The sequence below is a fragment of the Pisolithus orientalis genome, assembly GCF_024613125.1.
Source record: "Pisolithus orientalis strain OTSU chromosome Unknown F5J12scaffold_9, whole genome shotgun sequence".
Classification (NCBI taxonomy): Eukaryota; Fungi; Basidiomycota; class Agaricomycetes; order Boletales; family Pisolithaceae; genus Pisolithus; species Pisolithus orientalis.
Window position 1 is genome coordinate 1 of NW_026260790.1, and position 67,154 is coordinate 67,154.

The 67,154-nt window shown below is 48.4% G+C and overlaps 14 protein-coding genes and 1 non-coding gene across 15 annotated transcripts; 6 read left to right on the forward strand and 9 right to left on the reverse strand.

The window, feature by feature from the left end:
* The first annotated feature begins 270 nt into the window (after positions 1-270).
* On the forward strand, positions 271-2,964 carry F5J12DRAFT_820897 (glycyl-tRNA synthetase). The gene is made up of 10 exons (XM_051745284.1): positions 271-470; positions 522-910; positions 979-1,124; positions 1,178-1,909; positions 1,976-2,061; positions 2,092-2,222; positions 2,271-2,364; positions 2,416-2,538; positions 2,592-2,619; positions 2,697-2,964. The coding sequence occupies exons 1-10, from the start codon at positions 296-298 to the stop codon at positions 2,836-2,838; spliced, it is 2,046 nt and encodes a 681-aa protein (XP_051601251.1). The 5' UTR covers positions 271-295; the 3' UTR covers positions 2,839-2,964.
* Positions 2,965-3,714: 750 nt separating this feature from the next.
* F5J12DRAFT_561651 (thaumatin) lies at positions 3,715-5,214 on the reverse strand. Its single transcript, XM_051740059.1, has 10 exons — positions 5,017-5,214; positions 4,959-4,965; positions 4,868-4,908; positions 4,777-4,813; positions 4,691-4,723; positions 4,540-4,638; positions 4,254-4,479; positions 4,106-4,195; positions 3,959-4,042; positions 3,715-3,905 (listed from the first exon to the last, which is right to left on the reverse strand). Exons 1-10 carry the CDS (start codon positions 5,109-5,111, stop codon positions 3,799-3,801), a joined length of 819 nt encoding a protein of 272 aa, XP_051601252.1. The 5' UTR covers positions 5,112-5,214; the 3' UTR covers positions 3,715-3,798.
* A 1,725-nt stretch (positions 5,215-6,939) lies between these two features.
* F5J12DRAFT_561637 (protein-tyrosine phosphatase-like protein) lies at positions 6,940-7,777 on the reverse strand. Its single transcript, XM_051740058.1, has 2 exons — positions 7,118-7,777; positions 6,940-7,031 (listed from the first exon to the last, which is right to left on the reverse strand). The coding sequence occupies exon 1, from the start codon at positions 7,695-7,697 to the stop codon at positions 7,248-7,250; it is 450 nt and encodes a 149-aa protein (XP_051601253.1). The 5' UTR covers positions 7,698-7,777; the 3' UTR covers positions 6,940-7,031; positions 7,118-7,247.
* F5J12DRAFT_820928 (uncharacterized protein) lies at positions 7,490-9,826 on the reverse strand. The gene is made up of 5 exons (XM_051745285.1): positions 9,114-9,826; positions 8,905-9,051; positions 8,793-8,850; positions 8,123-8,742; positions 7,490-8,060 (listed from the first exon to the last, which is right to left on the reverse strand). Exons 1-5 carry the CDS (start codon positions 9,773-9,775, stop codon positions 7,859-7,861), a joined length of 1,689 nt encoding a protein of 562 aa, XP_051601254.1. The 5' UTR covers positions 9,776-9,826; the 3' UTR covers positions 7,490-7,858.
* A 71-nt stretch (positions 9,827-9,897) lies between these two features.
* On the reverse strand, positions 9,898-11,050 carry F5J12DRAFT_820938 (P-loop containing nucleoside triphosphate hydrolase protein). The gene is made up of 7 exons (XM_051745286.1): positions 10,984-11,050; positions 10,886-10,937; positions 10,747-10,831; positions 10,523-10,687; positions 10,232-10,466; positions 10,113-10,169; positions 9,898-10,046 (listed from the first exon to the last, which is right to left on the reverse strand). The coding sequence occupies exons 1-7, from the start codon at positions 11,022-11,024 to the stop codon at positions 10,010-10,012; spliced, it is 672 nt and encodes a 223-aa protein (XP_051601255.1). The 5' UTR covers positions 11,025-11,050; the 3' UTR covers positions 9,898-10,009.
* Positions 11,051-11,337: 287 nt separating this feature from the next.
* F5J12DRAFT_891130 (ribosomal protein L10e/L16) lies at positions 11,338-12,097 on the forward strand (the record flags this gene model as incomplete). The annotated part of the gene is made up of 2 exons (XM_051747456.1): positions 11,338-11,969; positions 12,022-12,097. 2 exons carry the CDS (start codon positions 11,338-11,340, stop codon positions 12,095-12,097), a joined length of 708 nt encoding a protein of 235 aa, XP_051601256.1.
* Positions 12,098-12,247: 150 nt separating this feature from the next.
* F5J12DRAFT_561789 (uncharacterized protein) lies at positions 12,248-13,852 on the forward strand. Its single transcript, XM_051740060.1, has 7 exons — positions 12,248-12,401; positions 12,450-12,513; positions 12,569-12,685; positions 12,742-12,845; positions 12,898-13,056; positions 13,123-13,343; positions 13,410-13,852. Exons 1-7 carry the CDS (start codon positions 12,398-12,400, stop codon positions 13,764-13,766), a joined length of 1,026 nt encoding a protein of 341 aa, XP_051601257.1. The 5' UTR covers positions 12,248-12,397; the 3' UTR covers positions 13,767-13,852.
* A 1,482-nt stretch (positions 13,853-15,334) lies between these two features.
* On the forward strand, positions 15,335-16,245 carry F5J12DRAFT_781679 (uncharacterized protein; the record flags this gene model as incomplete). The annotated part of the gene is made up of 5 exons (XM_051742588.1): positions 15,335-15,477; positions 15,521-15,547; positions 15,590-15,753; positions 15,803-15,948; positions 16,060-16,245. 5 exons carry the CDS (start codon positions 15,335-15,337, stop codon positions 16,243-16,245), a joined length of 666 nt encoding a protein of 221 aa, XP_051601258.1.
* A 4,832-nt stretch (positions 16,246-21,077) lies between these two features.
* Positions 21,078-21,698, reverse strand: F5J12DRAFT_781680 (uncharacterized protein; the record flags this gene model as incomplete). The annotated part of the gene is made up of 3 exons (XM_051742589.1): positions 21,078-21,125; positions 21,289-21,492; positions 21,534-21,698. 3 exons carry the CDS (start codon positions 21,696-21,698, stop codon positions 21,078-21,080), a joined length of 417 nt encoding a protein of 138 aa, XP_051601259.1.
* Positions 21,699-22,417: 719 nt separating this feature from the next.
* Positions 22,418-23,201, forward strand: F5J12DRAFT_681948 (uncharacterized protein; the record flags this gene model as incomplete). The annotated part of the gene is made up of 2 exons (XM_051740260.1): positions 22,418-22,696; positions 22,749-23,201. Coding segments are annotated over 2 exons (732 nt in total), but the record flags the coding sequence as incomplete, so codon positions are not given.
* A 467-nt stretch (positions 23,202-23,668) lies between these two features.
* F5J12DRAFT_891133 (uncharacterized protein) lies at positions 23,669-23,916 on the forward strand (the record flags this gene model as incomplete). The annotated part of the gene is made up of 2 exons (XM_051747457.1): positions 23,669-23,802; positions 23,850-23,916. The coding sequence occupies 2 exons, from the start codon at positions 23,669-23,671 to the stop codon at positions 23,914-23,916; spliced, it is 201 nt and encodes a 66-aa protein (XP_051601261.1).
* Positions 23,917-25,398: 1,482 nt separating this feature from the next.
* F5J12DRAFT_891134 (uncharacterized protein) lies at positions 25,399-27,171 on the reverse strand (the record flags this gene model as incomplete). The annotated part of the gene is made up of 5 exons (XM_051747458.1): positions 25,399-25,420; positions 25,477-26,563; positions 26,612-26,706; positions 26,772-26,903; positions 26,957-27,171. 5 exons carry the CDS (start codon positions 27,169-27,171, stop codon positions 25,399-25,401), a joined length of 1,551 nt encoding a protein of 516 aa, XP_051601262.1.
* A 6,443-nt stretch (positions 27,172-33,614) lies between these two features.
* On the reverse strand, positions 33,615-34,253 carry F5J12DRAFT_781683 (uncharacterized protein; the record flags this gene model as incomplete). Its single annotated transcript, XM_051742590.1, has 4 exons — positions 33,615-33,685; positions 33,742-33,868; positions 33,892-34,042; positions 34,192-34,253. 4 exons carry the CDS (start codon positions 34,251-34,253, stop codon positions 33,615-33,617), a joined length of 411 nt encoding a protein of 136 aa, XP_051601263.1.
* Positions 34,254-35,640: 1,387 nt separating this feature from the next.
* On the reverse strand, positions 35,641-37,688 carry F5J12DRAFT_781684 (uncharacterized protein; the record flags this gene model as incomplete). The annotated part of the gene is made up of 8 exons (XM_051742591.1): positions 35,641-35,825; positions 35,905-36,039; positions 36,488-36,585; positions 36,626-36,696; positions 36,744-36,925; positions 37,019-37,107; positions 37,156-37,441; positions 37,586-37,688. The coding sequence occupies 8 exons, from the start codon at positions 37,686-37,688 to the stop codon at positions 35,641-35,643; spliced, it is 1,149 nt and encodes a 382-aa protein (XP_051601264.1).
* Positions 37,689-50,506: 12,818 nt separating this feature from the next.
* Positions 50,507-50,579, reverse strand: F5J12DRAFT_t95. Its single transcript has one exon. It is a non-coding gene; the product is annotated as a tRNA-Phe (tRNA).
* Between the last annotated feature and the right edge of the window lie 16,575 nt (positions 50,580-67,154).

The window sequence follows — 67,154 nt, forward strand, 5'->3', positions numbered from 1 at the left end:
TAGCAGAAGAGAGGTCAATGAGCGACGGGCACGGGAGGTTCTTCGACAGATGGAAGAGGAGCGGGAGCGGTTATTGAAGGAGAAAACCAAGGCGGAAGAGGAAGCCACGCAGAGGGTGACACAGAAGAGGAATACAGAGGACGATGTCCAGGATGCGAGGTCGCGGTACCTGGAGAGGAAACGGCGAAGATTGGAGGAGGAGCAGGTCGCGCAGGGTCATACCTAGTAATGTTAGTGTGTGGTGTATTACGTCAGTAATACTATTCCTTTTCGTCCAAGATTGACTCGGTGGTGGATGTGGCGAGTCAGACTTGCCATATCACTTGCCCATCTCAACATCGGTGCACGCCTCGCCCATACTGCGGCCATGGCCAGCGTAAACAGGACTGCCCATCCATTTGACAAGAGCCGCTTAGAAGCTCTCCTCAATCGCCGATTTTTCTACGCCCCTGCATTCGAAATCTACGGAGGTGTGTTCCCATCTCCCTTTCCTTTGCCCAACTAACCAACAACAATTCCAGGCGTAGCTGGGTTATATGATTACGGTCCCCCTGGGTCCTCCCTTCAAGCCAACATCATCGCTGAATGGCGTCGACATTTCATCGTAGAAGATCACATGCTTGAGCTCGACACGACGATTATGACGCCCGCGCCGGTTTTCGAGACTTCCGGTCACGTTGCGCGCTTTGCTGATTGGATGGTGAAGGACGAAAAAACTGGAGATGTCCTTCGCGCCGATCATCTCGTAAAAAACGTTCTCCAAGCGAGACTCGCAGGAGACCTGGAGGCGAGGGGCTTTGCAGCAGATAAGGTCATGGAAGACGAGAAGAAAAAGAAGAAGAAGATCAAGACAACTGCCGTGCAGTTGCCTGATGAAGTCGTGAAGGAGTACAAGAGCATCCTCGCTCAGGTGCGTTCTCGTCATCACTGTGATGACTTGTCATGTTTGACGCGTTCACTATGTCGTGGGGTATTTAGTTAGACAACTATTCTGGACCGGAGCTAGGTCAGTTGTGCAGGAGTCACGATATCCGCAATCCGGACACCGGAAACCAGGTCGGAGAACCCCAACAGTTTAATCTTATGTTCGCGAGTAGCATCGGTCCCACCGGTCAACACCCTGGGTAAGGTCTTGCGACTTCCTCCTTTCACTTCGTCGTTAACGGCTCTGCCTCAGCTTCCTCCGCCCGGAAACTGCACAGGGCCACTTCCTCAACTTTTCGCGCTTGCTTGAGTTCAACAATGGCCGGATTCCTTTTGCATCCGCCCAGATTGGGAAATCATTCAGGAATGAAATCTCTCCGCGTGCCGGTCTCCTTCGCGTGCGCGAATTCACTATGGGCGAGATCGAGCATTACGTCGATCCTGAAAACAAAAGCCATGCTCGATTCGCTGAAGTCCGCCACATCGTACTCCCTCTTCTCAACCGCTTCGTACAAGAGTCCGGGTCCACGCAAGTAACCAAAATGTCCATCGGTGCAGCAGTCGACAGGGGCATCGTGGCTAACGAAACTCTAGGCTACTTCCTTGCCCGTATCCACCTCTTCCTGCTCAAGATTGGAGTAGATCCACGGAGACTGAGATTCAGGCAACACATGGCGAACGAAATGGCGCACTATGCAACGGATTGCTGGGATGCCGAAATCCAGAATTCATCCGGCTGGACGGAGTGTGTCGGCTGTGCCGACCGTGCTGCTTACGATCTTTCAGTCCACTCGGCACGCACTGGGCATCCACTAGTCGTCCGCCAGGCCCTCAAAGAGCCAATAGTCACTGAACGAGAGGTACCCGAGTTCAACAAAAAGGTTCTTGGAAAGACGCTGGGTCGGGATGCTGGCCTGGTGCAGCGTGTTGTTGGGGAGATGAGTCAAGAAGAACTCGTCAGGTTAAAAGGAGAGTTATCCCAAGGGTAAGTACCACCGGTGAACCGCATTTCTCGTAATTTGATATGCCATTCTTTTTCGTCCGTGGACAGGTCCGCGACAATATCTGCAGACGAGAAACAAATCGCTCTCACGCCTGAGCTACTTACCATAGAACGAAAGACATTCAAGCAATCTAGTGAGTTTTATCTCGTCTTTCTCCCGACAGATCTCAACGAACTGTTCAAGTCCGTGAATTCGTTTCCAAATGTGATCGAACCCTCGTTCGGTTTTGGGCGGATTTTATATTCGCTGCTGGAACATTCTTTTTGGTGCAGGGAGCAGGATGTCGAGCGTGGTGTGAGTGCTCACACTTTGTTCTCTCCGCGATGTACAACGTATATGCAGGTCCTCTCGCTGCCCCCGCTCGTTGCGCCAACAAAAGTCCTCATAGTACCTCTGAGTGCAAAAGAAGAATTTGACCCGCTTATCGAGGAAGTCTGTGCGTACTTTTTTAACTTCGATTTCGAACTTGCGTTCACAATGTAATTAGCTATGAAACTCCGCAGATGTGGTATATTCTCCCGCGTCGACGATTCGAATACGTCGATCGGCAAACGGTATGCTCGTAATGATGAGCTTGGCACGCCGTATGGTGTCACGCTCGATTTTGCTTGTGCGTGGCCTTCACTGAATGAACGCACACCTATCTAATAGTAATACATTTAGCGCTTCAAAATCGGACGATGACACTCCGGTAAGTCATACATGGATTTTCTCCGTTACAAAGAACGGGACGCACAGTGCTAACACTCTACTCCTGTACGATGGCAGTGAACGCGACACTACCGACCAACTCATAGGTTCTATCGATGATGTCATTTCCGTAATAATGGGATTGGTCCATGGAGCGCTCACTTGGGAAGATGCATGCACGCGCCTTAAGGCATACGGCGGTGTGCAAGCTATCGAGTAGACTCATGTATATGGTCTCCGGTCTGAGGTGCATCTATTTCAGTCTGTAACGTAGGTCATTGTCTACTGAGTACAGGTAAAGCTCGGAACATCGTAGACTCGTAGATACCAGAAACGTAAGAGTTGGACAGCATTGCAAGTGAAGTGTGCATCTGGAAAAGTCGATAGTTTCTGTGACTTCAGCCGTGATTAAGCCACTTTGCGCTGGATCACCTAGGTTTTTGGACGGGCACAAACAAACCTGCGAAGAGGGGCTGCAACCCGCTTTAAACGGATTAAACGTCATGGAGGCACTAGAGGTAACCAAGAAGCAGACAGACTGTGGAGCTGAGGGAGTGAATGAACGATCTCTAGGTTCATTAACGCACTGGGTCGTTAACCTTACTCACAAAGGACCAAGATTAACCTGGACAAAACGATACCTTGTTTTGTGGCGGCTTTGTGTTGTATGATGTAATGCCATATGACGAAAGAATCTCCGTCCGAGTTCATCGATCATCGATCATCTCCAGTTAGGACTAATAGTTCAAAGTCACTCGAAAGAATCAACCTGCGGAAGAAATCATCGTGCTCCTGTTTTCATCTTGGCAGTGCTTCTTCGGGTAGGTGACAGCTGGCATGAATATAATTGGACACTGTTGCGCTGACAGAATGCACTACACACTCCAAAGTCTGGAGTGTGTAATGCTTTATATACAACGGGGAAGGATTCTATGGTGATCTGGTTTCCCCCTTGTCTATTCATGCACAATTTCGACTGTATTTCGCCACGGCAGTCCAGTGAAAGTTGGTAGTGGTGGTACTCATAGTAGTCCGGCGGAACAGTTCTCCGGATGAAGCAAGACACATCTCAGTATTTCAAAGACTCGTGAAAGTACGGACGATTTCCATCTTTATTACAAACAATCCATCGGAGACATACATTTACAAACCACCATTGCGGTGATCTACTCCGAAGTATTCAAGGGCAAAAAGTGACCGTATACACTGCATTCTTGCTTGCAGGGCATGTAAACAAAGCAGTGCTATCATCAAAGGCATAACAATATGCATTTGGACAATTCGACTCTACATAGAAGTCAGTTCACCACCAGAGAATGTAAAAACAACTAATCACTTACTGAAATAACTGTAATAGGCCACACCAGAAGAGGGACAGGTTTGTGGGGTGTCGTACTCCCCCGTACAACAGTTGGGCGAGTTGGCTGCATCATGGAGTTGATTGGCTCAGGTGGAACGGTAAACGGAAGCGCTCTAGCATTACTTACACGGGTTTCCATCAAGGTTTGCCTTGCAAGCGCTTTTACAGCCAACAGGGAAACCTGTCGAATCGAACGGGCCTTTGAGAGGTGCAGGGCCTACAGTAAATTATTTTTAGCCCTCCATTTACAAAAAAGCATTAACGCGTTTACGAACAGTTCGGTCCGAGATCAACCGGGCAGTTTGCGACTGGACAACCAACATTGTTGGTAATGCTCATTGGCAGATTATAGCCATCCACAAGGGACACTGAAACAAGGAATGGAAATGATGGTTGTTCACTGGATCGTGTGCATGAGACGAGGAAATACAGACCGTCATAGTAGTCTAAGCCGCCACTCTGGTTAAGGCTAAATTCCGCGAGAGTAGCAGGTGGTACGCCCTAACGAGGTGATATAAGGAAGGGTCATCATGGAAGGGATATGCAGTGATGGCTCCTCACGGTACCGGTATTTGGGTCACATTCCAAGCCGCCGTTGCACCCACCGTCGAGGCACGAGCTAGGGCCCGGGCTAGTGCTAAAGTTGCAGTCACGACGCCCCTGGAGGTAGATCAGGCTGCAGTCTCTAATGGGTGCGATATTGTGTACGAACCCAAATCCTGCCCGCTTGCCAGTTGTCAGGGACCTGCAAAAGGTGGGTCAAGAAATGAAGGAAAGCGGCGATAAACCTGCATTCACAGAAAAGGTCACAGATGTATAAGGGGGAGCTTCCCATCTAGCAAAACATGGATCAGACATCGGTAGAAATCGGCAAAAGAGTATTACGGACCCTGTCGAATAGGATGGACGTGTTCCAGTCCCTGTGAACATCTATCTCGATTAATCAGTAGGGACAAGCACATGGTATAATGCCAAGGTACCGCAGGCCTGTGTACGAGTTGTCAACAGTGGCCGTGAAGGGTCAGAGGAGTAACTCACCACATAGTGAAGGGGCAGTGATTGTACACTGTCATAGTACGCGCAAGTGCGCCAGGTACGAGAGTGAGTAAGGCTGCCAAAATCAAGGTTGACATATTTGAATGTATGAGAAGCGAGGGGTCGAATTGATATTGAATCCTGGAAGGCGCCCCTACACTATTCTTCTTATACACGGTCCGGGGGAATCGTGGTGCGCCATTTCCGACAAAGTATACTTCTGATGAGGAGCTAGTACTCCGTGTCCTCGCGATGCTTGTCACCCGGGCGATGGAGCGTGTAATAATAGCAACGGATTGCACACGTCAAGGGGGGGCTTCATAGGGCAATGTAATTCCAGTGTTCAGTCAGCAATACAGATACTTAGAAATGTTGACAGACGTACCGCGTGGTTTCTGCAGGTAGGGGACAAGACAACCTACCGATGGGAACGCCGCGGACCGCCCCCCCCCCCACAACGGCATGGAGAAGAAAAAGGAAGAGTCCTGGTAGGATATCCCTGCAATAGCCATTAAATGCCTGTGTACGGGTAGCTCCTGGTAGCCCCGTAACGAGATACGTTCCAAAACTCGGGATTCCGTCGACTTGGGCATCGCCGGAGTTAGAATGCTGAAGATGGCTTCAGTCTACTTCAGTGCACCAGGAACTATGAATGCATATAAAGTAAATACAATACCTGGAAGACGGAAAAATAATTACTATCGAGAACTTTAAGGTTGGTGGGAGATGCGGAGTCATTGCCGTGTCGTTGGTGGCACGTTTGGTGTCAATGAACATAGTGGGTGATGAATCAGTGACGGTGAGAGTAAAGCGCTTAGCAGTACCCCTCGAATAACAGAACCCACTCTGGTTTCGTGATTTAGGGGGTACTGTAGGCGCGAGAGTGCTTAGTAGTGATTGGTATCATGGAGTGAGGGTGCACCGACGTGGTGGTTGTGCTTAGATGAGTTTCACTCATATATCTCGTGGCCAGAGCAGCTAGCGTCTTAATTCCTTCAGGTTTGGCCTCTACGGATTCGACTGCAGGACACCATTCACCGCTCCGTCCTCATGCTCAAAAATTACACCCTCCCGGATCGTGTGATCGCGTTCGCTCGCGAAAGAACACCTTTCTCAAGCTGAAGTTCAAACCGGTAGGGACGTTATTTGGTGCCAGAGGGCAGAGAAGTGTTACCGCAATAATAACTGGTATTCTTCACTATGCTCATATTTGCACGTCTTGACACAGGCCGGTCACTTCCCAAGTGACAACAACTTCCCTGCGCGCTGTATCAACTGCCTTGTGGTGCGGACGCACAGGTTTTGCTTGGATATGCGCCATGGATACCTCAGTGGTGACGGTGGCGGCAGCCCAACGATGACATAGCCAGCCACAATGACAGACGATTATGGCGCCAGCGGTACGATGACAATGCTGTTTCTGCTACAGTGGCTACTAATGAAGACGGCTACCTGTGCGGATGGACACGCGATGACAACTACCCTACTGTTGCAGTGACTGATGGTGACAATGTAGGCGGCCAGTTCTGCTGCAGTGACCGATGGCGGGCTGCAATGAATGCCACGACAACCACTTGATAGATGACCAGGTGATGTGGGCAACCAAGTGCAACCACAATCACGAACAGAGAAAACGACCACCTGGTCCAAACCTGGATGGCCAATATTGCCTAACAGCAACCGCATCTTTCTAACTGTCATCATTTAATGTGAACGACTTCATAGTTCATTTTGTGATTGGATTCATGGCCGAGTTTATGTTGGTGAATAGCCGTGTATCCGGCAACAACAAATCTTCATAATCTGATCATCTGGCATAGTTAGTGTCAACAGAGACAGGGGCGCCAGAGTCAGTTAGAAAAACCAACTCATTGAGAGAGTAATTTATGATGGTGAATAGTACGTCCCAACAACAGGCAAGGTTGATATCCGGCTGGAACCATCACATCGTTGGCTGGCGTTCCACAGCATGGCCACCGAGGCCATCGTTATCGTTGCACCACTGTCGCCATAATCGCCTGTCGTAGTGGCAATCTTAGTAAATGTTATCGTCGCACGGCTACCACAGACATCACTGCGGTGTCTGGCAGATATGAGTGCTTACCCGCATCTCATCGTTGTCCCAGTCCACGCCATGTTGTAATCGTCGCTGTGAGTTGACCGGTCTTCCTTTCGCTTGGGCAGTTCGTCAACCGCTAAGGACACACTTCCATACAGCTCCATCTCCATGTCTTTCAATTGTCTCGTAAAGATGGGCTCGGCGGGATTTTTGGCCGGACATGAATGATGTGTCCGAGTGCATCTTTCAACGTTATCCCCTTCCGCTTCTTCAAGTATATTACGACGACCGTAGGCGATCTCGATATGCTTGCGACGCAGTGCACTAGGATCCTTCTGTTGTCCCTATTCGGCGCTACGGTTCCATCGATAACATTGCAAGCCGTGCCCGCGATGTTGCAAAGGGAGGACGAGCCGTTGTCATTGATAGGGAGACTCCGGTAAGCTACACCGTCCACCTGCGTGAAAAGACGAGCGCCAACGCTTAAAACGTGAGTGATGGCGTTCTTTGTGAGAAATGACTCTGATGACGCTGCAAAGCATGGCCCTAGGAACAAAAATGGGGGTAGTACGAGACAGGCTGAGCGCTGTGAGACCTGAGACGAGACTTGATGCTTCCCGTGCATTCAAATGACAGTGAGTTTTCCAAGCAAAAGCGAGGGGTCTCAGACTGTTTTTAAGGGGCTTACGACTCACTTGACTCAAGTACGTAGACATGAACAAAATGTACGCCACCAAACCTACGGATATATGACAGGAGAACCAAGTTGCCACTGAGGTATTGTGCTTACAGCTTTCGCCGCTTCCCGACACTGCTGTCCCGTGCAAGATTGGTTTTCCTTTTGACACGTTCTGCTAGGTTGTGGAGGCTCCGTCCATCGTTCGTGTCAAGGTTCTTGGCCGATACATCGCCTTTCTCGAGGTAATCATCCCTGCGGCGTTTCGAGCGTTCTTCTAGAAGAGCTAACATACCCTTAGTCTTTTTAAATCTGAATTGAAAACATACTGTTAGTAACGCCCTCCAAGATATGCAAGGATGGAAATTGCTTACTGTGGATTACTAGGATCAATTGCGAATTGATGATCTTCGTGCAGCGCCTTGAACCGGTCGTCTTTCACATCGATTAAGAAGTCCGCTTCGGCTTCCGAGCCATCATCATGTATATTGTCGTCATTACGCTTCTTTTTCTTCGTCCTCGGTTTCACAACCTCGGTGTGAGGATCGACTTTGGCTGTATCTTCAGAGGCAGCCGCCTTGCGCACTTCCTTCCTCCGCCGGCGTTTCTCTCGCACCTTCTGTTCGTACCTTTCCAGCGTAGTTTGGTCTTTACAATCCTTCGCCGTGCTTAATCCAGGTGTAAACGTGATTTCCATGTCTACGTCACTCCCTGCTTCCCCAACTTTCTCTGCTTCCTGGGCGTCCTCCCAACCCTCCGGTACGCCGTCATGGCTTCCCCCAAGTAGCAGTGCACGTAATCGCTCCCTTTCGCCCTTCCTTGGTATCTTGCTATTACTATCCTCACAATTATCCTCTGACTCCGAGGATGATGCAATGTAAGCTTTGAAATCTGCGGCATCAATGTCCTTCCTGGTCAAAGCGCACCGAGTTAGACGAGACCGTTCAGGATCTTCCTCGTCCCACGTAAGTTTGACCTTAGAGTGACGGAGTGCCTAGGAAAGTCAGTCATACGATAGATAATAAGCCGAAAGAGGAAATGTACATCGGTTGCAAACTCGATGGCGCGATATGGTACATTGGGAAGCTCGGTGGCCTCATCCCTATGGATGTCCGTGATGACTATGGCTACGCAGCAGCATGAAGAGAGGATGTACCTAGGGTCCTCTTCGAAGGTCATGTCATCGGGTACCAAACTGAGATCGAAAACATTCGCGGAACGCTCAAGTTCGGTGCCGTCCAGTTCATTAAATATATGGGTAGCAGTTTCCGCGGAATCGCATTCAACTATGGCATAATAATAACTGGCTTGCAGCCGTTTGAGACCACGTAGTCACCAGCAGCTCAAATAAACAAGGTGACATACCGCAGTCGTTCCAGCTGATACACACGCAATGCGTCCTCGTCATAATCCTCCCCGGACCCTGGCTCGTAGACCGTTCTCTCGCTAACTTCGTCTTCGTCTTCGTGTAGCTTTTTAAATACTTCTTTGGGAGGCCCTTCTTGCTCTTCTTTTTCTATGCGTTTCTTGCCGAATTCGCTGGGATATACACGCACACTGAGAATACTTCCGCGAGCAATGTTCACCGTCGATGACTGAGACGAGGGTGGGGCAGTGGAAGAGACCAGCGACGAAAAAATCTTGAAGAGGTGTACTGCACGGATGTGATCCCAGTCCATGTTAACAACAGCTAGCCTGCGCGTCTTCTGGACTTCTTCCTGAGCTTCTCCTCTGTCTGTTTCTGAATGAAATGGTTCGACCTCTTCCTCGTTGACCTCGCTTTCATGAACATCGACAGACACATGGTCGCGCTCTTCTCCCTCCTCGTCGGATGATTCCATAAGTATGATTCCGCGAGCATAGTCAGCTATCGACACGGTCGGCCCTTCTGTGGCCTTTGCTTCCTCCTCATGCGTTCGGGAATTGACTTGGAAACGTTTGTCTTGCACAATCTGAGATTTACGTTTCTTCGGTCGGCGGAAACGTGGATCGTGTCTCAGATGCAAAAAACGAGGATCAGAAGACATGACTGATGGATGAAGTGGACTAAGTTTTTTGGAAGAGTCAGTCTAAGAATTGGAAGTGGCTGTGCAGCTTCACTGCTACTAAAGCACTGACGGAGGTCGCACATTAAGAGCTACCTAAACCTCACGATAATCATGCAGTGATTCTGTTGCCAGTGCCTACGATGTACATACAGTTGGTCGGTTAGAAACAACACCTTCAAGCGATACCAAAACGTTCGCAGATGCTCATGTAATTCACCAGCCACCTTTCGAAGATTTGTCATCAACGTTTCTGTCATAGATAATGAGCTGGTGAACACCGGCTGCAGTGACAGACCACAAAGTACTGGACTCTTACCTTCTACTGTTCTGGACTCGCAAAAACAACCAGTCCACGGCTTCACGTATGCCTTGTCTGCATGGCTCGAAATTAAGACCCTGGGTAGAAGGTACATGACGGAGCACATCCCAACTCACCCATCGAGTGCCGATATACCCATGACGTCTAAGCTAGCGATACGTTGACGCCTCCGTTCCAGCTCTGCTTCTTCGTCCTCCCCAAATCGCCTCCTTGCGTATTCTCGTCTGTGTCGATCCCAAGTTTCGTAGTCGTGTCTGATCTCTGTGGCCGATAAACTGTGGGGTGAATCTTGCTTGTTTGCAAGTAGGAGAAGCGGGACATTGAGGATTTGAGGAGCAGATAGAACTGAATCTAGTTCGGAAATGTATACCATCGTGAACGCACTGAAAATATAGAAATAAGCTGACCGAAGACTTCCCACCCCTCGCCCAGTCGCTCACGGTCCTGAGCATCGATCACGAAGACGACAGCATGGCAATCATCGTAATAACGATGCCATATCGAACGCATGCTGCGTTGACCACCGAGGTCGAAGAAGTTGAGGATTGTAGATGGCAGAGAAACCTTTCCAACTGATAGACGGTGGGACATGGATATCATTTGCCAGCTCCACTGAAAGGTTGCAACACACTATTTTGCCCGACGGTAGGTCCAATCTGAGAGGGTTCAAGTCCTGGAGTGTCATTGTACAGAGTCTTGATTTTTTCCAAAAATGTCTGCGAAGCATGAAATTCAGTCCTACCAAACACTTGAGAGGTTGTGGTACATGCCGTCTTCCCAGCACCATCAAGGCCAATGATAATTATTGAAAATTCCTCCTTTCTGTGTAACTCAGCAGCCTGTGAAACTGAACACCCGGCGTCTTTACCTTGTAAGATATTCGTGTAAGCCCTTGAGGAGATGGTACATGTCGGTGCAGTGAGATCACGTGCCCTCTGTCGCGACCCGCCACCACGTGGCCGCAGGTCGCCCTTGGCTGACTGAGCAACTGCTGTACAGTTTTGCGGCATTTGCCAGCAGAACGCTGTGGTGTGAGTGATTACACGACTTCCGAAACTTCGTACGCTTCACTCATCTCTGTCAAAATGGGTCGTCGTCCCGCTCGCTGCTACCGCTATTGCAAGAACAAGCCATATCCCAAATCCCGCTACAACCGCGGTGTCCCAGACTCGAAGGCAGGTCTTTTTTTTGTTCACAATTAGCTGAGACATCCCTGACTGCCATGTCTTTTCCCCTTTCCCTGTATCCGTCCATCCGGCAGATTCGTATTTTCGATCTCGGCCGGAAGCGTGCCTCCGTAGACGAGTTTCCTTTCTGCTGCCACCTAGTCTCGGATGAGTACGAGCAGCTTTCATCCGAAGCTCTGGAGGCTGCCCGGATCTGCGCCAACAAGTATGTCACAAAGACCTCTGGCAAGGACTCGTTCCACCTCCGTGTCCGTGTGCACCCCTTCCATGTCCTCCGTATCAACAAGATGTTGTCATGTGCTGGAGCCGATAGGTTCGTCACTTCACTTGATTTGCCTCGCATTCTCCCATCTATGGGTGGGCGCCCATATGTTGGATTGGTAATCGAACCATACGTGATTGGTAATGACCTTCATTCCAGGTTGCAAACTGGCATGCGTGGTGCTTGGGGAAAGCCTTACGGCACTGTCGCACGTGTGAATATCGGACAGATCATCCTGTCTATCCGGTGCAAAGATTCCAATGCACACGTCATCCAAGAAGCTCTCCGTCGTGCACGTTACAAGTTCCCTGGTCGTCAGAAGATCATTGTCTCGAAGAAGTGGGGATTTACAAATGTGGCTCGTGAGGAGTATATGAGACTCAAGGAAGAGAAGAGGGTGTTGCAGTAAGTATCCTTTTTCACTACTTATACCTCGGACGCTGATGTACGACCGAAGGGATGGTGCTTATGTACAATTCATCCGCCCGAGGGGACCTTTGGAAGCGAACCTCCGAGCACAACTCAAGGCGTGAGATACTGATACATTTATTGGGTTTATCAGATGTATCTGCTTCGATGTATTATGCCATTGCCCAATAATGCCTATCATAAAAGTCACCGTGTACGGCTTGAAGTCCACATTCAGACAGGCTGATGCTTCTTGCGAAGGTATGTATTTAATTTAAAAAAGTTCAGTCGCAGTTTTGCCGCTGTTTCAGGCCGCGTCCAATCACTGCGCGCGCGTGGGGCGTGCACGTGATCCCGCTCCCCTATTCCGATCTCCTACATAGTCTCCTCGGCAAGGCTCCGTCTCTCTCCACTGTACGATAAACATGCGTCAGTAGTCTCGGAAGCTTCCTCCATTCACGCTCACTCTAACAACAGGTCTCATTATTCGCGACGACCCTGCGGCGGTTGGCGACTACATCGCCAACTACATCGCCAAGCGGTTTGTAGCAACCCCTCTTATCGGGGCTGGCGCTCATCGTTGAACCTTTTTTCAGAATAAACGACTTTGCTCCGACAGCAGAGAAACCGTTCGTACTTGGCCTCCCAACAGGCTCATCTCCCATACCCACTTACCAGAGGCTTATCAAGCTATACAAAGAGGGCAAGGTGTCGTGCGTAGCTATTCACTTCTCACACTCGTTCCAGTGGATTTACGTGTACATCACAGCTTTAAGCATGTTGTTACATTCAACATGGATGAATATGTTGGTTTGCCTAGCGAACATCCTGAATCCTATCACACCTTTATGTTCAGAGAATTTTTCTCCCATAGTACGTCTGGGACCTGCTCTATCAATGCCAGACCTTGACTCTCGTCGAATAGTCGACATTCCTCCATCACAGGTTAACATCCTCGACGGCAACGCACCTGACCTGATCGGAGAGTGCAATGCGTACGAGTCGCGCATAAAACAATATGGGGGTATCGAACTTTTCCTGGCAGGTATTGGGGAAGATGGGCACATCGCCTTCAATGAACCAGGTACTTCTCATTCTGTCTTGACCTCTTTGTTTTATTGATTTTTTACATGTCTGGGATTCATCGTAGGCTCCTCTCTCGCCTCTCGTACGCGTATCAAGACCCTCGCCTATGATACTATCCTCGCAAATGCTCGCTTTTTCAATGGTGACGTCTCCGCCGTGCCTCGTATGGCTCTCACTGTCGGTGTCGCCACCGTTCTTGAGGCTCGCGAGGTCGTAGTTGTTGTCACTGGCCTCCGCAAGTCACTAGCGCTCAGTCAAGCTATTGAAGGCGGAGTGAACCATTTGGTGAGTGGAATATTCTGGAAAAATTGAGGATACACTTGTGCATTTGTTGATGACTTGCTACACTAGTGGACACTTTCTGCGCTCCAACTACACCCCTGGGCACTGATCGTCGTTGATGAAGATGCCACTGCAGGTATGCTACCCCTTTTCTTTCCCCTTACGCCCACTGGACAGGTTGCCTACCTGCTCCCGTCACCGTTTGACCAATTTCTTGGCGTGCTGACATCGGCAAAATGTACAGAGCTCCATGTCAAAACTGTGAAATACTTCAAATCAATTGAGCGTGTACAGGAAGAAGTCGAACGAACTCAGCGCGCACTGGCTGAGCATGCTGCTAGTGGTGAGCTTCGCATTGGTGAAGCTGTTGCTGTTGGACTTGGTGGAGAGGCAGCAGCAGCAGGTTTGGCAGGTGGTATGGAGTGATGACCCATCTATTGATCACTTAGAGGCTCTTAAGGTAGTCATGGTGTGAAACATTGTAGTTGGTGATAACAGAAGATGAGTATGTGTCATATATGTACCACATGCCACCTTGGTGCTCCTGGTCCTTGTCAAGACTTGTTCTCCTTGGTCTTACTCAGGGGTCAAAGGGTTGTAAGGGGGGACAACTGATGTATAGTGAAGGCTGTGAGAGTTGGCTGGCATATAGGAGTCACTACTGAAGGGTGGCTGATGCAGGCTGATGAGATAGGGGCTGCACCAAGGTTGTCTGATGCAGGCCAATGGTTTAGGGGCTTGGCTGACTCCCAGAAGGCAGAGCCAACTAGGGAGGCACTGCTGAAGGCCAACAAAGGGGGACCTACAGTAGATGTTCTCATAATGCATAATGTGGGGACAGGTCATGCCTGGATGCATCATTAGAAATATGCAGGCATGGATATGTGTGACATGGTGTGACATCAAGTAACTATGTGACAGTGACTAGTCATATTCCACTACACTACTGCTAAACCATCTCCCCAATGTTGGCTGAGCAAGATGGCAGCTGAAAATCCTGAGAGTGAATACATTGAGTCCACTGGGGGAAACTTCTAAGAAGCAGCAGCATCTTCTGATTTTTTTTTCACTTGCATTGCTTAGGTAACCAGTGAACATGTCCCCCAAGTGTCAATCTAATAATGCATCATTGGGGGCATATCTTGATGCATTATGCAAAATGTGAACCCCCAGGCTGCCCAACTTAGGACCTGGCCAAATCTGATGCAACATTAGAAATATGCATGGTGAGATCATGCATTATGAGAACAGCTACTGTACTTGGGAGTTGATCTGCTGTCTTGCTGAATCAGCAAAACCCTTCTTTTTGGACAGTCCCACAGTAACTACAGCAACATGAAGGCATATGACTGTTATGCTGTGCTCACATTTGTTCCCTTTTATAGGCTTTGCTTTGTATGCTATACTGTTGCTGTCCTTGATGCTTGACATGTTGTCCCCACCTGTACTCCTGTTGTGATTCAACTCATGCTCTGTATGTTTCCCATCTGGCTTTCTTTACTCACATGCTGTACTATAGCTGGACTTAATGCCCAGATGCCTTTCTTCCCATGATTGCTGGTGGACCTTGATCTGTGCTGCCACATGACCTTTCTGGATTACCAGAAAGTCTATTTCACATACTCACACATGTTCATGTTCCCCTGTCCATCCCTCCTTTGGGTTTATACCTGCAGTGAGGGTTTTTACCTGACTGCTTAGGTTTAGATTGTAGAAGGTTTATGACCAGTCCATGGAGAGTGAAGAGGATGAGCAAGTGGTGGCAGTTGTTATGCATAGTGAAGACCCTGCTGACTTCAGAGAAGTTTACCATGCAAGCAATGTCAACCACCAACCCTCAGGTATTGTATTTAATGGCACTACTTTTATTTACATAGCACTTATACTCCAAACAGACAACAGTGATGATGAACATAGTGACAGTGATTGGTCCACTACTGTGAGGTACAACCTTAAATGTCAGCAGACAGCAAGAGAAATTTGAGCTGGGAATTATGACCTCAACACTCATCCATCCACCCCTCCTCTTGACTTTCCTTCTTCTGAAGATACTGCAGACACTGAAGGTACTGCAGACACTGAAGATACTGGTGAACTTAGAAAGTGCAAAGGGAAATCTACTTGTATTCTGCCCAAGGTTGGTAGATGCTCTGAATCTGACAAGGATGGGCTTGCTGCAGAGAATGGGCCCCTGACTTTAAGGCATGGTAGGCTCCCCATCAATGCCTTACAGAAGCATGGGCACTCAGTGTGTGCACCACTCAAGAGGCCCAAGCCATTGCTGATGAATATGGAAAAACACTTGTGTTGATTGTGGCCACCACTGGGCTCACTACTAAGGCTACCTGGGCTGAATCAGTTTGGAACATACATTGGGCTTGGTATGCAAGTACCAACCCTAAATTGTCCAACAGTGAGTACCTTTGTGTTTGTTTCCCTCCTCAATCCTGACTTGGTTGTAGAATCCATGAATGATTACTGCAGCCACCAGATGAAACATTATGAGAGTCATAAAGATGAGGGAGAACATCCTGAGCTGTGGGTGAAAATTCAGAAGTTCTGGAATGAGAGTATCAACAGTACCAAGGACATGAGTTTGAAGGTGATGGTCAGCTGGGTAATGATGTGCAGGGATTCCTTCACACAATCAGTTTGTGATGTTCCCCTTCCCTCCCCCTTTTTTTTTTCTGATTCATGACATAATTATATCTTTGTGCAGGCACAAACATGGAGTAATGTGGAGGGCATCCATGTTTTCAGATGTGTCATTTATAGCGGAAATGACAAAGCTGCACACCAAGCTCAAGGTGTCTTTGCTGGCTCTTTGCTCTGCATGCAACTTGCAAGCAAGAGGCAGACAGATGTTGCAAAATTATTGGATTTTCTCTCTATGATTATCAAGTGAGTACAATCATTGTGGGTCGTGTTTACACTGACAATTTACTCTAGATATAAAATCCTTGACTCTGCTGCTTCCATCCCACTACCCAACTTTGTCCTGTTATTGCAAAAGTCATATGACCACACTCTTGCATTACAATCCCAGCAAGTCATATGTAATCAGAATTGGCATATCTTACCTCTGATGATCTTGCAGAAGTTACATAAGTCACTACAACTACCTCTATCTGATCTACTAGCTGAAGCCCCACAGATGAAGCCAAGATCAAGTGTGGGCAGAAGAATGTTACCAGCCGCAGGCAAGGTGTTTTTGCATTGCCCATTGTGGCTCAATTTAATTCTTTTTAGTGTATGCCCTAGAGTAGTATGATACAGTATACTTATCCATGATGTATCGTACAGACTCTCCATTCAAAATCTACTTTGCAACCTCCCTTGTCTTTTCAGTTGTACCTCAAAGGACTTCCCTGTATGACTTGGGTGGCCAAGACTAAGCATCCCATCACTAGTGAAGTTAAATTATGCACCCCTTGTCACACAGCCATGTGCTTGATTCATGCCATGTTACAAGTTGTTGGCATAACAGAAGATTTTGAATCACCTGGACACATCAAAGTCCAGACTCCTTATTACAGTTAACTGCACTCTAGAAACCTTGACAGGCAAAATAGCCTTCCAAATGAGCACCTCCTGTCACTACATCAGGAAATACCAGTGATAACCATTAGTGAGCTAGCCCCTAACTCAACACACTAACTCTCCCTCTGTCAGCATGTCTTCATGCCAAGGAGAAGAGAGTTGGAGGCCTCCATCAGCAGCCTCCTTGTTCAAACCACCTGTACCATTGAGAAAAGGAAAGGAGGTTCTACAAGCGAGACCCCTTATCCAAAACCCAGCTGTTGATACCTGTCATGACTGTGCCTCAACCCTGACTGGACTTGGCCTTGCACTCATCCAGTCCAGCCTCAGCCTCACCAATCCCTTAACCACAGTAGGTCTAGCATGGTAGGCATTGCTTTGCAGTGCATGTCATTTTGGTTGAGCCTTGCCTGGTCTTGTCCCCAGCCTGCCCTGTCCTAGTCTCCATCACCTTAGTCATACATTACTAATACCATTCTTACCAATCACCTTAGCAATCCTTGTGAGACTGGTATTACCAGTCTCTGTACTATAGTTCTGTCTCTGGTATATAAACCCATAGTTACTCAACCTGTAGTCTCCAGTTGGAAATCAAATAAGTCTCATCTGATATCCCCACCTTGGCCTTGGACTCAGACTGCAACCCATGCAAGGGAACAGTGCTGTTGGAGATATATTCTCCCCTGTGTTCTGCTCACTTTGGTGCGATGTTTGGGTGCTTACATAATCACCTTAGAGCGCACATTTTACAATAGTTTATTCACTGTTCCCTCAGTAGCTTGTTGCACTACTGAGGGTAAGCTCACTTTCACTACCAGTATTATACTTACTGATGTCCTGTAGATACCTACAGGTTGGTCTAATACATCAGTAGCTTGTTGCACTGCTGAGGATACCTACAGCATCCTTCAAAAAGTGCTGCATCTCCAGTTGCTAAGTCCAACCAGTCCACCTCTGTACCTCTACTAGGTGCTCTCCCAACCCTGTTAGTCCTTTCAGGGGCTTTTCAGCCTGAACTTCCAATACTCCCACCAAACATCACCCTGCTGCCCCCATCCCTGATGATGATCCCAGAGATGAAGGGCTGGACAACAATGATAACAACAACCATGATGATGATGACCCTGGAAATGGCCCCAGTGATGATGGGCCTGGTGATGACAATCTGGATGAGAAATGATCTGGAGGACAAACTGGACTTCCCAGATCTGGATGTTGAGCCCATGATTATGGTCCTTGACAACCTTGCAGAAGCCATTAAGTTGTTGGCCTGCAACACCCACACCAGTCCTGAGTCCTCAAGCAGGACTAAGCAGTGCAAGCCAGAGACCTTCAATGGTACTGACCCCAAGAAGCTTCATGCATTCCTAATTCAGTATGAGCTTAACTTCCAAGACCAGCCTCAGGCCTTCAGGACTGACCATGCTAAAGTCATCTTCATGCAGTCTTACCTCAAGGGCATGGCTCTTGGATGGTTTGAGCCAGACTTACTTGGGGTAGAGGACCCTGATGACTGGCCTCTCTGGATGGACTCCTGGAGGGAGTTCATCCTAGAATTACAAACCACCTTTGGCCCTCATGATCCAGTTGCTGATGCTGAAAGTCAGCTCAACCATCTGCACATGAAAGACAACCAGTGCATTAACAGATATGTTGATGACTTCAACTGACTTGCTTTGCAAGTCCAGGGATATGGTGATGGTGTGCTGTGCCACCACTTCTATGCCAGACTCCCAGACTGAATTAAGGACAAGGTCTGCTGGGTTGGAAAACCCTGGACTCTCCATGAACTCTGACACTTAGTGCAGGAGATAGATGTGTGGTATTGGGAGTGCAAGGAAGAGATCCAGCAAGCCAGCAAGCACCAGGGCTCATCCTTGCCCAACAACAAGTCTGGCTCCAGTAATAACAGCAGTCAGCCCAAGCCCACTCAAGACATCTACCCAGCCCAAGCTGGGCAACAATAACAGTAACTTGTCCAAGCCTGAGCCTAGCAAGCTCAGCAAGGATGGGAAGCTCACCCTGGAAGAACACAAGCATCACATAGATGGAAACCTCTGCATGTTCTGTGGAGGGTCTGGTCATTTTGCTGACAAATTCCCCAAGAACGCTGGTAAGGCCAAGGCTTGCACTGTGGCTGCCACTGAGGCCACACCAGCCTTGGGCTCAGGTTCTACCCCCAAGACAAAAAAATAGGTAGCAGCCCCCAGGACTCCACACAATCTGGGAGCTGTGTTGACTCTGGTTGTGCAAACTTGGAGGCTCAACTCAATGCATCTGCTCTTTCCAGCCTGAATTCATTAACTCCATACATCACTATAGGAAGTCATGATTGGCTTCATACTCTAGTGGACTCTAGTTCCACTCATTGTTTCATAGATAATCACTTTGCTAATCAACATTCATTTACCCCTTACTTGGTCTCACCAATCTGACTCTGGCTCTTCAATGGAATGTCTGCATTCACCATTACCCAAGCAATAGATGTCTCAATCTGCTTCACATCTGGAGATGTCACACTGGTAACCCTGTTTTTAGCCCCATTGGATTCTGAGTGTAAGATAGTCCTCAGACATGACTGGCTCACCCACTACAATCCATTGATTGATTGGGTACTGAGCAGTCTAATATTCTGGACTCCTGCACAAGGAATGCCAACCCCATCAACACCCCCTGTAAGCCCAGTTTCCACCAGTCTTCCTGACCCCAGTCCTAGCAACCAACCCATCCTTGCACCATCTGTGCCAGTCTCCAACTCCCCAGATCACACTCCCTGGAGGCCCCTCATGTTTCCCTAATCAATGCAGCCACATTCATGCATGCCTGCAAACTTGAAGGGTCTGTCCAATTCCAACTTCAGCTCTGCCCCTCAGACTCAGCCCAAGCCCAATCAGCCTTGGCCTCACCTCCCCCAGCCTTACCCAATGTCCCAGGGGAGTATCATGATTTTGCTGATGTCTTCAGCAAAGCCAAGGCCTCAGCACTCCCACCTCACTGGGAGTATGACCTGAAAATAGAGCTTGAAGAAGGAACAACCCTGCCATTAGGCACCATCTATTTGCTGTCCCTGGTCAAGCTGCAAGCTCTCCAGACTTTCATTGATGAGAATCTCACCACTGGTTTCATTTGCCCAACCTCTTCCCCCTATGCTGCACTGGTCCTCTTCATCAAGAAGAAGGACAGCTCCCTCCAGCTTTGTGTTGACTTCTGGGGCTTGAACAAAATAACTAAGAAGGACCACTACCCACTACTGCTCATCTCTGGCCTCTTGGACTCACCAAGCCAAGCCAAGGTCTATACAAAGATTGATCTCCAGCATGCCTACCATCTCATCCAGATTGCCCTGGGCCATGAATGGAAGACCACATTTCAGACTTGGTATGGGTCTTATGAGTGGTTAGTAATGTCTTTCAGCCTCACCAATGCCCTGGCCACCTTCCAATGCTTTGTCAACATGATCTTTGCTGATATGTTGGATGTATGCATGGTCATCTACCTAGATGACATCCTAATCTACTCCAGAGATAAGGAGTCCCACAAGCAGCATGTCTGAGAAGTGCTCCACTGGCTTCAGCTTCATGGCATTTATGCAAAGCCAGAGAAATGTGAGTTCCACTTGGACTCAGTTGAATATCTTGGCTTCCATCTTTCCCCTGCTGGCCCCAGGATGTTGAAGGAAAAGGTCCAGACCATCTGTGGTTGGCCCAAGCCTTGCAAGGTCAAGGACATACAATCTTTCCTTGGCTTTGCTAATTTTTACTGCCAGTTCATCTTTAACTACTCAGACATTGTCATACCATTAACCTGGCTTACATCAGCAAAACACAAAAATGTGTTAGTAACTCATAGCTGCCCATAGTATTTGCACAATTCCATATTAGTCCAAAGCAATGTCAAGCATCCTAGCAACTCATAGTGCCAGAGTAGACTACACCAGACTTGCCCAAAGTAGTGGCCAGCATCCAAGCAACTCATAGCACCTGAGTAAGCCACACCAGTGATACCAGCAATCCAAAGACCAATAGCTACCTAGCATACAAGGGAACAGACACACCTAGCTAATACAGCAACCTAGATTCCCACTGTAGTAGAGAACTTGGTAGATTTAACTTTGTTCCTATGCATGAAGGCAACAACACACAGAGATAACATACAGCATTTTTTGATAAGAACAGGAAAGTAATGGATAGTACTAGTCTAGACAAATGGCAAGTATTCAACTACCAGCATGCTCAATAACTGTGCCTATCAAGATCTGGCATAAGTAAAATAGTGGCCCAAAAGAAAAGAGTGAGCATAGCATACCATTGGACTTGAGAGATGGCTGCAGCTCACTGGCCAGAACACTAATGTCAAAAATAGGCTCCCCCAGTCTGCATTTTTTCATTGCTACATGTAATGAGCTGACCTCCATATCTTTTTTGTGGACTCTCGCCTCACCACTGCCTGCCTTGTACTTGTACAACTTGGCCATCAATTTGTATTTGTGGGCAATGCATGTGGCCAGAGCTTGTTCTGCACAAAAGACTTTGCATTGTGTGCATGCTACATTGAGAAGGAGAAGTGCCTCATGATTCAGCTGACTCTTTGATTCATGCTGCAGATTGAAAACCTATCAATGAGCAGTTATTAGGAAGGAAGAAAAGAACTTACTGTGTGAGTGGACAACTCCAATATTCCATACATCTCAGCTAAGACACCAGTTGTCTCTGCTTTGACCTTGGCACTGCTAGAGGGACTGTTGCAGGAAGAGAACCTGCCATCACAAGGCTTATGGGGCAGTCCTTTGCCACCTGGGCAATGCTCGACCATGGGCATGGTTGATCCAGCATGAAGGTGTGTGTGATTGAGGTTATAAACAGACATGAGTGACTATGATTGCAAATGGGATGTGATTGGGTAGTATATGAGAAATACACTCTGTAGTGATCTGAACAACATCCTGATTCACACTGAAGTGATAATCACATAACATGGAATCAGCCTGCCTGACCATCTAGAGTATGCCCTGCTGTCCAAGTTGTGGTAAAGGTGGCTTCCAGAGTCACAGTGCTGTTGCAATGCACATGAGCCAGCCATCCTCTGGGTGCAATACCTGGGTCAATAACTTAGTCCACCTTCACAAGTCTCTCCAACCTTCAAGCTTGAACATTCATAACTCTCAACACCCAACACACTTAGAAGATGTCCCGATGAGCACTGACCCTGATGACTATGCAACTCACGATTACCCAGATTTTGTTCATATGGCATTTGACACATGGGGGCCAACCACAGATGACTTTGAGGGCACAGCTAAAACATTTGGACTTGGCCCAACATTTATGGACAAATTTAACAGTGACCAGTTCAGCAACCTATGGGCATCAAATCTGTACTACCCCTTCAACTTCCACAATGAATGGGAGCTGGCATCATGGTTACTTCATTCAGGCCTGAGCATGAGAGCTATAGACTCTTTCTTGTCATTGTCAATCATAAGCCTGTCCCTATTCTCTCTGAAGATCATTATTGATGTGTGCCAGATACAGCTACTAAATATTTCCTTTCATACAGCCAGAGCACTTTGTGGGCTGGCTGAGTTACTCCCTGGTGGGCCACACTGGTGCTCAATGGAGATTACTCCTTCACAGCCAACCAAACACCCTGTGCACTTGTACTGGTGCAATCCCCTGGAATGCATTGCATGGTTCCTCAACCACCCTTTGTTCTCTGACCAGCTCAATTTCATTCTGAGGCATGTATACAAAATGCCTGAGAAGCTTTGTAGGGTGTATACAGAGTGGATGACCACTGATGATGCTTGGTGTATGCAGGTATGTTTCCACTGCGAGTTATAGATCCTTTTATTCAATTGATGTACCCCAGTCACAGCTTCCAAGTGGAGCGACTCTTCTTGGCACAATACTTTCTTCAGACAAGACAAATATTACTACTTTATGTGGTGGCAGAGTTGCTCATCCACTTCTTGTCAGCCTAGCAAATATCAAGATGTCCACATGCCTAAAATTGTCATCCAACTCATTTATGCTCACTGCTCTCCTCCCCATCCCCAAGTTTGTGCACAAGAACAAGCATATGTGTGGCCTCCTCAAAGATAGGCTCATTCATGAATGCCTGGATATTGTACTTGAACCCATCAAGCAAGCTGCCAAACTTGGCATTATGTTACTGGATTCTCTGGGGCACATGCAGTACTGTTTCATGTCAATTGCAGGTTATATCACTGACACTCCTGAGGCTGCCATGCTCACAGCTGTTGGGGGAAAGACTTCCCTGATCACCATGGCGATGTACAAACAGTTCAGAGACCCATTCTGACATGAGCCATGAACTGTGTCCACCACTTTGGCTCAGCTTGCAGCAGTGAAATCGAAGGTCCACCCTACAAACATCCAAGTCTTCTTTCACAAAGCACAGAACTTTTGCCTCAGTGGAGTTAGTGACCCATTTTGGAGGGACATTTTTTCCTGTGAGACAGTTTTGATGAGAATGTACATTCACATAGTTTGTTGTCTGCACTACTAACAGATTGGTTTATCAGGGAAAAACCAGGAATTTTTCTCACCCTGCCCTCAAGGAAGCTGTCATACAATTCTACTATACTGGGACCTATTGAATTGCAGATAAGTGTCCTGAGTCCTTCAACAATTCAGTTCCCCTTTCCTGTCTGGCTCTTGTCACAGCTGTGGTGAGTTATTTTACACCCCAAGTCACTGCAAATCAAACTTTTCTTGCAGTATCATTGTGTGTTAGATGGATTTGCAAAGAACAGCACAGGAAAGACAATGCCTCAATTCTCCAGCAAGGCTTACAATTCCATTTTCCATGGCATGATGAAGGTGCTGAACAACATCCTTCATAATCCCTATCACAATGCAAGGTTGCACAATCAGCTTTCTCAGTGGGTGAAGGAAGGATGGTAAGTACCGGGGTGGCTGATGCACTCATGCTGACTCCTTGTATCAGGGCTGCACTGCAAGAGGTTGATTTGAATGTAGAGAGGTACCAGCACATTCAGGCAGTCCTTGATTGATTTCATAATACCTGGTCCTGTTGTACCTGTCATTACACATAGTACACAATTGATGCCAATGCTCCTGTTCCTGTCATACCTGCTGTGAACTGTTCCTAGTTGTGGAGTGATCACATGTTTGCAAAGTAAACATTGAGATGGGGAGTACTGGACAACACCCCAAGGAGAATACAGTCTGGCCAGTTTTGTACAGTGATATCTAAGCATGAAAGTTCCATGACAATGTGACCATTCCATAGTAACAGGCAACTAGCCATAGCAAAAAGTATTGTTGGGTGCATCTGTCCAGCCTGGACCTAGCTAGGGGACTCTGTGTATTATGGAGCACTGTGGAGAGCTCCACAGCTCAAAGTGATTTACTGATGTACTCACAAAGGTGCCCCTTGGAACTTCTCTGAGGAGTGCTGCCAGTCATTCAATTAACCTCAAGGCCACCTTCACTACTGTGCTGGTCTTAACCCATGTCATGACTGGGGTTCCCATCACTGTCAAGACCAATGCATCAGACTATGCCATTGCTGGTATCCTCTCTATCACCTGCAATGGTGGCCAGATACATCAGGTAGCCTTCTACTCCTGGACTCTGACTGCCCTGGAGTTGAATTATGATACTCATGATAAGGAATTGCTTGCTATTTTCAAAGCATTCCAGACCTGGCACCACTACCCAGAGGGCTTGGCCTCACCAATCACAAGAACGTGGAGTACTTTTCTACCTCTAAAGTACTCACCTGCCACCAAGCTCACTGGTCAGAATTCCTATCCCAGTTCAATATGATCATCCATTTCAGGCCTGGTAAGCTCAGGGCTAAGCCTGACACCCTAACTAGATGATGGGACATCTACCCCAACAAGGGGGATAGTGGCTATGCCTGAGTGAACCCACAAAGCCTGAGACTGGTCTTCACCCAGGAGCAGCTAGGGGTCCCCCTTCATGCCACTTACCTTGAGTACCTGGTCTTACACACAGTTGCACTAATGGATGTCAAGAAGCTACACAGTGATATCCTGATGGCACTGCCAGATGACCCAGTCTCACAAATCCACCTGTTGTCAAGCAATTAGTGTAACATTCTTGCAATGAAAAGCAGTAACTACCATCAGGTAGTGTTGCATTGTTCATGGCAACAGGGTTGTTGCAAAGAGTGTTGCAATGTCTATACTACTTTCATTGGAATGTGTTGTAGCACCCTTGCCCCTTTCATTGCAACATCTATACTACTTTCATTGCAATGTGTTGTAGCGCCCTTGCCCCTTTTGTTGCAACACCTGTTGCAATGTCTATACTACTATCATAGCAATGCATTGTAGTGCCCTTCATTGCAATATGTTGCAACACCTTGTGACCACCATATTAATTACAACTTAATTGCTTATCTGCTGGCATATGCAGTTGGATAGCTCAAGCACATTTGCACATAGAAGTATGACATATACATGATGATGAGACAATTTCAATGAAGAGTACAAATTACAAAAAGCTTAAGGAACTGTCTTCCTTTTCCTGGCATGAATGATTATCATCAAAACATAGCATCCCAATTGAATTGTGCAACTTACTTTGACTTCCTTGCTGCACCATCCTTGAGTTCAGACCACTTCTTCTTCACCCTATGCACCACCAAACTGTTCTCCTTATCTGCATCGCCTATCATGTTGTCATGCTGGGCACACAAGGATGGGACTGGTTTGCATTTAGGACAGCCTAGCAGAGGGTCCCCAAGCACCTTGGAGGCTGGTGGCAGAGAGCTGTTGTCAGATGGGGTGGAAGGTAACAAAGGCAGGTCTTGTGTCAAGTGCTCATATTGCCCTGCCATTGTGAAATAGTCCAGATATGGATTGGTAGTACTACCAGTAAGAGACATCAAATGGTTTGTAGCATGGACAGTTGCAGGGTTAGAGCTAATGAGGGGTAGGCCATCAAAGTTCCACTGTGGTGTAAACATTGACATTGTGTTGGCCTGGAGAATGCTATCCAGTTCTGTGCCAAAAGAGCCAAAATCCTGTGAAGATAAAAGATGATTGGAAATACCAGAAGGCTGGATACTCACTGAAGGGACAAGAGTGCACTCAGGCATTGCAACACTTGGAAGTCCCATGATGGAACTGGGCATTGCAATGTGTGAAGGTGTTGCAACATATGCTGGAGTTTTTGCCAGACTTGCAATACTTGGATGCATGGTCTGAATGCACAGTGGTGAGACGATAGGATAACATGATGTTGCAAGAGCAGAACCTGTGACGAGTTGGGGTGGAGTTGTTGCAACAGACATACCATCATGAGAAGTTGCAACACTTAAATACTGAAGTGTTGAGAATATAAATATGAGAGTGGAAGCATTGCTCAACTTGTCCAAATGCCCAGCATTGTTGACCTCCTGGTCATCATCAATGCCTGAATCATCACCTTCCTGGTCATCACCAATGCCCACATCATCCCCTTCGTTGTCCTTGCCAATGCCTGCATCATTACCTTCCTGACCCTCACCAATGTCAGTGTCATCTTCATCATCCATGTTCCTGTGGTTGTCAGGCTTGTTGTCATTGTCACCCTTCATGACATCAGCACCATTGTTTGCATCGCTGCCCTTGTTGTGGCCTGTTTTCTTGCTGATGGAGGAGGCTGCAATGACAGGTACATTATCATCTTCCCAGTCAGCATTGCAGCTTTTCTAACTAAAGAATAAAAACTTACAAAGCTTGGAGTCAAGGAATTCTGCATATGCTTGCACCACAGTGGAGTCAAAGTGATGGTAAGACTCTGCAAAATTAAGTCCACATCTATTCTTCCTGATGTGAAGGCTTTATGAACACTGTTGTGTGAGCTAAAACACAATTAGTAGTACTTTTCTCACCTTGCAACCATGCACTGCTCCTCAGCATCTGCCAGATCTGGCCCACCCATCAGAACTGAAAAGGACCAACCGGTCTTTTGTGACAAATGGGTGAGAATCTGCATGAGTGCTGGCGCACACCACTGTATATTACTGAAAGAGGAATGAGCGCTAACTGCCCTCAGCATCACAGCCAGTGTTCCCACCTTCTATGTGTCTCAGCATCAACATCAGCACTGATTTCATTATCACTCTCAGCAGGGGGTGTCTTCCTACTGGTATGTTGCTTGTTATGGATGCACATAACTTTGTCTTGGATCTCTTGAGGTTCTACCCTAAACTTTTTGTCGATCTGATCACAAAGACTGGAAATGTTACTATTGGTCAAGATGTTGGGCTTGACCTGTGAGGTATAGTACATTTTAGAGAGTCAAGACAAGGTGAGGCATATAAACAAAACATTTTATACTTAACATGTTGATGCAGAACACACTGATATGTTTGTTGCATTCAACAAGGAGCACATCAATACATTGTGTATGAGTCTGGAAAGTAATATTGCTCAATACCCAGTCAATCAACAGATTGTATTGGGTGAGCCAGTTATGCCCAAGAACTACTTTACACTTGGAATCCAACAGGGCAAGATACAGGGTTACTGGTGTGTCATTTGTTGGAGATATATTCTCCCCTGTGTTCTCACTTCTTTTGGTGTGATGTTTGGCCACTTACATAAGCCATTAGAGCACACTTACTACACAGTCATTACACTGTTCCCTCAGTAGATTGTTCACTACTGAGGTTGCCTACAGCACCCTTTTTTCAACAACATTGCCAGATGTGAAGCAGATATTGACATCTACTGCTTGAGTTATGGTAAAAGTGGATGTTCCATCAAAGGGCCAGAGTCAGATTGGTGAGACCTGTCATATCCATGACTCTCAGACTCAATCCCAGTCCAGCCTGGACCCCTAGCCCCTACGTCTGGTCAAGTCCAAACCTAGTCTGACCTAAGAAACTCAACTCTGGCCCTAAATAACCTAACTCCGGCCTAGATAACCCAAGTCCAGTGTTTTACCCCTATCTCTGGTCCCCTTTGGCCTCTCAGCCTCATGCTGCTCCACCCTGGTCCTCCCAGGTCCATGTCCAGGTCACTCAGACATAACTCTGGTCTGTTCTTTGATGTTTGTGCTATATTTAGTTTAATCCTCTTGCCTGATCTCTGCTTACTGTACAAACCCTGTGTCTGACTCCAGTTATGCCAGTCACCCAGACTTTGGCTATTAGTCTTGGCACAGCCTCTGTGGCTATCCACCCCTTGGTAATCATCCTCCTAATAGCTTACTAACATGTCTGGCTTCATGTTCATTACTCTGGACTGGCCTCATGTATTTAACCCCTGTACACACTTTGTAGCACTCCAATCAGAATATCAACTAAGTATTACCCTCAACCCTGTACTACTCTCTGAGTCTACTCTATAGCTAAGGCCAAGCCTTAAGCTATCCCCAACCCCTGTCCTGGACCTCTCCCTGGCTTGCATAAGGGTACAGCACATAAGCTGAGACCAAGGGAGGTAGATCCAACCCTGGACTGGCTTCCCCCATGTGTGCACTCCAAGACTGGTTGGTTTCCCATGCTACCAGACTTGTTCCCATGCTCCTGGCCTTGACTCCAGACCTTTGGACTTCACCCCTAACCTTTGGCCTTGACTCCAGACCTTTGGACTTGGCCCCTGGCCTGTGGCCTTGACTTTGGTCTACCAGACTTAACCACTGTCACCTGAGGGTAAACCCATACTTGACAAGACCAAGTATGGGGTAAAAGAGTGTTGATTAGCAAAATGATTATCTATGAAACAATGAGTGGAACCAGAGTCCACTAAAGTATGAAGCCAAGGTAAATCATGATTTTCTATAGTGATGTATGGGGTTAATGAATTTGGGCTGGAAAGAGCAGACACATTGAGTCAAGCCTCCAAGTTTGCACAACTGGAGTCAATGCAGCTCCCAGATTGTGCAGAGTCCCAGGAGCTGCTACCTATTTTTATGTCTTGGGGGTAGAACCCAAGCCTGAGGCTAGTGCAGCTTCAGTGGTGGCTATGGCACAAACCTTGGCCTTTCTGGTCTTCTTGGGGCACTTCTCAGCAAAGTGACCAGGGCCTCCACAGAACATGCAGAGGTTGCTTTCAATGCAATGCTTGCATTCTTCTGGGGTGAGCTTCCTGTCTTTGCCAAGTTTGCTAGGCTCAGGCTTGGATGAGTTGCTGTTATCATTGCCTGGCTTTGATGAGGCCAGCTTGAACTGGGTAGAGACAGTGTTGTTGTTGCTGGTCTTGGGTTTCTCTTGACTGGTCTTGGGCTGATTGTTCTTACTGGAGCCACTGGACTTATTGTTGGAGGAAGACAAGCCCTGATGCTTATTTGTCCATTGGATTTCTTCCTTGCACTCCCAATAGCACACATCTATCTCCTGGGTGAGGTGGTGGAGCTCATGTAGTGGCCAGGGCTTGACAACCTGACAGACTTCATCCTTGATCCAGTCTGGGAGCCCAGAGTAGAAGTGATTGCACAGCACACTGTCACTGTAGCCTCAGACTTGTGAAGCAAGCCAATTAAAATCAACTATGTATTTGTTAATGCACTGACTATCTTTCATGTGTAGATGGTTGAGTTGGCTCTCAGCATCAGCAACTGGATCATGAGGGCCAAAGGTGGTTTGTAACTCTAGGACAAACTCCCTCCAGGAGTTCTTCCAGAGAGGCCGGTCATTGGGGTCCTCAACCCTGAGCAAGTCCAGCCTGAACCACTCTAAGGCCATGCCTTTAAGGTAGGATTGCATGAAGATGACTTTGGCATGGTTGGTCCTGAAAGCCTGGGGCCAGTCTTGGAAATTTAACTCACACTGCATGAGGAAAGTGTGAAGCTTCTTGGGGTCAGTACCATTGAAGGTGTCAGGCTCATGCAACTTGGTCCTGCTTGAGGATTCAGGACCAGTGAGGGTGTTGTGGGCCAGTAGCTTGATGGCTTTTGCAAGACTGTCAAAGACTGCAACTGCAGGTGTGGTGTCCAGGTCTGGGAAGTCTGGATCATCCTCATCTGGATTGTCATCACCAGGCCCATCATCACTGGGACCATTGCTGGGGTCATCATCATTAGGAAATCAATGCAAATCTGGTCCATGCATCATCACTGTCCAATGCCATTTGTCCAGCTATCTCTCACTTTGCAGTATAGCTAACTATTTCTCTGATCCTTCCTCTGTGCTACAACAATCTATCATCCTCCAAAATCATCAAATCATCATCTTTTTCAAAGCAAACATGCACCTTCTCAATTGCCATCACATGACCTATCTTTTTGTGAGGGTAGATCCTGACAACTTCCCCCTAAATCTCCATGCAGAGCATGACATCATGATTGCCACTCTAGCTTTACAACAGTAAGCATGTATTTTATTTCCAAATACTGCAAGTAGTTATCATTGGCATCCAGCCCTTCATCCCTGGGATCATCATCAGGGATGGGGGCAGTGGGGTGATGTTGGGTGGGAGTATTGGAAGTTTTGGCTGAAAAGCCCCTGAAAGGACTAACAGGGTTGGGAGAGCACTTAGTGGTACTCAAGGCAGATAGTGCTGCCTTGCAGTGAGTGCCACTGGCTGAGGCAGATTTGGTGTTGGTGGCAGAGTGGCCATGGGGTGGTTGGAAACAAGTCCTTGTTGCCATAATCTGTTAGACCCACACAAGTGGCAAGTCTGAAATACTGTCAAGTCCATGGAGTCCAGGTTGAGACTGGACTGGAGACTGAAGCTGGCATGAGGCTGTGGGGCCAGGATGAGGGGAAAAGGCAGAGGTACAGAGGGTGGACTGGTTGGACTTAGTGACTGATGATGCAGCACTATTCCCTTGTGTGGGTCACAGTCCAAGTCCAAGACTGAGGTGGGGATATCAGGTGAGACTTATTTGATTTCAGACTGAAGAAGTACAGGCTGAGTATCTAAGAGCTTACAGTGGCTCAAAAAACTGTCCACATGTTTGCATGTTTTACACTAGTTATGACTAAATGCAATAACCCCTGACCCTAGTCCTAAACCATGAGTGTATGGAATAAAGTACTTACTCTTAGCTTTCTATGGGTCCAAGAATTAAGTGATTTGGATAGAGTAGTAACCACTTGAATATGACATGTCATGCTGACAGTTTTTTGACTTTATAAAAATCCAACTATCTAGTACTTGGTATGAGCTCCTTTGGCCTTGATAACTGCTTCAACCCTTCTAGGCATGCTTTCTATCCATTTTTGACACTCTTCCACAGAAATCTTCCCCCACTCCACTACCACCCTTTCCCATAATTGATGAACTCCTGTAGGAGCACTCTCATAACCTGAGAGAGATCTTTTGAGGTGATTCCAAGTGTGTTCAATTGGGTTGAGGTCTGGAGATTGTGCAGGCCAGTCTAGAAGCTTGATATCCTGCTTTTCAAACCATTTCTGCACTCTTCTAGAGGTATGCTTGGGGTCATTATCTTGTTGAAAGATAATGTCATCTTCTGTAATTCCAGATTCCTCCATGCTTTGAAGCAACCCTTCCTGCAAAATGGTCACATACTGTTCAGCATCCATCCTTCCCTCAACCTCACTCAAGACCCCCACACCATTCCACCCTATACATCCCCAAACCATGAGTGGACCTCCTCCAAACTTGACTGTACCTTTGACCTCTCTGGAAATAAGCCCTTCATCCTTCTTTTTCCACACATACTCTTGTCCATCTGACCCAATCCTGTTGATTTTGGTCTCATCTGACCATATAACTCTCTGCCAGTTCTCCACAGTCCAATGCTGATACTTAAGAGCAAAGGCTAACCTGTTCTTCTTGTGACCAGTAGAAAGCAATGGCTTTTTCTTCCTCACCACAGCCTTCAATGAGGCATCTTTGAGGGTTTTCTCACTGCCTGAGAAGAACAGGACTATCAACAATAGAGTTGATGAAATGAGTGGCTTGAACAGCATTTTTGGCCTTGCCAGTAAGGATTTGCTGAACAGTAGCTCTCTTGTTGGTAGAGGAAAGCTTGGAAGGGTGACCACCATGAAGCCTAGACCTCTCTGGTTGGATTTCCTGAAGAACCTGGGATACTGTAGACTTCCCTAGACCAGTCTGTGAGGCAATCTTCCTAGTGGACAGGCCAAGAGAGGCAAGAGAGATGATGTTTCATCTTTGAGAGGTGGAAATGGACTTCATGGTGATGATGAGAAAATGAGCAGAGGGTGGTGGGGTTTATATATGTTGGATCATACTCATTACATAAAGGTAACATAATAGAACCCTTGATGGATGTATGTAACAATATAACTGCATGCCAGGGTCAATATATATAATCAAAACTTTAAGTCACAAAACTGTCTGCATGACATGTCATTTTCAAATGGCTGCTATTCTATCCATTCCTATCCAAATCACTTGATTCATGGACCAATAGAAAGCCAAGAGTAAGTACCTTATTTCATACCCTCATGGTTTAGGGCCAGGGTTAGGGGTTATTGTATTTAGTCATCACTAATGTGAAACATACAAACATGCAGACAGTTTTTTGCACCACTGTAAATCACTGTACTTAGATAGCTGAATAAGAAGAAGATGTCAGAGAGCCCCCTTGCCTGCATTTCATCATCACTCAGTAAATCATTCATCAGTTTCAATAATTGAGACTTTATTAAGGGTCTAATTATCATCTACTTCACTTATCATTGCCTATCATCAATCAAGCTTCACTCCAAGTCCTCCCTGAACTCAATGCAGCTTAGGACATTGAATTAAGTCATCAATCATCCTTCTGTAGGCTGACAGCAGTCTACCCCATCACATTCTATTGCATTCTTGCTCCCTCTTCATCAGGAGCACCCCCAACCCTCAGCACTCATCTTTGAGTGTTGTAACTTGAAAAACCCCACCCTAATAGAAGGTTCCACCATCTGGGTACCACATAGGCACACCACCACTCACTCTTATTGTCTTTTGTGTTGGTTTTGGTTGGTTTTCACCACTGAACCACACTTTGACTCACATTGGGTGAGTGTGGACAAGCAAAACCAAGGCCAGGCAGGCTCATAACAGACAGACTGGAGGCCAAAAAGGGGGTCCAGGGCTCCAAGGCCAGTGTAGCAAAGGCCAAGGGTGCTGTACAAACCTGTGTCTGACTCCAGTTATGCCGGTCACCCAGACTTTGGCTATTAGCCTCAGCACAGCCACTGTGGCTATCCTCACTTTGCTAATCATCTCACTAATAGCTTATTAACAAGTCTGGCTTTATGTTCATTACTCTGGACTGGCCTTGTGTATTTAACCCCTGTACATACTTTGTAGCACCTCAGTCAGAATATCAACTTAGTATTACCCTCAAGTCTGTAATACCCCTCAAGTCTACCCTATAGCTAAGGCTGAGCCTTAAGCTATCCCTGGCTTGCATAAGGGTACAGCACATAAGCTGAGACCAAGGGAGGTAGATCCAACCCCAGACCAGCTTCCCCCTGTGCACACTCCAAGACTGGCTGGTTTCCCAAGGTCCTGGTCTTATTCCCATGGTCCCAGTCTTAAGTCCAGTCCTCTGGACTTAACCCCTGACCTCTGACCTTAACTCTGGTCCAACTGGACTTGACCCCTGTCACCCAGCCTTGACATTGGTCACCCAGACTTAGCCCCTGTCACTCAGTCTTGAAGCCTGGTCACCTGAGGGTAAACCTGTACTTAACAGTATATTCTGATTCACACTTGTGCAAGTCATTTCATCATGTCTAGGTCCTGCTCTAGAGCCCCTACCCATGACCTTGCCCCTCAGCACTCTGCACACCCCTGGCCCTATGTTCCTAGTGGTTGAAACTTAATGCATCCATTCCCTCACTCCTGACCCCTGTCTTCCACTCATTTTTGCCTGACTCTGGACCAGCCATGTCAAGCCCTGAGTTGGACTCACCATCCAGACTCACCACCAACCTGGGTTCATGCCTGAGCCCACTTCTAAGTTGGAATTACCCTCTGGACTTGCCCCTGAGCTGGCCTCAACAACCAGACTCACTTCTGTTAGTTCCCCTGAGCTACCTCTGACCCCTGGCTGGTCACCCTGGTCTTCACCTTGGTCTTTACCTCAGTCATCCCAGCACTCCAGCCCATGGACACTGGGATCACATCACTCATTTGACCTCCTGGCCCCCTGATATTGGTCTCTGGACCTCTGCACACCTTTGGTGCAGCCCTCAGGCCTGGACTTGGCCAGTCCCAGCCCTCAACACCTTCCCTGTTCCCCATCAGCACTCAGCTTCAGCAGTTTTTGGTCCAGTCTCCACCCTCAGCCTTTGCTTCACTGGCCTTGGCATCCTGGACCCCCAGCCTCCAGTCTGTCTGCTACCAGCCTTCCTGGCTTTGGTTTGGCTTGTCCACACTCACCTGGACTTGTCTAAAGCCAGTCTGCCACTTCTTTCAGCCTTCTGCCCCTCACTACTGGCCATTCTGGCCTTGGTCAGATTTGGCCACCTCACCCAGACCTGTCTAGACTGGTTACTGGCTCTTAGACCAGTCCTGGCTTTCCTTGAACCCTCCTATTCCTCACAGACCCCTCCTGGGTCCCCAGTCCCTTGTCACATGTCATAGCCGTGCCTTGACCCTGGCCAGACTTGGCCTCACACTTGTTCAGTCCAGCCTTGGCCTTGCCAAACTCTACCTCCAGTTGGTCTAGCACAGTCAGCACTGCTTTTTAGTGCTGTTACTAAGTGTCATCTCAGTTGAGCCTGCCTCAGCCTTGTTCCCAGCCCACCTTTTCTCTGTCCTGGTCTCCTGTCACCTTTGTCATGTCTTACTAATACTTTTCTTACCAATTGTCTTAGCAGTCCTTGTGAGACTGGCATTACCAGTCTCCATACTATAGCTTGTCTCCAGTATATAAACCTGTAGATACTCAGCCTGTACCTCTTCAGTCTGAAATCAAATAAGTCCTCTCTGAATTCTCTGCCTCTGCCTCAGACTCAGACTCAGACTGCAACCCATGCAAGGGAATAGCACTGCTTCCACAGTTGCTAAGTCCAATCAGTCCACCCCCTGTACTTCTGCTCCCCTCCTGCTCCCAACCCTTTGGCCTTGCATACCTGCATCAGTCTCTGGTCTGGTCTTGAACCTGGACTTCACAGACTTGACATCCCAGCCTTGGGAAGAGCAGTTGTCCATCAGACTTGCTCCTGGCCCTTGGTTTGGGTGGTCCCAGCTTGTGTATGACACCTCCATTTCAGTCTAAGACTGGTCTGCTGGCCCTCTGGCCCTTAGCCTGGTCCCTGACCTCTTTTCTGGCCTCTCTTCTCACTTGGAGGTGCCCCTGGGCATACCAGCCCTTCTCCTTTCCTGTACCTGCCTCTCCAGCCTCAGCATGGTGCTAGTCCTTTGGACTTGCTCCTGGCCCCTGATTGTCAGTCTAGGACTGGTCTGCCAGTCCTCTGGCCCCTATCCCTGCCCCTGACCTCATTTCTGGACCCTTCCCTGTCCTCTGTCTATTCTGGGATCCTATCTGGGTTAACAAGTTGGTAACTCTGCACTCCAGAAGCCAAAACCAGTGGTCTCAGTTGAGACAAAACAATTAGAGTCAACCCCAGGATCCTAACTGGGTCAACAAGTTGGTAATCTGTTACACCAGAAGCCAAACTGGTGGTCTTGGTAGAGATGAATCAATTAGTGCAACACTCTGGTCCCCTTAGCAGTCCTCCTGGCTTGTCCTGCCAGACCCCAGCATTCCCTCAGCCTCAACCTGGTTTGTAGCCCTGGACTGGACTTGCCAACTCCAGTCCTCCTGCTGTTTGTGTCCAGTTTTGTCACCTCTGGACTCCCTTATGACTGGTCTTCCCTCCCTCACTAGGCCTTGTCAGCCTTTGTCTGGCCTGTCACCTCTGGCATGTCACCTCCAGACTCTCCACTTCCAGTCTTTCCTCCCTTGTCTGGCCTGTCATTTCCAGACTCCCTCATAGCCCCTGACCAGTCTTGCTCACTCTGGACTTCCTTCTTTTGGCCAGCCTCCCATCTCCAGCCTCCTTCAGTCTCTGATACCCTTTTGATAGCTCTGTGCTACTCCCTTGTCACTCCCTCAGCCTTTGGGCTTGTCACTCATCCTGGAACTACCCCTGTCCTCTACCCTGGTGCTATGGCCTTGACCTAGCATCTCTTTCTGGTCCTTGGTGGACCCAGCCTTGGTTCTCTCTCGGTCTCCAACCCCCTGTTTAACTGGCCTTGTCAACCCATTAGGAACCGAAGTACCTAGGTTGTAGAGAAGTGACTAGCCCACTCAATAGGCACCTGTTGGTGGCCAAGTGTAGTGCAGTCACCTATCCCTGCCTAATGCTAAAGTTTGCTAACCCCCCTGATGTCAACCCCACCTTGGAGCATAAATTTGCTTGTAAGACACCCCAGGCTTTGGCCCATCTGACAAACCCCTGACTCTGCTGGTCCACTTCCCAGCTCACCCACTCACCCCAGAACTTGTATGTTTGTGAGGCCCCTTCAGGTGCTAGCTAACCCCTCACCTTCCCCCTAACCATCACCACTGTCACCCCACCGTTAACTCTGGAACTCTGGTCCTACCCATTCTCCTGACTCTGGTCTTACTGGTTGTCTTTGACCTGCCAGCCTTCACTTGCCTTCTTGTTTCCTCTTGGGCTCTGGTTCCAGCCTTCATACCCTTATTTTCAACTCCAACACTCCTTACTATCCCTGTACCAGTCTGGCCTGCTCTGCCAGTCTTGTATTTCCAGTTTTAAAGCTTTTCCTGGCCTTGAAAAAACTTCCTGAAACTGGTCTTGACACCTGTTAAGCCAGTCTCAGCATTCTCAGTACTCAGACTTACAACTCTGGTGGTAGTACTCCTACTACCCACCTGGTACTCCTCTTGATGGTCCTGGCCCACACCTTGTACCCCTGTAGACTTGGGAAGTCTACCCTAAGAGGTGGATAAGGGACCTCACTAGCATCCTACTCTTTCCCAAACCCCTGTCCATTACCTCTCCAGTACCCTCAGCACAACCCCACTCAGTCCCTGCACACCAGTCCCCAGTTTCCTTGGCCTGGTCCTTGCATACTGAAACACTCCTGAACCACCCACCCCTGGGTTGCTCCCAGCCCTTGCCATTAGTATTGGTACTCTGGTCTCACTACCTCAGTAGTCCTCAGCCTCAGTGATTATGTGTCCACTGGTCTCCCTGGTCTCAGCATCCTGTTGTCAACCCTTTGGCTGGATAACCCCTAGGCCCCATCTGGTCCCCAGACTCCCTGAACCAGTCCTCCAGTGACTCTTGGCCCTTGGGCTTCTTGCCACTGGACAACCCATCCCTGACCAACTTCAGACACCCCTAAACTGGACTCAACAACCAGACTCACCTTTGGCTGACACTCATAGGCTTCATTGCACTGGTCTCATGACCTGCCAGTCCCCAGTTCATGCCTAGCTGTGTCAAGTCCTCCAATCCTTGTCCAAACCAAACTCTAGCTGTCCTAGACAGTCCCCAATCCCTTGCTAGAAGCTTGTCTGGCCCTTTCCATGGTGCTTGGCACTCAGCCTTTCCACTCCCAACCTTGGGTTCACACCTTGCTACCCTGGTTACCCCAGTCTCAGTGTTAGCCTGCCAGCCTACACTGTTTTGGCCTCTGGTTATCAGCCCACCAGCTAGATAGCACCTCAGGTCACCTCTAACCACCCCAAACCCCTCTGACTCCTTCAGAATGGCCTTCAGCCAGCCACTCCAGCCTGGTCTCCCTTTGGATTTCTGGCCTTACAGCCATGTCCCAGTCTCCCACCAGTCTTTCTAACCCTTCTGGCCTTCACTGGCTCCTGGCTGGTCCCCACCTGGCTTTTCTAAGCCCTCTCTGACCATTAGACCAGTCTTCAGCTGGCCCTTCCAGTCCTCTCTCATTCCAGACCAGTCCCCACCTGCCCTCTCTGACCCTCAGACTGGTTCCTGGCCTTCCTGGCCTTCTGTCCTCTTGACCAGTCTTCAGTCTCACTGTTCCCTCCAGACAACTTGCTTTAGCACAACTGGCTTTAGCCACTCCCAGTCTCAGTCTCTGGCTTTTGCCACCCCTGGCCTGAGCCACTCTCAGTCTCAGCCTTCAGCTTTGACCCCTGCCTCTAGCTCCAGTTTCCTGTTCCCCTGTTATACATTTTCTCAGTTTTCTGTTATATGTTTTCTTTTTCTGTAGATACACACTTTCAGACCCCATGACCCCCTGCAGCAGACCTTGGACCCATCCCAGCCTTCTCAGCACTTCTTGTGACCCTCAGTACCCTTGCAATGCACTCCCAGTCCAACCAGTGCATTCCTAGACTGGTTTCCTGGCCTTCCCTGCACCCACCCAGCCTTTGTGTCACTCCAGTGCCACTCAGAAGCACATTAGTACACCCCTGGTCCATCTTTTTGTCATCTCCAGACCTCTCTGGACTCTCTCAGCCTCCATGTTGCCCTGAACCAGCTTTGAGGCACACCTCTGGTCCTAGTGACACATCCCTGGTACATTTGTTGGACATTACTGGTCCTCTCTGTACATTTTTGGCCTTCACTTTTGCCTGACCTGGCTCCAGAGTGCACCTCTAGGCCATGTCTCGTCATTCATGGCCTGTATGTTGCCTTAACCCAGCCCCAAAGTGCAACTCTGGCCCCCTGAAACACTGGCTTCAGCTTTCACTGTCTCTGGAAACCCCTGTCCAGCCAGTCTAATCATTTCTGACTTGGCTTTGCCTTGTCCTGACCTGCTGAATCACCTGGCAGCATCCCAGACTGGTCTCCAGCCCACTTTTTGTCACTTCTCCAGCCTTGGGTTCCCAGAACACCCCTCAGCCTTGACCCTTGTCCCCAAACCTGGCTTGTGCCATCCCAGTCTGAACTACTGAACCTCTGGTCATCACTGCCCTGTTTCCTGGCCCTCTGACTCACCCTTGGCACTGTGTGCACACTTGGACTCACTGTTAGTCATGCAACTACATTGTGTAACCCTCTGGGCATATTTCCCTATGGAACCTCAAGGGTTCAGTTCCTAAGAGGTGGATACTGTCATATCCATGACTCTTGGACTCAATCCTGGTTCAGTCTGGACCCCTAGCCCCTATCTCCAGTCAAGTCCAGTCCTGGTCTGGCCTAGAAAACCCAACTCTGGCCCTAGATAACCCAACTCTAGCCTGAATAACTCAAGTCCAGTGTTTTACCCCTATCTCCAGTCCATTCTGGCTCTCCCAGCCTTGCACTGCTCTGCCCTGGTCCTCCCAGGTCCATGTCCAGGTGACCTGGACATAACTCCAGTCTGTTTTCCATTGTTTGTACTATATTTAGTCTAGTCCCCTTTGCTGATCTTGCTTACTGTACAAACCTGTGTCTGACTCCAGTTATGCTGGTCACCCAGACTTTGGCTATTAGCCTCAGCACAGCCACTGTGGCTATCCTCACCTTGCTAATCATCTCACTAATAGCTTATTAACAAGTCTGGCTTTATGTTCATTACCCTAGACTGGCCTTGTGTATTTAACCCCTGTACATACTTTGTAGCACCTCAGTCAGAATATCAACTTAGTATTACCCTCAATTCTGTAATACCCCTTAAGTCTACCCTATAGCTAAGGCTGAGCCTTAAGCTATCCCCAGCCCCTGTCCCAGACCTCTCCCTGGCTTGCCTAAGGGTACAGCACATAAGCTGAGACCAAGGGAGGTAGATCCAACCCCAGACCAGCTTCCCCCTGTGCACACTCCAAGACTGGCTGGTTTCCCATGGTCCTGGTCTTATTCCCATGGTCCCAGTCTTAAGTCCAGTCCTCTGGACTTAACCCCTGACCTCTGACCTTAACTCTGGTCCAACTGGACTTGGCCCCTGTCTCCCAGCCTTGACATTGGTCACCCAGACTTAGCCCCTGTCACCCAGTCTTGAAGCCCAGTCACCTGAGGGTAAACCCATACTTAACAGGAGGTCAAATGAGTGATATGATCCCAGTGTCCAGTACAGTAGAACCGGACCAAGACCACTGGGATAGAGTGCTGGGATGACTGAGGTAAAGACCAAGCATGAAGACTGAGGTGACCAGCCAGGGGACAGAGGTAGCTCAGGGGAGCTAACAGAAGTGAGTCTGGTTGTTGAGGCCAGCTCTGGGGCAAGTCCAGAGGGTAACTCTGACTTGGAAGTGGGCTTGAGTGTGAATCCAGGTTGGTGAGTCTGGCTCAGGGGCTGACATGGCCAGTCCAGATTCAGGAAGAAATGAGTGGCAGGCAGGGGTAGGAGCAAGGGAGTGGATACATTAAGTTTTGACCACTAGGAACATAGTGCCAGGGGTAATGCAACCCAGGGTGTGCAGAGTGCTGAGGGTCACCAGTTACCTCTCTGCTTTAGCAGAGGTCTCCAGGTTGGGGTCCAGAGGCAGATGAGAGGTATCCCAATGAGTCCCCAGCAGGCAAGGTCATGGGTAGGGGCTCTAGAGCAGGACCTAGACATGATGAAGTGACTTGCACAAGTGTGAGTCAGAATATACTGTTAAGTGTGGGTTTACCCTCAGGTGACAGGGGCTAAGTCCAGGTGACCAAAGTCAAGGCCAGGAGACAGGGGCCAAGTCCAGTTGGACTGGAGCTAAGGCTGGAGGTCCAGACTTAAGACTGGGAGTGTGGGAATAAGGCTGGTAGCATGGGAAACCAACTGGTCTTGGAGTGTGCACAGGGGGAAGCTGGTCTGGGGTTGGATCTACCTCCCTTGGTCTCAGCTTATGTGCTGTACCCTTAGGCAAGCCAGGGAGAGGTCTGGGACAGGGGCTGGGGATAGCTTAAGGCTCAGCCTTAGCTATAGAGTAGACTCAGAGGGTAGTACAGAGTTGAGGGTAATACTACATTGATATTCTGACTGAGGTGCTATGTAGTATGTACAGATGTTAAATACATGAGGCCAGTCCAGGGTAACAAACACAGAGCTGGACTTGTTAATAAGCTATTAGCAAGGTGATTAGCATGGAGGACAGCCATAGAGGCTGTGCCAGGACTAATAGTTAAAGTCTGGGTGACTGGCATACAGTAGCTCACAAAATTGTCCCAGTGTTTGCATGTTTTTCATTAATCATGGTGTAGCAAGTGAACTGTCATTATTGAGTCAAAGGTGTTGGTTGATGGATCAAAGCTGCTGGCCATGGTTCTCTGAGGAGCCATATCACCTTGTTTACAAGGTCACTCCACCCTGAAATCCATAATGCTTTTTTGGTCAGCCATGACTATCATATTTTGGATCTCTGCAGTGCACTCCGCCACCTCCAAACACCAAAGTACTGCCATATGCGATGTCACAAGACAGATGCTCACTGATTTACAGTGCAAACGATGCCAGCCCCCCCTCCCAGCTTGAACATTGAGGGAAGATGTCTGTAGTTGGTATGACCTCCTGCTGTTTGTGCCTATCTCATCTCCACCTCAAAAGATCTCTCTCAGGTTATGAGAGTGCTCCTACAGGAGTTCATCAATTATGGGAAAGGGTGGTAGTGGAGTGGGGGAAGATTTCTGTGGAAGAGTGTCAAAAATGGATAGAAAGCATGCCTAGAAGGGTTGAAGCAGTTATCAAGGCCAAAGGAGCTCATACCAAGTACTAGATAGTTGGATTTTTATAAAGTCAAAAAACTGTCAGCATGACATGTCATATTCAAATGGTTACTATTCTATCCAAATCACTTAATTCTTGGACCCATAGAAAGCTAAGAGTAAGTACTTTATTTCATACACTCATGGTTTAGGACTAGGGTCAGGGGTTATTGCATTTAGTCATAACTAGTGTAAAACATGCAAACATGTGGACAGTTCTTTGAGCCACTGTATATACAGTACAGGGGCATTGCCTATGGAAAACAAGGTGCAAACACTTGGTAAGTGATTGGTAAGTGATAAGTAAGGAATGTAAGTGGTGGGTAATCATCTTAGAAAGCATTGGTGAGCATTGGTAAGGATAAGTAAGCCAAAAGGCAAAGAATCAGTAAGCAAAGTCAAAAGATTGGTAAGTATTGGCAATAGGTGAGTCAAGGACAGTCAGAATGTCAAAGTATGAGTCAAGTAATGTCAGGAACTGGGAAAGTGCACTGGAATCACATTAGGGGGAGGCTGTGCAGGTCACATCTCGAAGAGATTGCTTCTAGGCCAAGGTGGGATGACAGAGAGGCAGCACTGATTTGATGGCAATATAGTACATCCAAAAGTGGACAGGGTGAGTCAGATGTCAACAGGGGTCAAGCTTTGGGTGTCTGTGGGGTGACAGGAACATAGGGGATCACAACTTTCCCCCCCTAACTGTCCTCTCAGTGACACAAATAAAAACTTCATGAATGAGGCTCCATTGGAAGAGAGGATGAAGGGGGAGCATCTTCTGCTGTATCTTGCAATAAGAAGGCAAGATGTGTGTCATACTTGTCATGGATGTGATCAGGGAGGGTGGAGAACAGTAGATTATACTGTAGCTGTTGCAGTTTTGGAAGAATGATGGATGAGATTGGTATGAAAACATTGCAGGGAGCAGGGAGGAAGGATCCATATGCTTCTTGGACTGGAGAGACTGAAACAACCACATAAGACCTTTCCAAGTGAATGACAGACCTGAGGCAACCAAAGAACATCCTCCTAGAGGTCATACTAACAAAAAGAACATGCTGTCAAAGCTGGATGGTGTCACACACCAAAGGTGTTTGGTGAGGTGGACATGGATACAGCTGATGAATGAAGATGAAGACCATAGCCCTCATGTGAAGAAGGACAGCCAGAAATGTCAGCAGTCATCCCTTGCACAAGAATGAGTCATCAGTGCCAAAGAAAAAGGAAGGAAGTGGGTTAAGTGCTGATAAAAATTCTTAAGCACCCATGTATGACATTCTGGTTTTTGACATATCTCCACCAATTCCACAGATACCAACACCATTCCCACACTCACTTATAGTACTCAGCCATGCAATCCTACCTTCCAAAATTGGAAAGGATTTGCACACTCCACATGTTTCTACAGCACTCCCTCCAAAAGACACTCATTTTGCTAATTCCACTGATATGGCTGCCTCCATGTCAATCATTTTTTTTGTCCCCTTTGCTAGGGACCATGGCTACATATATCTACCAGGAGTTCCTACCAGCTTCTGTCCTGAAGTGTCCTGGTACATCCCATCCTCATCTGCCCAGGGCTCAGCCTCACCAGTTGATGCTGTCACTGATCACAAGAACCTGGAGTACTTTTCTACCTCTATAGTACTCACCTGCCACCAAGCTTGCTGGTCAGAATTCCCATCCCAGTTCAATATGATCATCTGTTTCAGGCCAAGTAAGCTTGGGGCTAAGCCTGATGCCCTAACTAGACAATGGGATGTCTACCCCAAAGAGGGGGATAGTGGCTATGCCTGAGTGTACCCACAAAAGCTGAGACCAGTCTTCACCCAGGAGCAGCTAGCAGTCTCCCTTCATGCCACTTACCTTGAGTACCTGGTCTTATGTGCAGTTGCCCTAATGGATGTTGAGAAGCTACACAGTGATATCCTGACCACACTGCTAGACAACTGGTCTCACAAATCTGCCTGTCCAACATGTCTGATCCCTGGTGGTCAGTAGATGACACCAGTTTCCTTCAGCTTGATGGAAGGATCTATGCAGCAGACTCAAATGATCTCTGCCTTTGGGTCTTGCAGCTTAAGCATGACCACCCCCTGTCTGGCCACTTTGGCCAAAACTATACTTTCGAACTCATCTGGTGTGAGTATACCTGGCCCAGCCTCAGGACCTTTGTCAAGGACTATGTCCAGTCTTGTACAGCCTGTGCTTGGGCTAAGGTTCCCCACCACCAGCTTTATGGCCTCCTCAACAACTTCCAGTGCTGGAGAAGCCATGGAATTCCATATCAATGGATTCATCAAGCAGCTTTCAGCCTCATCCAGCTTCATGGCCATCCTCATAGTAGTTGACCAGCTTTCCAAGCAGGCCATCTTCATTCCCACCCATGGCACTATCATGGCCCCAGAACTTGCCAAACTGTTCCTACTCCATGTCTTCTCCAAGCATGGAGTGCCAGCCCATGTAACCTCAGACCAAGGCTTGGAGTTTGTGTCACACTTCTTCTGGTCACTTGGCAAGGCCTTGGATATGCACCTACACTTCACCTCAGGCTACCACCCTGAAGGTGATGGCCAGACTGAGAAGACCAACCAAACTCTTGAACAGTACCTCTGAGTCTATTGTAACTACCAACAGGATAACTGGGCCAACCTACTACCTCTGGCCAATTTCACATACATCAATGCCCTTAGTGCCACTACCGGTGTCTCTCCCTTCTTCATTAATAAGGGCTACCACCCTAACATCTTGGTATACCCAGAGTGTGACCTCACCTCTGCTTGGGCTCATGATTATGCAGTTGACTTAGACTCACTGCACCAATACCTACATGAGGAGATGACCCTCACCCAACAACACTACCAAGGCCTGGCTGATGTAAACACATGCTGGCTCCAGACTTCAAGGATGGTGACCAGGTGTATGTCAAAGCCAAGTACTTCTGGTCAACCTGGCCTTCCAAGAAGCTCTTGGAGAAAAACCTTGGGCCATATCTGGTCATAGCCAAAGCCAGTACCCACTCATTCACTCTGCACCTACTGGACTCAATGCATGCAGTACACCCAGTCTTCCATGTTTCCCAACTCAGCCAGCCATTCCTAATACCATCCCAAACTGGATTCAGCCACCACCCCCACCAGTTGAAGTTGATGGTGAACTAGAGTTTGAGGTGGCTGAAATCCTTAACTCCAAGGTCAACCAGCATTGCCAATGTTGGCTTCAATACTTAGTCTGGTGGACCAGCTATGAGGGGACTGATGAAGAAACTACTTGGGTACTAGCTACAGAGCTGGACAATGTGTCTGAACTTGTACAAGAGTTCCACTCCTGCTATCCTGGTAAACCCAGCCCATACCAATGAGGACTGGTTTCAACCAGCTTCAGCTTTCTTTTCTGTTTCCCTACTGGTATCTAGTTTCCCTTGATCTCTTACCTACCTTGTTTTCCTTTTTCTTGTTTCTCTTACTTTACTACATGAGACCAAAAACCAGACACCAGACCAGACATTGGCAAAAGGAAAAAGTAACAAGCCCCTATGCTAAGTTACTACTCAGCCTCAGCCATGACTTCATCCTCCCCTTTGGCCTCCTCCTCCTCTTCCTCTTCACCCTCAGCCTTGGCCTGCAGCCAGTCAGCCTCCTTGCACAACTCATCTAAGTTGAGCTCAGATGAGCCCAAGTCCGAGGGGGTGACTGCCACCCCAAAGCCATAGGACTTGTTGAGTATTGACCAAGTGCATTGGCAATGTGGTCTGAGTTTTCAACCACAGTCTCATGAAGCTCAAAGAGGCCTGCCAGGTTGTTGGAAATGAGCCCCATGATGTTGATAAGCCACTCAAGCTTGTCCTCTAAGCCCAAGAACCCCCCTGCACTGGCCTTCCTCACCCTGCTCCCACTGGCCTTGGGCTCATTGATTTCCAGTACCTCAATTGGCTTTGACTTTGCCTGCTTCTTCTGGCTTGGCCCAGACTCAGGCATCTTGTCATCAGCTTTCTGCTTCTTCCCTTTGTTGACCTTGGAAGTGGCCTTAGGACTGGCCTCAGTGTCCTTCCTGTCCCTGGGCCACTGGCACTTGCCCTTCAATTGGTTGCACTGGACACAGGTAACCTGTTTCTTGTTGCCATCCACAAGGAACTCACAGACAACTTTCACCCAGGTACAGTGAGTGCAGCTAAGAGGTGTCTTAGACACAAATACACAGGGAATGAGAAAAGGACTCACCCAGTGTGAGTCAAAGTGTGGTTCAGTGGTGGAAACCAACCAAAACCAACACAAAAGACAACAAAAGTGAGTGGTGGTGTGCCTGTGCAGTACCTAGATGGTAGAACCTTTGATTTGGTGTTAAGATATCCACAAACTGAGGCCACTTGTGCCCAGTGTAAGAGACTATTATTCAAGGGAATACTACATAAGACATACCTTGTGCCCAGTGTAAGAGACTGAAGAAAATTTCACTGGGCACACAACAGTAAGTGCGCAAAAATGATAAACAAAGGTAAACAATAAACAAAAGCAAACCAAGGACACTTAGAGTGAAGCTAAGTGTCCACTACATGTCTGTAGGGTTAGGTAGAAATAACACAGAGGAGAAATGCAGTCCTGAGGTGCACAGGCACCTAATATGAACATTTGGGTGGGTTTTTGCAAGCTGCAACACTCAAAGACAAGTGCTGAGGGTTGGGAGTGCTCCTGACAAAGAGGGAGCAAGAATATGAGAGATTGTGATGGGGTTGAAGAAGTTTGTGGGGTTGCAGAGGGGAAACCCAGAGAGGAATCTGTAGGGAACCTCAGTAGTCAAGCTACTGTATTGAGTATAGTACCTGTAGGGAACTATACAAGTTAGTAAGGATCATCTATCTATGTAGAAGTGTGCTCACCCTCAGTAGTCTGTCAAGCTACTGAGGGACTATGTAAATTTTACTAGTGTATGGGTGTGCTCTAACAGCTTATGTAAGTGACACAATCATGTACCTAAGTCCAAGTAAGGACAGGGGTCATTTCACTCCAACAGGGGTAGACTGATGTCAGCCTACAGAAGGATGAATGACAACTTAATTCAATGTCCTAAGCTGCACTGAGCTCAGGGAGGACTTGGAGCAAAGTATATCAATGATAGACAATGATAAGCAAAGTAGACAATAGTTAGACTCTTAATAAAGTCTCAACTATTGAAGCTGATGAATGAATTACTGAGTGATGATGAAATGCAAGCAAGAGGGGCTCTCTGATGTCTTCTTTGTTCATATTAGGTGCCTGTGCACCTCAGGACTGCATTTATCTTCTGTGTTATTTCTATCTAACCCTACAGACATGTAGTGGACACTTAGCTTCGCTCTAAGTGTCCTTGGTTTGCTTTTGTTTATTGTTTACATTTGTTTATCATTTTTGCGCACTTACTGTTGTGTGCCCAGTGAAGTTTTCTTCAGTCTCTTACACTGGGCACAAGGTATGTCTTATGTAGTATTCCCTTGAATAATAGTCTCTTACACTGGGCACAAGTGGCCTCAGTTTGTGGTTATCTCAACAGGTTATGAGCCCCGCGCTCTAGGATTCTCAGCACTCGTTGGTCGCCACGTAATCCACCTCTGCGCAAAACCTCGACCCAAACGAACCACACACTCGCTCGCTACAGCTCAATCTTCGAGCTCCCAGCTTCCAGACTCACCCCATCCACCCTATCCTTCTCCTCTCGACTCGAAATTCGCCACCATGGCTGAGGACCATGCCAACTCGTCGCCCTCCGTCGCTAAACTCACTGCCTCCAACTACTCGACCTGGAAAGGTGAAATGAAGGCTTTCCTGCGCACAAAAGGGCTCTGGACCATTGTTAGTGGTCTGGAAAAGCGCCCTGATGACTCCAAAGTCGAAGCTCAGGCCAAATGGGACCTTAGAGCGGACAGGGCAGCTGGAGAACTCTACCTGGCGCTTTCTAGTGAGCAGAGGACCCATGTAGACGCTGTGCAGGATGATCCTGTACAGATCTGGAACACCCTGGCCTCCATCCACCTCCAGCAGCGCCCTGGAGCTCGTTTTAATGCCTGGGATGACTTCTTTTCGATCAGGAAGGCCCCAGATGAGTCCCTGTCCTCCCTAATCGCTAGAATCGAAGATTCCATGTCCAAAATCCAGGAATTGCGCCCTAGGGATCCCTCTACCCCCTACTCCATCAAGGACTTGGACAATGAGCTGGTCTGCATGGCTATGGTTCGCTCTCTAGGCGAAGAATATGCGCATTTTGCGTCCTCCTTACTCCTATTCCACTCTCTGGACAAAGAGAAACTAAAAGAGGCATTCTTGGCTGAAGAATCGCAGCGCAGGCGTCGCCCTGATGCCAGTACATCAGAGACCGCGCTTTTAACCTCCTCTGGCGATTGCAAGTGCCTAGCTTCGTTGGTTTGCTCGTTCTGCGAATATTCAGGCCACTGCATCCACAAATGCCCTAACATTGCGAGATCTAAAGCCTACTATCGCTCTCAGAAGAACAGGAAGGAAAAGAAGACTCCAAAAACCGCAAATCAAGCATCTGCTTCGTCCCCTTCGCCCCAGGCCTCTGGCTCATCGCCCTCTACCTCCTGGCAAAATCAGAGCGCTTCCCAAGCTGTGGAATTCGCAGGAAATGCAAGTCTTCGCTTCCCTGACCCCTCTTCCCTCCTCTGCCCTCTGCAGCTCGATGCTGACGTCCTTTGGATCGCAGACTCGGGGGCCACTGCTCATATGATGCCCCATTGCCATTGGCTGCGAAATTACAGCCAAAAATGTGTTCCTATCAAGCTGGCAGACAATAAGTTGATCTACTCAGCTGGGGTTGGGTCTGTAGTGTTTGAGCCTGTGGTGGGAGGTAGAAAGCGTCGCCCTGTGGAGTTTAGCAATGTCCTGCATGTGCCAGACCTTCGAAATAATCTATTATCTGTCTTGTATCTCTGTCGCAACAAGGGCTTTACTGTGACCATCAATTCTTCGCAGATGGCATTTAGGCTGCGCTCCCAACATTCCCTCTTCGTTGCACGAATTTCAGACAACAACTCGGCCTTCCTTGAGGGGGAGACTGTTCCCCTCACTGAGTATGCCTCTGCAGCAAGCACTCTGCCTCTGGATTTTGACCTATGGCACAGGAGACTTGCTCACCACAACCTGATTGGTGTCAAATCGCTACTGGAGCGAAATCTGGTCACTGGGATGACCCTAGACTCCAAATCCTCCCCTGACCCCATCTGTGAACCATGCCTGGCTGGAAAGATGCATGCAAACCCCTTCCCCACCACTTCCTGGCGCGCTTCTAGGCCTCTGGAACTTGTCCACAGCGATGTACACCATGTAGGGCATGCCTCCTTCTCAGGCTACAAGTATTGGGTCACATTCATTGATGATTTCACTCGCTATCGCTTTGTTTTGCCTCTGAAAGCAAAATCTGAGGTCTTTGAGGCTTTCAAGACCTTCAAGGCCTTTGCTGAGAACCAGAGCGAACGAAAAATCAAGATTTTGCGAGATGACAAGGGAGGGGAGTATATGAGCAACTCCTTCATCGATTTTACCACCAAATGCGGAATCCTGCGCCAGCACACAGTCAGAAATCGACCCCAGCAAAATGGAGTGGCAGAGCGAGCCAACAGACTGCTCTCTGAGCGACTTACTGCAATGCTGGACGAGTCTGGCCTTCCTAAGGCCTTCTGGGGCGAGTGTCTAGCCTCCTTGGTCCATGTTTGGAACAGATGCCCCACTGAAGCAGTCCAAAATGCGACCCCCTATGAACTATGGCATGGGAGAAAGCCAGATGTCTCCCACCTTCGAGTTTGGGGGTGTACTGCCTATGTGCACATCCAGAAGGACAAGAGGCGACCCCTGGAGTCCCACATGGAGAAATGTGTGTTTATAGGGTACCCAGATGGCTACAAAGGCTGGAAATTCTACAATCCCACCACAAAGCGCACAATAATCTCAGAAAGGGCTGATTTTGATGAGAGGTACTTCCCTCTGTCCACTCACCCTTCCTCACCTTCCCTACCTGCGCCTCTGGCTTCCAAACCTACCCAAAATGCGCCAGTAGCCCCTATACCCTCCATTCCACCCCCTACAGCGCAATACTACCATCCAAGCACAGATCTGGACACAGATAGTGACACTGATGATGATCTGGATCAAGGGGGATTGATTGAGCCTGTGGCAGCTGATCCAGACCCCATACAGCATCCTGTCGCAATTCCAGAGATCATACATCCTCCTCCTCGCACTCCCTCGCCTCCAGCACCTCCCAGACCTGCCAGTCCCATTGGAATTGGTGCCAGACTGCCTGCTAGGCGCAGACAGAAGCCCAGAGACTGGTGGAAGCTGTCTCCTGCGCAGTTAGAGGATGTGGATGACCCTGATGACAGTGATGATGAACTGGCCATGTCTGCATCCATCCCTGATGAGCCACTCACATTTGCAGAGGCAATGCGTCGCCCTGATGCAGATAAGTGGAGAGAGGCAGCCCTGGAGGAGTTGGCTGCTCACCAGAGCAATGGGACTTGGAAACTCGTTCCTAGACCTGCTGGGAGCAAGGTGATAGGCTCCAAATGGGTATTCAAGGTGAAGAGGAATGCAGATGGCTCTATAGATCGCTACAAAGCGAGATTGGTCGCCAAAGGGTATAACCAGCGCCCTGGATTTGATTATCTCGAAGTCTTCGCTCCAACAGCTCGCCTTTCATCAATTAGAGTCATCCTGGCTCTTGCAGCTCTCCAGGACCTTCATCTTCGCTCTGTGGATGTCTCTCATGCCTATCTCAATGGGGAGATGGACTGTGAGGTCTACATGACCCAACCAGAAGGATTTGTGGAGGGAGACCCAAAATCTCAGGTGTGCCTGCTCCAGAAAGCAATCTATGGCAGCAAACAGGGCGGAAATCGCTGGAACAAGAAGATGCGATCTGTACTCGAGTCCCTTGGCTTCAGACAGACCTACTCTGATGCCAGCATCTATATCTACTCCAAGGATGGAGTAACCATCATCCTGCCTGTGTTTGTGGATGATATGACTCTAGCTTCGAAATCTGAGACTGCCATCGACTCCTTTGTCTCACAACTGAGCCAGCACTTCAAAATTCGCGATCTGGGCCCTACAACTCAACTCCTGGGGATCAAAATCGACAGAGTGTTGCAATAAATGCGACCAGACAGGGGATTGAACCCTGGACCTCCCAGGTTTCGACCGGGTGCTCTAACCACTGAGCTATTTGGTCAAGGTATCTAGGCTTACTTGGTGTGGTTTAACCACCAAGTGCTAGTAGGGACTAGCGTTGCTGAGTGCTGGAGTACTACACCTGCAACACAGAGACCGCCCCAATCGCTCCATATCCATCTCCCAGCGACAATACTGCCTGGATGTCTTGACCAGGTTTGGAATGGCAGACTGTAAGCCCATTTCCACACCTATGGAACCCAATCTTCGCCTATCTCGCCAGCAATCACCTCAGAACCCTCAGGAAGTCGAACAAATGCGCCAGGTGCCCTATCTATCTGCTGTGGGTGCCCTGATGTACTTGGCCACCACAACTCGACCAGATATAGCCTATACTGTCGGAGTACTGGCCAGATTCAACTCTAACCCTGGCTGGGCTCACTGGCAAGCTGTAAAACACCTGATGCGCTACCTGAAGGGCACTCTGGACTATTCCATCACATATGCTCCTGATCCTTCGACCTCTGAGCTATTCACAACCTTCTCTGATGCTGATCATGGTGGTTGCAAGGATTCTGGTCGCTCCACTGGTGGATATGTGGTCAAGATGGGCACTGGTGCAGTTTCCTGGTCCTCCAAGCTACAGGGAGTGGTCGCTTTGTCCACCACTGAAGCAGAGTATATTGCTGCAGTCCAAGCAGGCAAGGAGATCAAGTGGATGCGAAATCTGTTGCAGGAAATTGGCCTCCCTCTCCCAGATGCTTCTACCCTTCGCATTGACAACCAATCTGCGATCTCTGTGGCCAAGAACCCAGAACACCATGGGAGGATGAAGCAACTTGACCTCTGCTACTACTGGCTAAGAGATGCAGTTCAGCAGAACCTGATTTCGCCTATTTTCGTCCCTACAGTCGACCAGGCTGCAGATCTCCTCACAAAGCCGCTACATCGCACCAAGGTCATTGCCTTCTGCAAGATGCTAGGACTTGGCGCATCAGGGGGGAGCAGCTGAGTGCAGAGGTGCACATTCAGGGGGGAGTGTTCATATTAGGTGCCTGTGCACCTCAGGACTGCATTTATCTTCTGTGTTATTTCTATCTAACCCTACAGACATGTAGTGGACACTTAGCTTCGCTCTAAGTGTCCTTGGTTTGCTTTTGTTTATTGTTTACATTTGTTTATCATTTTTGCGCACTTACTGTTGTGTGCCCAGTGAAGTTTTCTTCAGTCTCTTACACTGGGCACAAGGTATGTCTTATGTAGTATTCCCTTGAATAATAGTCTCTTACACTGGGCACAAGTGGCCTCAGTTTGTGGTTATCTCAACACCCCAGGTGAGTACCTTTTGTTCATATTAGGTGCCTGTGCACCTCAGGACTGCATTTATCCTCTGTGTTATTTCTATCTAACCCTACAGACATGTAGTGGACACTTAGCTTCGCTCTAAGTGTCCTTGGTTTGCATTTGTTTATTGTTTACCTTTGTTTATCATTTTTGCGCACTTACTGTTGTGTGCCCAGTGAAATTTTCTTCAGTCTCTTACACTGGGCACAAGGTATGTCTTATGTAGTATTCCCTTGAATATAGTCTCTTACACTGGGCACAAGTGGCCTCAGTCTGTGGTTATCTTAACACCTTTCCAACTCTGTGTGTATTCCTCTTGACATTCTTCTTAGTTGCATCTGCTGTACCTGGGCCAAAATTGTCTGTGAATTTCTCATAGATGGTAACAAGAAGCATGTCACCTGTGTGCAATGCAACCAGTTGAAAAGCAAGTGTTGCTGGCCCAGGGATGGGAAAGACACTGAGGCCAGCCCCAAGGCTGTTGGAAGGGTAGACAAAGGGAAGAAGAGGAAGGCCAATGAGGAGCCACCCAAGCCTGGGCCAAGCAAGAAGAAGCAGGTGTCAGTGAGCATGAGGCCAATTGAAGTGTTGGACCTTGGTGAACCTGAGGCTGGTGGGAGTAGACTGAGGGAGGCTGGCACAGGACAGTATTCAGTCCTGGAGGACAAGTTCAATCAACTGATTGAGGCAGTAGGACTGGTACCCAACAACCTGACCAGTCTCTTCAAACTCCACAAGACTGTGGTTGAAAACTTGGGCCACATTGCCAACATGCTTGAGTCATTACTCAACAAGTCCTATGGCTTCAGGGTGGCAGTCACCCCCTCAGACTTGGGCTCATCTGAGCTTGACTCAGATGAGTTGTGCAAGGAGGCTGACTGGCTGCAGGCCAATGTCACACACCAAAGGTGTTGTGGACATGGTTACAGCTGACTCTGCCTAACTTGCTGATGAGTTGTGCACAACACCCATGAATGCAGATGAAGACTAAAGGCCTCATGTGTAGAAAGGCTGCTGGATGTGAGCAGTCATCCTTTGCACAAGAATGAGTTGTCAGTGCTAAAGAGAAAAGAGGAAGCAAGTTAAGCATGCATAAAAGCCTTCCAAATTTGGAGAGGATCCTCACACCCAACACATTTCTACAGCACTCCATCCATCAGATGCTCATTTCACTATGTCCATCAGATATGGCTGCCTCTTCATCAATCATCTCACTTGTCTCATTTGCCAGAGACAGTGGCTACATATATCTGCCAGGCATTCCCACCAGCTTCCATCCTGAAGCCCCCTGGTTCATTCTGTCATTGTCAGCCCCATCTCATCCCATGCAGCTTGGTCAGCATGTTCTCCTTGTCAGTATGACTTCAAGAAGGACATTCTTTGGTTGCCTCAGGTCTGTCACTTGGTTAGAAAGGTCTTATGTGGTCATTTCAGTCTCCCCAGTTGATGAAGCATATGGATCATTCCTCCCTGCTCCCTGCACCATCTTTATTCCAATCTTGTCCATCATTCTTCCTGCATTGCAACAGCTGCAGCATAATCTACTGTTCTCCAGCCTCCCTGATCACATCCATGATGAGTATGATGTGCATCTTGCCTTCTTACTGCAAGATCCAGCAGAGGATGTCCCCCCTTCTCCTCCTCCTCCATCAGAGCCCCATTCATGAAGTTTTTTGTTAACTTTGCTGAGAGGATGAATGGGTGGGAGATGTGATCACTTATGCTCCCATTGCCCCACAGACCCCCAATGCCCTAGCCCCTTTGACACCTGACTCATGTCCTTCAATTCTGGAATTAATACTTCCCTATCTGGAAACACTGTCCATCTGTCATGCCATCTTTGGATCTAGTGATGTCTCCACCAAGATCTGACTTGCATCACCACCCCCTCATGTCATATCAGTGCACTTACTCAGTTTCTGACTCTATATGACTCATTCTGTGATATTCTGACTATCCTTGACTCATTTATTGCCAATACTTACCAATCCTCTTTGCTTGCTTACTCATCATGATTACTCAGTCCTTACTTATTACTTACCAAGTTTGTGCCTTGTTTGTCATAGGCTGTGCTCCCCCCACAGTATATAAACCCCCATGTACTTAGCTACAACCCCAAGCAATCCACAAGCAATCCAGAAGTCACTCAGCAGTCAGTTCAGCTCTCTCTCAGGCATAACTCATTGTCAACAGTTGAGGCTCAGTTGGAAGTGTCTATCTGTCTTCATTCATATCATTGGTAGTTGAGGCTCCACAGAGGGGTCTATCTGCCTTCATCAGTATCATCAGTGCTTAGTCAGCAACTTTCACTTACTCATTCATCTTCTCCTGTGTAACTTGTTGATGATTTGCACCAGGAGCACATCCTATTGAAGCTCATCACTCTACTCAGCATCCCTCTCCCAGTCATCATCCATCCATCCCCTCCTGCATAACTCATTGTCAACTTGCACTAGGAGTCCTTTCGGCTGAATACCTTCACTCCATTCAGCATCCCCTGACTAGTCATCTCCTGCATAACTTGTCATTGACTTGCACTAGGAGCACCTGCCCTTGAAATCCCCCCCACTTTAGATTCTTTCTGCCTTCCAGGTTCTGTAGAGGTAAACCACCACTCACTCATATTTGTCTTTGGTGTTGGTTTTGTTTTGTTTTCACCAGCTCTCCACACTTTGACTCACACTGAGGCTGAGGGTGAAGAGGAAGAGGAGGCTGAGGATGGGGATGAACACATGGCTGAGGCTGAGTAGTCATCATAGTGTAGTGCCTTGTTAGCCTTTCCTGTGAATGTCAAGTGTCTGGTGTCCAGTCTCAGTTTCATGTAGTAAAGTAAAGGAAACAAGAAGAAGAGAAACAAGGTAAGTAAGAGATCAAAGGAAACTAGATACCAGTAGAGCACAGAAAAGAGAGCTGAGGCCAGTCAAAACCAGTCCTCATTGGAAAGGTCCAGGTTTACTGGGGTATCAGGCATGGAACTCTTGTATGAGTTCAGATGCATTGTCCAGCTCTGTAGCTAGCACCCAAGTGGTTTCTTCATCAGTCCCCTCATAGCTGGTCCAGCAGACCAAGTACTGCAACCAGCACCAGCAATGCCAGTCAACCTTGGAGTCAAGGATTTCAGCTACCTCAAACTCTAGTTCACTGTTGACTTTGACTGGTGAGGGTGGTGGCTGAGTCTGGTTTGGGATGGTATTAGGAATGGCTGGCTCAAGTTGGGAGACATGGAAGACTGGGTGTACTTGTCAAGTCCATGGAGTCTGGGTTCAAGACCAGACTGGAGACCAAAGCTGGCACAAGGCTGAGGGGTTGGGAGCAGGGGAAAAGGCAGAGGTAAAGAGGGTGGACTGATTAGACTTAGTGACTGATGACACAGCACTATTCCTTTGCATGGGTTGCAGTCTAAGTCTGAGGTTGAGGCAGGGATATCAGATGAGACTTATTTGATTTCAGAGCGAGGGGATACAGACCAAGTATCTACAGGTTTACATACTGGAAGTAACTATAGTATGGAGACTGGTGATGCTGGTCTCACAAAGATTGCTAAGGCAATTGGTAAGAATGGTATTAGTAAGGTATGACTAAGGTGACTGGAGACCAGGACAGGGTGGACTGGGGACAAGGCCAGGCAGTGTTCAACCAAACTGAAATGCACTGAAAAGCAATGTTAACCACACTAGACCAACTGGGGTTAAGGGATTGGTGAGGCCAAGGCCAGACTGGATGAATATGAGGCTGAGTCCAGCTGGGGTTGAGGCACAGTCATGACAGTATCCCCCTCTTAGGAGTCAAACCCATGAGGCCCCTGTGAGAGTGGTAGGCTGAGTCTGAACTTTGGCTGAGTTTGAAAAAACTGGTACTTGTGGCCCACTAAGCCCTTTGTGTCTTTCCTTTGTATCTCAACCATCATGTCCAACTTGAGACCAATCACCACAACCAATAACAACAACAAAGGCTGGGTCTTCATTGACTGGACCCAGGTATCAGATGATGCCATCTGATATGACACTGATGACAAAGGGGAGACAATGAGGGCTGAGGTGTCAAGTCTGGGCCTACTCCAACCAACTCTGATGCTTGATGAGGTCTGGGGAGAGGTTCAGAAGCAAGTCTGACACAGGAGAGCAAGACTCCAACTGGTGGAGTGTTGGCAGGAACAAAGTCCACTGAGACAAAGGTGGAGTGGAGTGAGGGTGTCAGGTTTAGCTTGTGTGCTACCCCCTTGCACAATCTCAACCCTCATATTTCAGAGGGAGAGTACAGATGGATAGTTGGAGGTAACTCCAACAGGCAGAAGATGGAGACAGAGGGAGTAGGCACTAAGTTGATATTCATGCTCAAGAACATCAGAGTACACTACATGCTTTTATACTACTACAGAGGTACAGTAACCAGAATCAGAACTGACATATGGAGACTCATAAATTTTCAAGTAAAACTTCCTAGATGACAAATGAAGGGTAGATGGAGGACATATGAATGGGTAACATAGGACATCCAAAAAAGGAACAGTCCAGGCACTGGACCATGTGGTGTGCATGCTGCCAGGGAGAAGTCTGAAGGGTAGTCACATAACTCCTCAGAGAACAGTCTGTGTGGTCTGGTAGGAGAGCAGTACAGGTCTGACAGCAGGCAGAGCAGAGATGACTCATAAACATCAGGGGGCAGGCAGAGTTGGTGCAGAGTGAGTGAATGACTGGCAGAAAGGGGTGCAGAGTGAGTAAGGACTTAGGATGAATGCATGGTCATGACAGCTGAGGCAAAAGAGAGGAAATGGTGAAAGGCAGCTGAACAAGCCCAGCAAGAGGAACAGGCTCAGTTAGAGGCTGAGAAGCAGGAGAGGGAGACAGCCAAGGCCAAGAGGGCAGAGAGGGAGAGGGTCAAGGCCAAGAGGGCAGAAGGAGGCTGAAGAGACAAGGGTGCACAAGGAGGAAGAGAGACAAGAGGCTGAGTGTAAATGCAAGGCCAAGGCTGAGTAGGGTGACAAGGCCAGCACTGGGGCCAGTAGTAGTGAGGCTGGGGGTGAAGTAAAGAGGGTGGTAATGGACCCCAGTGTCACACACCAAAGGTGTTTGGTGAGGTGGACATGGATACTGCTGATGAATGGAGATGAAGACCATAGCCCTCATGTGAAGGACAGCCAGAAATGTTGGCAGTCATCCCTTGCACAAGAACAAGTCATCAATGCCAGAGAGAAAAAGGAAGTGAGTTAAGCATCAGTAAAAATTCTCAAGTGCCCATGGATTGAATTCCAGTTTTTGACATATCTCCACCAATTCCACAGATACCAACACCATTCCCACACTCACTTATAGTACTCAGCCATGCAATCCTACCTTCCAAAATTGGAAAGGATTTGCACACTCCACATGTTTCTACAGCACTCCCTCCAAAAGACACTCATTTTGCTAATTCCACTGATATGGCTGCCTCCATGTCAATCATTTTTTTTGTCCCCTTTGCTAGGGACCATGGCTACATATATCTACCAGGAGTTCCTACCAGCTTCTGTCCTGAAGTGTCCTGGTACATCCCATCCTCATCTGCCCCCTCTCAGCCCATCCAGCTTGGACAGCACATTCTTTTTGTCAGTATGACCTCTAGGAGGACATTCTTTGGTCACCTCCAGTCTGTCATTCACTTGGAAAGGTCTTATGTGGTTGTTTCAGTCTCTCCAGTCCAAGAAGCATATGGATCCTTCCTCCCTGCTCCCTGCAACATCTTCATACCAGTCTCATCCATCATTCTTCCAAAATTGTGACAGCTACATTATAATCTACTGTTCTCCACTCTAGAGCCCTGATCACATCCATGATGAGTATGATGCACACCTTGCCTTCTTATTGCAAGATACAGCAGAAGATGCCCCCCCTTTGTCCTCTCTTCCAATGGAGCCTCATTCATGAAGTTTTTATTTGCTTCACTGAGAGGACAGTTAAGGGGAGAAAGTTGTGATCCCCCATGCTCCTGTCACCCCACAGACACCCAAAGCTTGACCCCTGTTGACACCTGACTCACCCTGTCTGCTATTGGATGTACTATATTGGCATCAGATCAGCACTGCCTCTGTCATCCCACTTTGGCCCAGAAGCAATCTCTTCAAGATCATGCACAGCCTCCCCCTAATGCAATTCCAGTGCACTTTCCCAGTTTCTGATGTTACTTGACTCATACTTTGACATTCTGACTGTCCTTGATTCACCTATTGCCAATATTTACCAATCTTTTGACTTTGCTTACTGATTCTTCACTTTTTGGCTTACTTATCCTTACCAACACTCACCAATGCTTTCTAAGATGATTACCCACCACTTACATTCCTTACTTATCACTTACCAATCACTTACCAAGTGTTTGTGCCTTGTTTTCCATAGGCAACACCCCTGTACTGTATATAAACCACTGTACTTAGATAGCTGAATAAGAAGAATGTTGAGATAACCACAAACTGAGGCCACTTGTGCCCAGTGTAAGAGACTATTATTCAAGGGAATACTACATAAGACATACCTTGTGCCCAGTGTAAGAGACTGAAGAAAACTTCACTGGGCACACAACAGTAAGTGCGCAAAAATGATAAACAAATGTAAACAATAAACAAAAGCAAACCAAGGACACTTAGAGCGAAGCTAAGTGTCCACTACATGTCTGTAGGGTTAGATAGAAATAACACAGAAGATAAATGCAGTCCTGAGGTGCACAGGCACCTAATATGAACACTCCCCCCTGAATGTGCACCTCTGCACTCAGCTGCTCCCCCCTGATGCGCCAAGTCCTAGCATCTTGCAGAAGGCAATGACCTTGGTGCGATGTAGCGGCTTTGTGAGGAGATCTGCAGCCTGGTCGACTGTAGGGACGAAAATAGGCGAAATCAGGTTCTGCTGAACTGCATCTCTTAGCCAGTAGTAGCAGAGGTCAAGTTGCTTCATCCTCCCATGGTGTTCTGGGTTCTTGGCCACAGAGATCGCAGATTGGTTGTCAATGCGAAGGGTAGAAGCATCTGGGAGAGGGAGGCCAATTTCCTGCAACAGATTTCGCATCCACTTGATCTCCTTGCCTGCTTGGACTGCAGCAATATACTCTGCTTCAGTGGTGGACAAAGCGACCACTCCCTGTAGCTTGGAGGACCAGGAAACTGCACCAGTGCCCATCTTGACCACATATCCACCAGTGGAGCGACCAGAATCCTTGCAACCACCATGATCAGCATCAGAGAAGGTTGTGAATAGCTCAGAGGTCGAAGGATCAGGAGCATATGTGATGGAATAGTCCAGAGTGCCCTTCAGGTAGCACATCAGGTGTTTTACAGCTTGCCAGTGAGCCCAGCCAGGGTTAGAGTTGAATCTGGCCAGTACTCCGACAGTATAGGCTATATCTGGTCGAGTTGTGGTGGCCAAGTACATCAGGGCACCCACAGCAGATAGATAGGGCACCTGGCGCATTTGTTCGACTTCCTGAGGGTTCTGAGGTGATTGCTGGCGAGATAGGCGAAGATTGGGTTCCATAGGTGTGGAAATGGGCTTACAGTCTGCCATTCCAAACCTGGTCAAGACATCCAGGCAGTATTGTCGCTGGGAGATGGATATGGAGCGATTGGGGCGGTCTCTGTCGATTTTGATCCCCAGGAGTTGAGTTGTAGGGCCCAGATCGCGAATTTTGAAGTGCTGGCTCAGTTGTGAGACAAAGGAGTCGATGGCAGTCTCAGATTTCGAAGCTAGAGTCATATCATCCACAAACACAGGCAGGATGATGGTTACTCCATCCTTGGAGTAGATATAGATGCTGGCATCAGAGTAGGTCTGTCTGAAGCCAAGGGACTCGAGTACAGATCGCATCTTCTTGTGTTCATATTAGGTGCCTGTGCACCTCAGGACTGCATTTCTCCTCTGTGTTATTTCTACCTAACCCTACAGACATGTAGTGGACACTTAGCTTTGCTCTAAGTGTCCTTGGTTTGCTTTTGTTTATTGTTTACCTTTGTTTATCATTTTTGCGCACTTACTGTTGTGTGCCCAGTGAAATTTTCTTCAGTCTCTTACACTGGGCACAAGGTATGTCTTATGTAGTATTCCCTTGAATACAGTCTCTTACACTGGGCACAAGTGGCCTCAGTTTGTGGATATCTTAACATCTTGTTCCAGCGATTTCCGCCCTGTTTGCTGCCATAGATTGCTTTCTGGAGCAGGCACACCTGAGATTTTGGGTCTCCCTCCACAAATCCTTCTGGTTGGGTCATGTAGACCTCACAGTCCATCTCCCCATTGAGATAGGCATGAGAGACATCCACAGAGCGAAGATGAAGGTCCTGGAGAGCTGCAAGAGCCAGGATGACTCTAATTGATGAAAGGCGAGCTGTTGGAGCGAAGACTGTTACAGTGGTGCCTCTGCACCTCTGTTCGCATGTTCATTTCTTCTACTGTTATATGCTACACTAATATGGTCTAACTTCGCATTCCTACACTATACAGTGATGTGATATGTTGTGACTGTTTGTTTTCCCTTGTTTACCATTTTTGCGCACTTAGCAGTTGTATGTGCCCAGTGTATTTTCTCTTCAGTCTCTGACACTGGGCACAAGGTAATGTCACTACTTAGCTGTTGAATTTAGTCTCTGACACTGGGCACAAGGCCTTAAGGCTGGGTAAATTTATCAGGTTATGAGCCCCGCGCTCTAGGACTTTCTGGACACGTCATACGACACGTCATCAGTCTCTGCGCGAAATTTCGACCCGCTACACCCACTCCCTCGGCCTCTACTGCATTTTCCTCGCACCCAAACTTCGAGACTCACCCCATCCATTCCCTGCTCTCCCTGTCTGCTCGAAACTCGCCCTAATGGCCGAAGAACACCCCCACCCATCGACCACTGTGTCAAAACTCACCTCCACCAACTATAACACCTGGAAGGGCGAGATGAAAGCTTTCCTTCGCACCAAGGGCCTCTGGACCATTGTCAGTGGCACTGAGAAGCGCCCTGATGACTCTAAACTCGAAGCTCAGACCAAATGGGACCTCAGAGCAGACAAGGCAGCTGGAGAACTCTATCTGGCGCTTTCTAATGAACAAAGGACCCATGTAGACGCTGTACAGGATGATCCTGTACAAATCTGGTCCACCCTAGCTTCCACCCACCTTCAACAACGTCCTGGAGCTCGTTTTAATGCTTGGGACGACTTCTTTTCGATCAGGAAGCAGCCAGATGAGTCCCTGAGCTCCCTCATCGCTAGAATCGAAGATTCTATGTCCAGGATCCAAGAACTTCGCCCTAGGGACAGCTCTAATCCCTATTCCATCAAGGATCTGGATAATGAGCTTGTGTGTATGGCTATGGTGCGCTCTCTGGGTGAGGAATATGCCCATTTTGCGTCATCACTACTGCTCTTCCACTCCCTGGACAAGGATAAGCTAAAGGAAGCTTTTCTGGCCGAAGAATCGCAGAGGAAGCGGCGCCCTGATGCAGGGGGATCAGACCACGCGTTATTCACCTACTCCGCTAATTGCAAGTGCCCAAATTCATCCCCTTGCTCGTTCTGTGATTATCAAGGGCACTGCATCCATAAGTGCGAAAGGATGGAAAGATCTAAGGCTTTCTACCGCTCTAGGAAGAATAAGAAGGACAAGAAACCTGCCAACACCGCAAATCAAGCTTCCTCACCTTCTGCTTCTTCCCAGGCAACTGGGACAGCACCAACAACTCCCTCATCGAACCAGAGCGCGTCCCAAGCGGTAGAATTCGCTGGAAATGCAAGTCTTCGCTTCCCTGACCCCTCCTCCCTTCTGTGCCCTCTGCAACTCGATGCTGACATCCATTGGATCGCAGACTCGGGCGCCACTGCTCATATGACGCCCCATCGCCATTGGCTGCGAAATTACAGCCCAAAATGCGTTCCTATCAAGCTAGCAGACAATAAAATCGTCTATTCAGCTGGGATTGGGTCTGTGCTATTTGAGCCTGTGGTGGGAGGTCAAAGGCGCCGTGCTGTCGAGTTTAGCAATGTTCTGCATGTCCCTGCTCTTCGCAATAATCGATTATCTGTTTTATTTCTCTGCCGCACCAGGGGCTTCACTGTGAGCATCAACTCTTCGCAGATGGCCTTTAGGCTGCGCACTCGACACCCTCTCTTCATTGCACGAATTTCGGACAACAACTCTGCACTCCTGGAGGGTGTGACACTGTTCCCCTCACTGAGTATGCCTCAGCAGCAACTACCCTACCTCTGGACCTTGACCTATGGCACAGGAGACTTGCCCACCACCATCTAGCTGGTGTTAAATCGCTCCTACAGCGAAAACTGGTGACTGGAATGGCCATAGACTCAAAGTCTACACCTGACCCTGTCTGTGAACCTTGCCTGGCTGGCAAGATGCATGCCAATCCCTTCCCTACCTCATCCTGGCGCGCTTCACGGCCTCTAGAACTTGTCCACAGCGATGTACACCATGTGGGCCACCAAACCTTCTCTGGCTACAAGTATTGGGTCACCTTCATCGATGATTTCTCTCGATTTCGCTTTGTTTTGCCTCTAAAAGCGAAGTCTGATGTCTTTGAGGCCTTCAAGACCTTCAAAGCCTTTGCTGAGAACCAGACAGAGCGAAAAATCAAGATTTTGCGCGATGACAAAGGAGGGGAGTACATGAGCAAGGCATTCGATGATTTTACCACCCAGTGCGGTATCCTGCGCCAACACACAGTCAGAAATCGACCCCAGCAGAATGGAGTTGCAGAGCGAGCCAACAGACTGCTTTCAGAGCGAATCACAGCCATGTTGGATGAGTCTGGCCTTCCCAAGGCCTTCTGGGGCGAGTGCCTTGCCTCCCTGGTCCATGTTTGGAACAGATGCCCTACTGAAGCGGTCCAGAATGCGACCCCTTATGAGCTCTGGCATGGGAGAAAACCAGATGTGTCTCACCTTCGAGTTTGGGGCTGTACTGCCTATGTACACATCCAGAAGGACAAGAGGCGACCCCTAGACCCCCACATGGAGAAATGTGTATTTATTGGCTACCCTGAGGGCTACAAAGGCTGGAAGTTCTACAATCCCACTACAAAGCGCACAGTTATATCAGAAAGGGCTGATTTCGACGAAAGGTACTTCCCCATGTCCTCTCGCCCTACTAGTCCCCCTCCAAACATTCCTGGACTTCCAAATTCACCCAAACCTTTGCCAACACCCCTTTCATCGCCCTCATCAACTCCTAATCATGAGTACTACCATCCTACTCCAGACCTGGACTCTGACAGTGAATCTGATGGTGGACTGGATCAAGGGGGAGATGTTCAACCTGTAGGTGCTGATCCAGACCCCATTCAGCCTCCAGTGCCTCTCCCAGAACCCCCTGCACCTCCCCCTCGCACCCCATCACCTGTACCACCCCCAAGAGCTCCCAGTCCTATTGGAATCGGTGCTAGACTGCCTAGGAGGCGCAGACAAAAGCCTAGAGACTGGTGGAAACTCTCTCCTGCGCAACTGGATGATGTGGAGGACATGGAAGAGAGCGATGATGAATTGGCCATGTCTGCATCACTCCCTGATGAGCCACTCACATTTGCAGAGGCTATGCGTCGCCCTGATGCTGACAAGTGGAGGGCAGCAGCCCTTGAGGAGTTGGCTGCTCACCAGAGCAATGGGACATGGAAACTTGTCCCTAGGCCTCCTGGAAGCAAAGTCATTGGATCCAAATGGGTATTCAAGGTGAAGCGCAATGCTGATGGCTCCATAGAGCGCTACAAGGCTCGATTGGTCGCCAAGGGATATAACCAGCGCCCTGGCTTTGATTACCTCGAAGTATTCGCTCCTACAGCTCGCCTTTCTTCAATCAGAGTCATTCTGGCCCTGGCAGCTCTCCAGGACCTTCGCCTTCGCTCTACTGATGTTTCCCATGCATATCTGAATGGAGAGATGGACTGCGAGGTGTATATGGCGCAACCAGAAGGTTTCGTTGAGGGAGACTCCAGATCCCAGGTGTGCCTGCTCCAAAAGGCGATTTATGGCAGCAAACAGGGTGGAAACCGGTGGAATAAGAAGATGCGCTCTGTGCTTGAGTCCCTGAACTTCAAACAGACCTATTCTGATGCCAGCATCTACATCTACTCCCATGACAATGTCACCATCATTCTACCTGTCTTTGTTGATGATATGACTCTTGCCTCGCACTCTGCTGAAGCCATTGACTCCTTCGTCTCACAATTGAGCCAGCACTTCAAAATCCGTGACCTGGGACCTACCACTCAGCTTCTAGGCATCAAAATTGACAGGAACCGCCCCAATCACTCGATTTCGCTATCCCTGTTAAGATATCCCAATGCTCAGCACTATGTGCACAGAGTCAGTAACTTAATTGTTGTCTATGTAGTTTTACACACCTATGTGCACAGAGTCAGTAACTAAAGAACAAGATACTCTGTGCACAGTAAAAATGCGAACACTGAACAAACAAAGAACAACTGAAGAAAATAAGTGCACACATCATTAACATGGAAGGTGGGGAACCTGGGAATTAGTCTGAGGTGCACAGGCACTAACAACAACACTCCCCCCTGATTGTGCACCTCTGCACATTAAGAACTCCCACTTGATGCACCTAGTCCTAGCATCTGACAGAAGTTCATCACCTTGGCCTTGGACAGTGGTTTGGTCATCAGGTCAGCAGCCTGGGCATCAGTGGGGACAAAAGTGGGTGCAATGAGGTTGTCCTGGACTGCATCTCTAAGCCAGTAGAAGCAGAGATCAAGTTGCTTCATTCTGCCATGGTGTTCAGGATTCTTGGCCACAGAGATTGCAGATTGGTTGTCCATGTGCAGCACAGAGGGAGAAGACAGTGGAGAAGCGATTTCAGAGAGTAAATTTCGAAGCCACTTGATCTCCTTGCCTGCCTGGACAGCTGCTATGTATTCTGCCTCGGTGGTAGATAGAGCAACGATGTTTTGAAGCTTGGAACACCAGGAGATTGCTCCAGTACCCATCTTGACAACATATCCACCTGTAGAGCGACCAGTATCCTTGCAGCCACCATGATCTGCATCAGAGAAGGTGGTGAAGGGCTCAGAGGTTGAAGGATCAGGAGAATAGGTCAGGGAATAGTCCAGAGTACCCTTGATATAGCGCATTAGGTGCTTCACAGCCTGCCAATGAACCCAGCCAGGATTGGAGTTGAATCTGGCCAGAACTCCAACAGTATAGGCAATGTCTGGGCGGGTAGTGGTGGCAAGGTACATCAGAGCACCTACAGCAGAGAGATAGGGTACTTGGCGCATTTTTTCGATTTCTGAGGCATCCTGGGGAGACTGGGAGCGAGAGAGGCAAAGATTTGGCTCCATGGGTGTAGATAGTGGCTTGCAGTCAGCCATGCCAAACCTTTCCAGTAAATCCAGGCAGTATTGGCGCTGGGAGAGCGAAATGGAGCGATTGGGGCGATCTCTGTCAATTTTGATGCCCAGAAGTTGGGTGGTAGGTCCTAGATCTCGCAGTTTGAAGTGCTGGCTGAGTTGGCAGATGAAGGAGTCTATGGCAGCTTCAGAAGACGAAGCAAGAGTCATATCATCCACAAAAACAGGCAAGATGATGGAGACACCATCCTTGGAGTAGATATAGATGCTGGCATCTGAATAGGTTTGTTTGAAGTGCAGGGACTCCAATACAGAGCGCATTTTCTTGTTCCAGCGATTGCCACCTTGTTTGCTGCCATAGATGGCTTTCTGGAGCAGGCAGACATGAGATTTCGAGTTTCCTTCCACAAATCCTTCAGGTTGTGCCATATAGACTTCACAGTCCATTTCCCCATTCAGGTAGGCATGGGAGATGTCCACAGAGCGCAGATGGAGGTCCTGGAGCGCTGCAAGAGCTAGAACCACTCTGACAGAGGCAAGGCGCACTGTAGGAGCAAAAACCTCGAGATAATCAAAGCCAGGGCGCTGATTATAGCCTTTTGCGACCAGTCTGGCCTCGTAGCGATCTATGGAGCCATCAGCATTCCTCTTGACCTTGAATACCCACTTGGAGCCAATGACTTTGCATCCAGGGGGTCTAGGGACAAGTTTCCAAGTCCCATTTGTCTGGTGAGCTGCCAACTCCTCCAGGGCTGCTTTGCGCCATTTTTCCGCATCAGGGCGACTCATGGCTTCTGCAAATGTAAGAGGTTCATCTGGCAGGGCTGCAGACATGGCCAACTCATCATCAGAGTCTTCTTCATCACCAGAGTCCTCCAATTGAGCAGGGGAGAGCTTCCACCACTCTCTGGGCTTCTGTCTTCGCCTTCTGGGCAGTCTGGCACCTATGCCAATAGGACTAGGTGCCCTTGGGGGTGGTGCAGGCGATGGAGTGTGAGGAGGTGGCGCATCATGAGCTGGGTGAGCAGGGATAGGCTGGATAGGCACTGGATCAGCTGCTGGAGCCTCCAGAGGCTCTATCTCCCCCCCATGATCCAGGGAATCTCCAGAGTCGCTTTCTGAGTCAGGATCTGGGTGAGGGTGGTAGTAAGATGGCTTGGAAGCTGGTGGTGCAGGTGGAGGTTGATTGGGTGGGTTTGAAGCGTCCAGAGAAGGTAAGGAAGGGTGCTTGGACAGGGGGAAGTACCTTTCATCAAAGTCAGCCCTTTCTGAGATTATGGTGCGCTTGGAGGTGGGATTGTAGAATTTCCAGCCCTTGTAACCTTCTGGATAGCCAATAAAGACACATTTCTCTGTGTGGGACTCCAGAGGGCGCCTCTTGTCTTTCTGGACATGTACATAGGCAGTACAGCCCCACACTCGAAGATGGGAGACATCTGGCTTCCTTCCATGCCATAGCTCATATGGGGTCGCATTTTGGAGAGATTCAGTGGGGCACCTGTTCCAGACATGGACCAGGGCAGCTAGGCACTCACCCCAGAATGTCTTGGAGAGCCCAGACTCGTCCAGCATCGCAGTGATGCGCTCAGATAGCACCCTATTTGCTCTCTCTGCAACTCCATTCTGCTGGGGGCGATTCCTGACAGTGTGTTGGCGCAAAATGCCGCATTTTGATGTGAAATCTTCAAAGGCCTTGCTCATATACTCCCCTCCTTTGTCATCGCGCAAAATCTTGATTTTTCGCTCAGATTGGTTCTCTGCAAATGCCTTGAACCTCTGGAAGGCATCAAAGACTTCAGATTTGGCCTTGAGAGGCAGGATAAAGCGAAAACGCGAATAGTCATCGATGAAAGTGACCCAATATCGATATCCTGAGAAGGAGAGATGGCCTACATCATGCACATCGCTGTGGACGAGTTCCAGAGGCCTGGTTGCACGCCAAGTTGAGCTAGGAAAGGGATTTGCATG

Coding starts and splice junctions, on each gene's coding strand:
- F5J12DRAFT_820897 (XM_051745284.1), top strand. CDS start 296: ATGTGGCGAGTCAGACTTGCCATATCACTTGCCCATCTCAACATCGGT. Junction 1,125..1,177: donor CCCACCGGTCAACACCCTGG/GTAAGGTCTTGC, acceptor GCTCTGCCTCAG/CTTCCTCCGCCCGGAAACTG. Junction 2,365..2,415: donor CCCGCTTATCGAGGAAGTCT/GTGCGTACTTTT, acceptor CAATGTAATTAG/CTATGAAACTCCGCAGATGT.
- F5J12DRAFT_561789 (XM_051740060.1), top strand. Junction 12,686..12,741: donor TACAAAGAGGGCAAGGTGTC/GTGCGTAGCTAT, acceptor TGTACATCACAG/CTTTAAGCATGTTGTTACAT. Junction 13,057..13,122: donor CATCGCCTTCAATGAACCAG/GTACTTCTCATT, acceptor GATTCATCGTAG/GCTCCTCTCTCGCCTCTCGT.
- F5J12DRAFT_820928 (XM_051745285.1), bottom strand. CDS start 9,775: ATGTCTTCTGATCCTCGTTTTTTGCATCTGAGACACGATCCACGTTTC. Junction 9,052..9,113: donor TATCAGCTGGAACGACTGCG/GTATGTCACCTT, acceptor GCTGCAAGCCAG/TTATTATTATGCCATAGTTG. Junction 8,061..8,122: donor ATTGATCCTAGTAATCCACA/GTAAGCAATTTC, acceptor TTTTCAATTCAG/ATTTAAAAAGACTAAGGGTA.
- F5J12DRAFT_561651 (XM_051740059.1), bottom strand. CDS start 5,111: ATGTCAACCTTGATTTTGGCAGCCTTACTCACTCTCGTACCTGGCGCA. Junction 4,814..4,867: donor CGTCCATCCTATTCGACAGG/GTCCGTAATACT, acceptor ATGTTTTGCTAG/ATGGGAAGCTCCCCCTTATA. Junction 3,906..3,958: donor GGCCTATTACAGTTATTTCA/GTAAGTGATTAG, acceptor ACTTCTATGTAG/AGTCGAATTGTCCAAATGCA.
- F5J12DRAFT_820938 (XM_051745286.1), bottom strand. CDS start 11,024: ATGTACCATCTCCTCAAGGGCTTACACGAATATCTTACAAG. Junction 10,938..10,983: donor TTACACGAATATCTTACAAG/GTAAAGACGCCG, acceptor TGAGTTACACAG/AAAGGAGGAATTTTCAATAA. Junction 10,467..10,522: donor CGAGGGGTGGGAAGTCTTCG/GTCAGCTTATTT, acceptor TTTCCGAACTAG/ATTCAGTTCTATCTGCTCCT.
- F5J12DRAFT_561637 (XM_051740058.1), bottom strand. CDS start 7,697: ATGCACGGGAAGCATCAAGTCTCGTCTCAGGTCTCACAGCGCTCAGCC.